Below are 50556 nucleotides of genomic sequence, written 5' to 3' on the forward strand. Positions count from 1 at the left end.
CGGGTTTAACAGGTGGGCTTTGTGCAGAGGCGGGGCGGGCAGAGGATAGCATACCATGATGGCTCCATTGTTCCCAGCACACGTCTGTGCTCTAACACACCGTTATACCACTGTGATACTGGGAACCTCAGACTCACAGAGCACTGCCTCTCTGATCCACTGGCGCTGGACATAAGCCTAGGACTGGCCTGATCCCTGATCCTTCACCTCTGACCTCTTATCCCCGCTGGTCCGTTCTCTATACCTTCTCTCTCATTCTTTCTGTTTTGTCTCATCTCTATCCCTTTTCTTTGTCCTCTCTTCTCTTTCCACATTTCTCTTCTCTCTCATCTCTGTCCTCTTCTCTCCCCCTTCACTCTCCTTTCCCCTGCAACTCTTCATCGTGTCATTGCAGTAAATGAGAATGTGTTCTCTGTCAAGTTACCTCTCTCAAAACAAAGGTTAACGACACAATAATAACAAATCCTTCTCTCCTCTCAGGAATGAAGCGTCCGTTCAGCCCATCCTCTGTATTGGAGATGGAGGAGGACAGGAACGGGTTTAGGAGTGGGGGTGGGGTTGACCCTGGACAGCGAGGGGGCTGTGACCCCCAGGAGGAGGGGGGGTAGTCCTGGGGGAGCAGCCAGGACCAGGTGGGGGGCGCCCTGCCTCCTCCGACCACAGCAGGCCCAAGAGGGAGAGGAAGCAGCGTAGCTACACACTGTGTGACGTGTGTAACATCCAGCTCAACTCCCCAGCCCAGGCCCAGATACACTACAACGGCAAGTCTCACCAGAAGAGACTCAAACAGATAAGCAACGGGAAGATCCAGCATGGCAACACAGGTAGGACAACCCACCCACTTTCTGCCCTATTCTGCAGCTGTACCCTACTCTACCCCCTAGACTGTTAGAAAAAGGGCTCCAAAAGGGTTCCGCAGCTGTCCCCATAGGAGAAGCCTTTTCGGTTCCAGGTAGAACCCTTTTTGGTTCCAGGTAGAACTCTTTTGGTTTCCATGTATAACCCTCTGTGGAAAGGGTTCTACATGGAACCCAAAAGGGGTTCTTGAAAGGGTTATTCTATGGGCATAGCCGAATAACCATTTTTGGTTAAAGATATAACACTTTTTTCTAAGAGTGTACAGTACCATATTCCACTATAAAACTCTAAGGCTGCTCACGTCTGTACCTCCTTACCAGGTGAGGAGAGAAATGATAGTGTGCACACTTTTGACAAAATGTGAATATGAGTTCTACCCCCCAATGACACATAAAGCTACATTATATAACCTAATAAGGTGCATCGGTACTGTGTTCTACCTGTTTCATCATACTTTCAGTACATTTCTAAGAGGATGCTGTGATAATGAGTATGACAAGTGAACATGGAGTGCTGCTACAGATGTAGGATCTTAATTTGATCACCCTGTCGCAGGAGAACTTTCCACATTGAAATTTCAGACATGATTTTCCTTTAAGAAAAATGTATCAACCCCCTACAAAAATGTCCATTAATTATAATCCACATAATAATTCACATTTCTTGTTGCTGCAGGATTATTTTCCTGCTGTAGCAAACTGTCTCAATCTGTATAGATGTGTTGTGCCCTGGCTCTCAGTACAGGAGTACTAGTGTAATGTAGAAGTGTGTATGGAAGTGTGTAAGAGTAGAAGTGTGTATGGTGCTATATAGTCTTCCCTAGCCTGAGGCTGGACACAGAGGGAGGAGAACAAAGCTGAGTTAAGTCATTAATTGACTGACTAATTAATTGCTGGTTATTTTTGATCGTTCTTGTTCCTGCTCGCTCCAGGGTAGCTACTGCAGTGGCTGCAGTGGAGTTGCAGGTTTCCCCCATTGCTTTGAATATATAGTGAAACTGGCTACATGTTATGATGTTAGTCCTTTCTGTCTCCCACTCTCTCTTTGCTTGTAACCCTCCTACGCAGCTCGAAAACACTCTCACAAACCTGGAGAACCTGCTCTCAAACACTCATCACTCACTCTTGAATACTCTCTCTATCTCTATATCTCTCTCTCTCACACACACACGTGCACACACACACACGCGCGCGCGCGCGCACACACATCTCCGCATGAAAACTACTCTGACCCACTTCAGGTGCAGAAATCTCGTACAAACAGCACTTAATTACATAGCAACAGAGAGCACGGCAACGCTTGCCATGGCCACAGATTCTTTGGCCCTGATTGGCTGCTGGCAGGCTGCTGGAAGGCTGCTGGCAGGCTGCTGTAGGCATGGTGGTGCAGTGTGTTTCTACTCCAACCCTGTAGGGGGCAGCAGTGGGGACAGACCTCCCTTGAGACTGCCTGGAAACCATGGAACATCTGACTCAGCACTAGAGGAAGGTACACAAACAGTCAATAGTCACCCGCTTAGGTCGTTCAGATAACTGGCTTTGGCAGTTAGTATACACCTGGGATGGCTGTTCTTAAACACAATGTAGCAGCAGTAATCTGGAAAGCAGAGAGATCACGATACACCCATACAAACATACCACCTCTCTCTCCTCCTCTCTTCTCCTGTCTCCTCTCCTTCTAGTCTCTCTCTCTCTCTTCTCTTTTGTCTCTCTCTTACTCTCACTCTCTCCTTCCCTCTCTCCCTCCCTCCCTCTCTCCCTCCCTCTCACCCTTCCCTCTCACCCTCCGCCCCTCTCTCTCTCTCTCTCTCTCTCTCTCTCTCTTCTCTCCCTCTCTCTCTATGTAGTGACACAAGGAATAGTTGGCTTAATAATTCAGCCATGCTGCCTGCAGGTGTGTTGCTCATGTGGACGCCCTTCTTTGCAGTCCTCCCAACCGTCCTCCTTTCCCTTTCCTGATTGCTTCATTGCTTCAGTGAGCCAGCACGCAGAGCCCAGTCCAATGCCTTGTGGCCAGTCAGTCTTTAAGAAGGATGGGCAGAATGAGGCCTGACGTGGCCACTGACCGTCACTGTCTAAGGCATGGGTCAGCTAGGGCAAGGTCAGACTCAGACCAACACACACACATACACACACCCATGCTTTGTCCCTAGCACCCTGGCACAGCTCCGGCAGCAGAGAGAGATGGGGTGAGAGAGAGAGAAGGGGAGGGAGTGTGTGAGTTTGTGTGGTGTACGGTGCAGATTCCCTCTGACACACAGTCACAATCATGCAGCCTTATCTCTGCTCACCTTCTGCTGACTCCCACAGGCCCACAGCCTCAGTTCACACACACACACACATGTTGTTTGCAAGCTTTGTGGATGTTGAAGGGTGCGTGATGTGTGTTTCGAGTAAATGTGTATTCCTGTGTGTGTGTGTGTGTGTGTGTGTGTGTGTGTGTGTGTGTGTGTGTGTGTGTGTGTGTGTGTGTGTGTGTGTGTGTGTGTGTGTGTGTGTGTGTGTGTGTGTGTGTGTGTGTGTGTGTGTGTCTTCCAACGAATCCTCTCCATGTCGGCTTGTGTTACCCTTCCTCTTTGCTTCACTGAACTGACAGAGGGTTTTCTGCTCTCTCTCTCTCAATTCAATTTCAATTTTTCAATTTAAGGGCTTTATTGGCATGGGAAACGTATGTTAACATTGCCAAAGCAAGTGAAGTAGATAGTAAACAAAAGTGAAATAAACAATAAATATTAACAGTAAACATTACACTCAGAAGTTCCAAAAGAATAAAGACATTTCAAATGTCATATTATGTATATATACAGTGTTGTAACAATGTGCAAATAGTAAAAGTACAAATGGGAAAATAAGTCAACATAAATATGCGTTGTATTTACAATGGAGTTTGTTCTTCACTGGTTGCCCTTTTCTTGTGGCAACAGATCACAGATCTTGCTGCTGTGATGGCACACGGTGGTTTTTCACCCAGTAGATAAGGGAGTTTATAAAAAATGGGTTTGTTTTCGAATTCTTTGTGAATCTCTGTAATCTGAGGGAAATATGTGTCTCTAATATGGTCATACATTTGTCTGGAGGGTAGGAAGTGCAGCTCAGTTTCCACCTCATTTTGTGGGCAGTGTGCACATAGCCTGTCTTCTCTTGAGAGCCAGGTCTGCCTACGGCGGCCTTTCTCAATAGCAAGGCTATGCTCACTGAGTCTGTACATAGTCAAAGCTTTCCTTAAGTTTGGGTCAGTCACAGTGGTCAGGTATTCTGCCACTGTGTACTCTCTGTTTAGGGCCAAATAGCATTCTAGTTTGCTCTGTTTTTTTGTTAGTTCTTTCCAATGTGTCAAGTAATTCACTTTTTGTTTTCTCATGAATTGGTTGGGTCTAATTGTGTTGTTGTTGTTGTCCTGGGGCTCTGTGGGGTCTGTTTGTGTTTGTGAACAGAGCCCCAGGACCAGCTTACTTAGGGGACTCTTCTCCAAGTTTCTTTTTTTTTTTTTTTTTCAGGGGGTAGATCAGCTTAATATTGCAGATAGATTGTAACTTCTATTAATGTAATTGTCTGCATCACTTCCAATCCCCCATGTTTTTTATATATATATACTCCCCTTTATTACTTTTCAACCCCGCCATCCTTTCCCTACTTGGGGTAAATTAGTGAACAACAATGCCCAGGCCTCTACTTCCAGCCTATACTTACTATCTACACCTTATGGACACAGTCAATTTTACAATAATTCTATTTTATTTGTTTTTTTAGTTTTTTGCTCCTGAACTTCTTCTACTCTCAACCTCTCCGATCATTTTCATGATGTCCATCCGGTTTGCTTCTATATGCCATATCTTTCTAACTGTGCTCTTTCCCAAAAGCTCCCAACATACAACCTATATACTTATTATGGACACAGTATGCTTACATTATTAGTTATCTTGTTATTATTTGTTGTTATTTGTTATTAGTCCCATCCTTCAACTCCATTCAATACCTCCCATCTATCTCTTAACACCAGCCATATACTCTTATCCAAGTTAATCTCTCTGTAGGTGATGGCTTTGTTATGGAAGGTTTGGGAATCGCTTCCTTTTAAGTGGTTATAGAATTTAACGGCTAATTTCTGGATTTTGATAATTAGCGGGTATCGGCCTAATTCTGCTCTGCATGCATTATTTTGTGTTTTTTGTTGTACACAGAGGATATTTTAGCAGAATTCTGCAATTTGGTGTTTGTCCCATTTTGTGAATTCTTGGTTGGTGAGCGGACCCCAGACCTCACAACCATAAAGGGCAATAGGTTCTATAACTGATTCAAGTATTTTTGCCAGATCCTAATTGGTATGTCAAATGTTATGTTCCTTTTGATGGCATAGAAGGCCCTTCATGCCTTGTCTCTCAGATAGTTCACAGCTTTGTGGAAGTTACCTGTGGCACTGATGTTTAGGCCGAGGTATGTATAGTTTTTTGTGTGCTCTAGGGCAACGGTGTCTAGATGGAATTTGTATTTGTGGTCCTGGCAACTGTCAGGGCCCAGGTCTGACAGAATCTGTGCTGAAGATATAGGTGCTGCTGTAGGCCCTCCTTGGTTGGTGACAGAAGCACCAGATCATCAGCAAACATAAAGACATTTGACTTCAGATTCTAGTAGGGTGAGGCCGGGTGCTGCAGACTGTTCTCTCTCTCTCTCTCTCTGTCTCTCTCTCTCTCTCTCTCTCTAACTCTCAGCTCTCTTATCGCTCATCCACGTGTATCTCCTCTAAAAGCAGCACAGGGTGATGGGCATTCAGCTGTATATGACGGTAAAACTTTACTTAAAGCATTCAGGTATAATGCATTGGTAGTTGTTATAAGCATGTATAAGCCCCTGTTGTGTTTTATAAATCAACTGAAATATGTTATTTCTTTCTGTGGTATTTTGTTTTACATATTCTAAATGGCTACTGTACTTTTTACATTTTGTGGTCATTTTGTGGTCATTTCGTGATTATTTTCAAACCTCTTCAAACTACTCCTATAACAAAATAAGAACTGAGAAATAGATGATGCTAAAACAAGTATCATTTATTAGAAAATATGATATTGTATTATTTGGAATGCAAATGAACAATGTCCTGTATGGGCACGTTATTCAGTGTTTCCCCTTGTTGGACTGACGGCGGAGGCGGCGGGCTCTCTTCTTAGTTGAACCACGGGTGGTCACCAACACTGGAGCGGTTTGAGCATCTTTACAGCTGTCTGTCTCCCTCTCAGCTCCTCTCTCCTTTTGCTCATCTCCATGGAGCTCTAATGCGACCATTATCTATGGAAAGAAAATAAACTTAGTCTTATTAGGAAAACAAAACCATATTTTAATTCATGTTCCAAGGTCAAATGAATTGATAACAATGTGGTGATTTCTTAAGTCTTTACAGTGACATGTAAGTAATACTGTATGTCAGCTTAGGCAATATATATATAACTACAAAGGGTAAATGTCACTATCTGGACCTATTCTATTGTTGTTCTTAAAGCCTTTCTCAGACCCCCTCATACCCCTAATCTCTCTTTCACATCACATTACCTGCAGTAGTCCTCTCACACTGATGGTGAGCAGCAGGCCCATTCCGTACAACCAGCAGCAGAGAGCCAGAAACATGCAGCATGAAGCCTCTATCCTCCTCTCTTCTGCCCCATTAATCACTTCCACCATCTTCTTCCACACAAGCTCACTTGCTCCCGCTCTATCCCTACTCCTGAGCTCAGCTACTCGGGGGCGACGCGTTCTGCGGCTGGCCGTAGAATCACTTGTTGTCTGGTGCAAAGCACTAACATCTCTGTATTTCTGGTCAATACTGTTTCTGGTCTGGGTGGTGGTGGGCTTGTCCAAGCCACAATGGCCCATAGGGCAGGAGCCTATCTCCTGTTTTTGTAGCATGAGGCAGCTTGATGTACACCCCCTGGATAGGACACAAGTCTGTCGCAGGGCCTTACCCCCAATCCATCTCCATAATGTGTGCCAAGCTGAGAGGCACCAGGTCCCGTTTTTAGAGTCTTTGGTATGATTGGACCGCGGATAAACCACCCGACCTTCCAATCTCAGGGCGGACACGCTAACGACAAGGCCACTGAGTTGGTTAGTGTTGTTTGTAGCTACCCGGGTAGCAGTGGGTTCCAAGCTGACCATAACACAAGCCTCTCCGGTGCACTTGTGCAAACTGTGTCCAGTGGTCTCGTTGGTGTTCTGTGTGGTCCAGGGTCGTTGATGGAAGTTGATGGTGTTGGTCTTCTTCCACACAAGCTCACTTGCTCCGCTCTCTCCCTACTCCTGAGCTCAGCTACTCGGGGGCGACGCGTTCTGCGGCTGGCCGTAGAATCACTGGTTGTCTGGTGCAAAGCACTAACATCTCTGTATTTCCTGGTCAATACTGTTTCTGGTCTGGGTGGTGGTGGGCTTGTCGAAGCCACAATGGCCCATAGGGCAGGAGCCTATCTCCTGTTTTTGTAGCATGAGGCAGCTTGATGTACACCCCCGTGGATAGGACACAAGTCTGTCGCAGGGCCTTACCCCCAATCCATCTCCATAATGTGTGCCAAGCTGAGAGGCACCAGGTCCCGTTTTTAGAGTCTTTGGTATGATTGGACCGCGGATAAACCACCCGACCTTCCAATCTCAGGGCGGACACGCTAACGACAAGGCCACTGAGTTGGTTAGTGTTGTTTGTAGCTACCCGGGTAGCAGTGGGTTCCAAGCTGACCATAACACAAGCCTCTCCGGTGCACTTGTGCAAACTGTGTCCAGTGGTCTCGTTAGTGTTCTGTGTGGTCCAGGGTCGTTGATGGAAGTTGATGGTGTTGGTGTTCAGTTCAATGTGAGGCATGCTGGCCCACTGCCAAATGCCCATGGGGGGCATCAGGTTATCCCGAAAATCCTTGCCGTCCAGATGATGTAATACCAAGATTACAATAACCAACCATTTAATACTGGAAGAGTACAAAGCCATCTCTCAATCAGTAAAATTCAAAAAGCAACTACTCTGTACAGAGACAGGTGAGTTGTGGTGTTAAGAATGTTTGATAGGACTGTTGTGCCATACAGTGGTCTATGATGTCATAGAGGGCATCCAACATGTCACCTAGGTGAAGATAACTAGCATGTCACCCCACCCTCCTTTATGACATCATTGCGATATAGATGCGGTAAAGAGGTTAATCGAACTCAACCAAAACAAAGGAATTGCCATGGCTGTGAGGGAAAGGGCTGTGAGGGAAAGGGCTGTGAGGGAAAGGGCTGTGTGGGAAAGGGCTGTGGGGGAAGATCCTGAGTCTCCTCATTGCCCTCCTCATTGATCCCATGTGGCTTAGTTGGTAGAGTGTGGCGCTTGCAACGCCAGGATTGTGGATTCGATTCCCATGGGGGACCAGAAAGAAAAGTGTATGCGCTTACAAGTCGCTCTGGATAATTTAGCCTATTGTTTATATGTGTATTTCACACTATGTTGAGGTAGAAATTGGAGTATAATGTTTGTATGGATGTCAACCCCAATACATATTCATGTCATCGTTACCAATCAAATGCATTACAGTTAGAAATGACTTTGACTACCATCAACGATTTCTGTATGCTAGGTATGCTAACAAGCTTACACGAACGGGAGTTAGCATTTAGCAGTCACTTCTTCTAAACCTGAAAAGGGACAACTTCTACATGGTATGCAGTGATAACAGACACATTTATCCAAATCGGACTTAAGTAAGCACATTGTGGGCCTGTTACACTTCATAAATCATGACGGATTTGATGAATATCCACTTTGTTGGATCAGATTTGTTGAATGTGGTCAATGCAACGTCTGCATTCCATTGACTCCTTTACTGCATCTATGGTCAAGTTGAAAACCATAGAATTAGGAATTTGAATACTCTAATTTAATATGTAATTTAATAGGATCTCTATGTTGAAAACTCTGGTATTTCTCATCCTAAAGCTTGTTCTCCATATTATTTTTCAATGTTTTAAATGATGTGCCAACATGTTTTGAGCACTTTTATCTTCAAAACTAGATTTTTAGTGGCTCTCTCTTGTCCCTTTGCAGCAGATATATAGTGAGCAATATGTTTGGAACATCAAATTGCAATAAAATCACAGTATCAAATTGCAATACATATAGAATCGCAATACATATCGTATCAGCACCTAAGTATCATGTTAATATTGTATCGTGAGGTCCTTGGCAATTCCCAGCCCTACTGTTCACCACTGCCCCATAAACTACCAGCCACCATTGTCTCTATCCTTCTATTGAGGGAGCCAGACCATAATCCCCCTAATTAGGATCAGCTTGGCCATCGCCCCGCTCTAGGACGGCAGCACCAGCCAGCCAGTGTTACGCCCCTGAAAAAAGGGGGAGAAATAATCACGAGAGTGATGCAGTTATGTTTCCTCAATGAAAACTTTAGTATAATCCTTTTACAAAAATATCACATTTTACAGAACAACAGATCTACAGGAACTAGATAGTTTTGTAGGGTACAAAGCTTATTCAAGTCACAACAGCATAAACTGTAATTCACTAAAACATATACAAATGTTTCAATATAACTGTCAAACACAAAGTAGCTTTAGCTCAGTAACCCATAACTACATTTATCAACCATGTCAACAAAGTATTCTAAACACATTATACAAATAACCCCAAAATATATTATTAACAGCGCACATGTTCATTCACAATTAACATAAAATGGCAGCTACTCTCAGTACGAAGCTATTCTTCGCTGCAACCGAGCAGGTTTCACTCACACACGCACCTATTACTCTCTTCAACTTAACTCCAACTTACTCAAGATGTTACTAAAACATACCTTAAACTCTCTTGACATGTTAGCAACATCAAATTAACTCATTTTATATCAATAACGTACCTGAAAAAGGGGAGAAATAATCACGAGAGTGATGCAGTTATGTTTCCTCACTGAAAACTTTAGTATAATGAGGAAAAAGACTGCGATTTCCCTGGGAAGTTGGGTGGAGACCAGAGCAATCGATCTCAGGCTCATAGATTAAGAGCATTTAGTAGATCACAGATTAACACTTTTACCCTTAAATTAGGCACCACAAAATAAAGTAGTCAATATAACGTTTACACATTCCTCTTACAATTTTTACCCTTTGTACACTTGACGGATTTTAACCTTTTAACACAATTATGAATTTTATCAATCTCTATGAACTAGTACTGAATGCATAATTTTTTATACCTTAGATATTTTAAGATCCTTACATACCATGAACTTACTAATACTTTTTAGTGTATAACAGGCTATGAATATGTCCTTTAACCTGTCACACCAGCGCCTCCCAAAATATTTTGAGAGCCAATTAAAAGAGGCGTAGAGTCTGCCGGGGCGGGACAAGTCCACTAACATGTGGATGAGATGCATGTTGGGATAGCTCTTCCTCCTCTTAATTTAGTGGGAGGGAGGGAGGGAGGGAGGGAGGGAGGGAGGGGGGACAGTGGCTTGGTCTGATTTGACCTGATGTCACTAGAGGGGGTGGATGCTCAGACCACAGTAAAGGCTGTGTCTGTGTCTGAGTTACTATTGTTTATTTTCTGCTTGGCATCTCTTTTCATATCTTCGAGAATTGATAAAGCATGCTATTGTGGTGTGGGTGTCTCTATGTTTGTGTGTGTGTGTGTGTGTGTTTGGGTGTGTCTCTGTATGTTTTTATGTGAGACTGAGAGAGATACTCTGACTCTACCTCTTTCTTGGTTCTGATCTTTCCACGGCCTATGATAAAGCTTGTTGTTGTGATGTGTGTGTCTGCATGTGTGAGTCAGTGTGTGTCTCTTCATGGTCCCTGTCTGTCTCTCTCTCTCTCTCACTCTGTTTTAATAAAGCGTGAGGGATTGGATTAAAGGCTGGGATTTTCTGCATGAATGCATTTGCGCACGCGTTTTATTTTTGTGCCGCTCGCCATTTTCCCATTTTATTTATTCCCTGTGGAGGGAAATGACTTTCCTCACTCACTGTGCCTTTGGACATGTATGTGTCATAGTGTGCGTATGCGTGTGTGCAGGTGCTTTTGTGCTAGTCAGTCCCTGATCGGTCCATCTGATGTGTCTGTCAGCCACATACATTTTTTAAAACATTTTAGTCATTTAGCAGACGCTCTTATCCAGAGCGACTTACAGTTAGTGAGTGCATACATTATTTTATTTTTCATACTGGCCCCCCGTGGGAATTGAACCCACAACCCTGGCGTTGCAAACGCCATGCTCTACCATCTGAGCTACATCCCTGCCGGCCATTCCCTCCCCTACCCTGGACGACGCTGGGCCAATTGTGCGCCGCCCCATGGGTCTCCCGGTCGCGGCTGGCTACGACAGAGCCTGGAATCGAACCAGGATCTCTAGTGGCACAGCTAGCACTGCGATGCAGTGCCTTAGACCACTACGCCACTCGGGAGACAGTACATATCCCTATGCCGTCAATAGAAGACTCCAGTGAAAGAATATCTCTAATATAATCGATAATCTCTAATACAGAAACCTTCCCTGTCTCCTCATAGCATATGCCAACACTTCTATTTCCATAAATGACGTTTGGCTATGTAGCCATGTACTCTGTCTCTGCCCCCTCGCCCTGGGGTTTGGTCCTTCGTGTCCCGCCGGTTTAGACTCTGGGAAAAGGTTGTGTTTCGGATCGGCACGCAGGGCCCAGTGGAGCGGGAAAAGTCTGGAGCAGGGAGACGGTACGGAGAGGAGAAGGAATAGACCACCACACGTCTGTCTGTCTTTACTGTTTACCCATGTCTGCCTGTCTGTATGTCTTGTCTGACTGTTTGCCTGTCTGTCTGTCGGTCTGTCCTGTGGAGACTAGGCCATACTCACTATCTGTTATTATCTAGTATAAATATCCAAAGCATATCCAAAGCTTTTGTTGTCACACAGCGCTCTGTCAAATTAATAGAACGGTGTGCCACTTTCTTAAATGTCACAGAATATCAATCCCTACTTTTCCTCAGTTTCCTTTTTAACACATTTTCTCTCTCTTATCAAACCGACCTCATGCAGTGTTCAACCATAGAATTATATATGTTTGTGTTCAACATCCTGTTCCATTCTCTGTTTGTAATGGATGTCTAGTCATCATAACAGCCTTGTCTGTTTGGTTGCCCCCGCTACTGGAGATGTCCACCACTCCACCCCCTCCACCCCAGGCCCTTGGTGAGAAAGCCCAAAGAAAGGCTGTGTTTCTGGGCAGTACAAGGCCTCACTTCCCTCTCTTCCTGCAGCATATTATCCATCCTCCAGGCCCCATAAAACAATTTATCACGTTTATTTAACCAGATAAGTCAATTGAGAACCAATTCTCATTTACAATAACGACCTGGCCAATAGTCATAACATTGCAACAGTGAACAGGACAACACGCAATACCACAAAAAAGAAAAATACACACTACACAGAGGAAATGTACAAATTCATCAAAAAATACAACAATAAGAAATTCACAGTGGGTTCGAGCAGAAAAGTCCAAGGCAACACAGCAGACTTAATGATCAGCAGGTACATTGATCAGACAGCAGCTCAGTTAATATGTTTTTGAAGGAATTTGGTGGGATAAATGTGTCAAATATGAGGGTGTCATGGCCCCTAAGAAGACCCAGATTACACCAGAGTGGCTTAGTACCTCTGATAGAGGGATAGAGGGATAGTGGAGGAGAGAGGTGCTGGGCGGTGGGAGATAGAGGCTGATAAAGGGGGCACTGAGTAAAGGAAAGACAGAGAGGCAAATGGATGAAGGGGAGGGAGGGAGGGAGGGAGGGGAGGGAGGGGGGGAGAAGGAGGAGGGAGGGAGGAGGAGGGAGGGAGGGAGGGGGGACACAGATAAACACTGTCATTTACCCAGTGAAGGGGGCTGCCCAGTAATGGACACATGATAGATGGCCATTGGAAGTTTGTACTAGCTCAAAGTTCACACACACTTACCATCCGTCACGTCTGATCTGGAAGGAGGAAGGATACCGTCTAAACTCCAGTGGTAAACGCTTTCCTTGACTAGGCCTCACAGACAGACATAGAGAGGGACTGCCATGTATTGCACAAAACAAACCCTGAAATAGATATCTCATCTCATTGGCAATTAGGCAAGATGACAGTGTTTCTCTGTCAGTGGACCCTGTGAATGAACACACACACACAAACACACACACACACAGTTCTGTTTGTGACTCTCTTTAATTGAATCACATGGTCACCTGGTCATCTTTGATTGGCAGACAGATCTGGTTAGCCTGGGTACCATTCTTTTTAGCTAACATTCCACTCCTTGTAGCCTACTCTGTGTCATATGCCAAATATGCTAGTGCTCAACCTCCCACCACTTTGCTTCACTGTTCCTCCACTTAAAAGACAACTTTCTTCTCCTCCAGACTAGCACACGGCGCAGCCTCTTAGAGCGCTAGAGGCAACTCGCCGGTGACTTTCATTGTTATTCATGTGTTAATTTATTCGCTCATGGCAGACGTGAAACAGGGCTGTAATATGCAGATGCCGGTTTGTTTCTCGATGGGAATTTTCCGCTCCACTGCCCCTGTAGCTGCCACTAATAATAAAGTGAGGCAAGATGGAGAGAAAAGGAGGGGGAAGGGAGGGGATGCTTGTCAGGATGCCTCCTGAACCACCACACGTATGCACACACACAGAGAGAGCTCATCTCTCGGATAGACAGTGACCAGGTGCGATCGTCCTGGCAGAGGTGACCTTGACCTTGTCACAAAGACTAGGAGTCTAGCTCTCCTCTCCTCTCCTCTCCTCTCCTCTTCTCTTCTCTTCTCTTCTCTTCTCTTCTCTTCTCTTCTCTTCTCTTCTCTTCTCTTCTCTTCTCTTCTCTTCTCCGCTCATATTAATGAATGGAATTCAATAAATGGAACGGTATGTGTTTGATGTTGTTCCATTAATTACTAGTCATTATGAGCCCGTCCTCCGATTCAAAGTGACACCAGCCACCACTTCCTGCCTCCATCTTCCTCTACCTCCCCAGTGCATTTATATGAGATATAATTTTAATAATAATTTTTTTATTTAGCAGACGTCTTATCCAGAGCGACTTACAGGAGCAATTAGGGTTAAGTGCCTTGCTCAAGGGCACATCGACAGATTTTTTCACCTAGTCGGCCGGGATTAGAACCAGCGACCTTTCGGTTACTGGCACAACGCTCTTACCCACTAAGCTACCTGCCGCCCAGATATAAACCCCCTACTGACTGACACACACACACACAAACACACACACACACACACTGTACTGGCTGTCAGGATAGAGAAACACACCAGTCCCATAGGACTTTTTAGGGAATTTAATATTGTCAAACCTATACAATTGCATCATATACTCCACAGAATAGTCTGATGTGGAAAAGAAAGGGGGCGTTATGGACATTGAAGAGAGATATAATGACAAGGATATAAGTCCTACTGTAACAAGCTGTCCCCTTCCTCTAGTACAGTAACTAAAGCTTAGAGTGGATTCTATTCTGTTCTATTTTAATTTAAACACACACAATCCCAACGCAAATCTTAACACTGTATCTACAACAGCAAACACAAGTTATATACACACACACACACACACACACATTCACATACACACACAAACACTCACACACCAACATTCACATACAGTGGGGAAAAAAAGTATTTAGTCAGCCACCAATTGTGCAAGTTCTCCTACTTAAAAAGATGAGAGAGGCCTGTAGTTTTCATCATAGGTACACGTCAACTATGACAGACAAAATGAGAAAAAAAATCCAGAAAATCACATTGTAGGATTTTTTATGAATTTATTTGCAAATTATGGTGGAAAATAAGTATTTGGTCGATAACAAAAGTTTCTCAATATTTTGTTATATACCCTTTGTTGGCAATGACACAGGTCAAACGTTTTCTGTAAGTCTTCACAAGGTTTTCACACACTGTTGCTGGTATTTTGGCCCATTCCTCCATGCAGATCTCCTCTAGAGCAGTGATGTTTTGGGGCTGTCGCTGGGCAACACGGACCTTCAACTCCCTCCAAAGATTTTCTATGGGGTTGAGATCTGGAGACTGGCTAGGCCACTCCAGGACCTTGAAATGCTTCTTACGAAGCCACGGGCGGTGTGTTTGGGATCATTGTCATGCTGAAAGACCCAGCCATGTTTCATCTTCAATGCCCTTGCTGATGGAAGGAGGTTTTCGCTCAAAATCTCACGATACATGGCCCCATTCATTCTTTCCTTTACACGGATCAGTCGTCCTGGTCCCTTTGCAGAAGAACAGCCCCAAAGCATGATGTTTCCACCCCCATGCTTCATAGTAGGTATGGTGTTCTTTGGATGCAACTCAGCATTCTTTGTCCTCCAAACACGACGAGTTGAGTTTTTACCAAAAAGTTATATTTTGGTTTCATCTGACCATATGACATTCTCCCAATCCTCTTCTGGATCATCCAAATGCACTCTAGCAAACTTCATACGGGCCTAGACATGTACTGGCTTAAGCAGGGGGACACGTCTGGCACTGCAGGATTTAAGTCCCTGGCGGCGTAGTGTGTTACTGATGGTAGACTTTGTTACTTTGGTCCCAGCTCTCTGCAGGTCATTCACTAGGTCCCCCTGTGTGGTTCTGGGATTTTTGCTCACCGTTCTTGTGATCATTTGGACCCCACAGGGTGAGATCTTGCGTGGAGCCCCAGATCGAGGGAGATTATCAGTGGTCTTGAATTACTTTCATTTCCTAATAATTGCTCCCACAGTTGATTTATTCAAACCAAGCTGCTTACCTATTGCAGATTCAGTCTTCCCAGCCTGGTGCAGGTCTACAATTTTGTTTCTGGTGTCCTTTGACAGCTCTTTGGTCTTGGCCATAGTGGAGTTTGGAGTATGACTGTTTGAGGTTGTGGACAGGTGTCTTTTATACTGATAACAAGTTCAAACAGGTGCCATTAATACAGGTAATTAGTGGAGGACAGAGGAGCCTCTTAAAGAAGAAGTTACAGGTCTGTGAGAGCCAGAAATCTTGCTTGTTTGTAGGTGACCAAATACTTATTTTCCACCATAATTTGCAAATAAATTCATTAAAAATCCTACAATGTGCTTTTCTGGATTTCTTTTTCTCAATTTGTCTGTCATAGTTGACGTGTACCTATGATGAAAATTACAGGCCTCTCTCATCTTTTTAAGTGGGAGAACTTGCACAATTGGTGGCTGACTAAATACTTTTTTCCCCCACTGTACCACACGCACCCTATCGTCCTCACACAGTACAGTGCACGTCAAGGCATTGTGTCCTCAACCACAGAAACACATGGATTGCATCCCAAATGACACCGTATTTCCTATTTAGTGCACTACTTTTGACCAGGGCCCATAGGGCTCTGGTCAAAAATAGTGCACTATATATGGAATAGGGTGCCATTTGCGGCTCAGCCATGGTTCACTGGGACCCAAGGCATCCCATGCACCCAGGCCTGAGTCCAAACTCTGAGCGTGTCCAATCAGCCAAGGCTTTACTAGAGGCCAAATCTGAAGCATATAATTGGGTTTTAATCAGCTTTCTCATTCAGGCGAGCGCTAAAGATTAGGGCAGCACGGGCTCCGCTCAAAATAAGCATTCATAAAGGCGTGTGAAAGCCTCTGACCCACCGCAGCGAATCATACAGACCAACAGACACGAGACCGCATGCTCTTCCTCAACCTCTTCCTCTCTTCATCTCTCCATTTTCTCTCAAACTCCATCCTTCATGTTTCTCTCTCTCCTCTTTCCCCACTCCATCTCTCACTTTTCTTTGCTCTCTCTCTTCCTCTCTCTCTTTCTCTCTCTTTCGCTCATGGGGGATCCACACAAGTCAGGCAGGGGGAGGAAAAGGGCCCTTCTTATCAAAAAAGGGCACATGCCACCCCTACACAAAGATACACATACAGTGGGGAGAACAAGTATTTGATACACTGCCGATTTTGCAGGTTTTCCTACTTACAAAGCATGTAGAGGTCTGTAATTTTTATCATAGGTACACTTCAACTGTGAGAGACGGAATCTAAAACAAAAATCCAGAAAATCACATTGTATGATTTTTAAGTAATTATTTATTGCATGACATAAGTATTTGATACATCAGAAAATCTGAACTTAATATTTGGTACAGAAACCTTTGTTTGCAATTACAGAGATCATACGTTTTCTGTAGGTCTTGACCAGGTTTGCACACACTGCAGCAGGGATTTTGGCCCACTCCTCCATACAGACCTACAGTAAGAATTCCGGTTCTCACAGACCTGTTAGTTTTTCTTTAAGAAGCCCTCCTGTTCTCCACTCATTACCTGTATTAACTGCACCTGTTTGAACTCGTTACCTGTATAAAATACACCTGTCCACACACTCAATCATACAGACTCCAACCTCTCCACAATGGCCAAGACCAGAGAGCTGTGTAAGGACATCAGGGATAAAATTGTAGACCTGCACAAGGCTGGGATGGGCTACAGGACAATAGGCAAGCAGCTTGGTGAGAAGGCAACAACTGTTGGCGCAATTATTAGAAAATGGAAGAAGTTCAAGATGACGGTCAATCACCCTTGGTCTGGGGCTCCATGCAAGATCTCACCTCGTGGGGCATCAATGATCATGAGGAAGGTGAGGGATCAGCCCAGAACTACTCGGCATGACCTGGTCAATGACCTGAAGAGAGCTGGGACCACAGTCTCAAAGAAAACCATTAGTAACACACTACGCTGTCATGGATTAAAATCCTGCAGCGCACGCAAGGTCCCCCTGCACAAGCCAGCGCATGTCCAGGCCCGTCTGAAGTTTGCCAATGACCATCTGGATGATCCAGAGGAGGAATGGGAGAAGGTCATGTGGTCTGATGAGACAAAAATAGAGCTTTTTGGTCTAAACTCCACTCGCCGTGTTTGGAGGAAGAAGAAGGATGAGTACAACCCCCAAGAACACCATCCCAACCGTGAAGCATGGCGGTGGAAACATCATTCTTTGGGGATGCTTTTCTGCAAAGGGGACAGGACGACTGCACCGTATTGAGGTGATGATGGATGGGGCCATGTATCACGAGATCTTGGCCAACAACCTCCTTCCCTCAGTAAGAGCATTGAAGATGGGTCGTGGCTGGGTCTTCCAGCATGACACCGACCCGAAACACACAGCCAGGGCAACTAAGGAGTGGCTCCGTAAGAAGCATCTCAAGGTCCTGGAGTGGCCTAGCCAGTCTCCAGACCTGAACCCAATAGAAAATCTTTGGAGGGAGCTGAAAGTCCGTGTTGCCCAGCGACAGCCCCGAAACCTGAAGGATCTGGAGAAGGTCTGTATGGAGGAGGCCAAAATCCCTGCTGCAGTGTGTGCAAACCTGGTCAAGACCTACAGGAAACGTATGATCTCTGTAATTGCAAACAAAGGTTTCTGTACCAAATATTAAGTTCTGCTTTTCTGATGTATCAAATACTTATGTCATGCAATAAAATGCAAATTAATTACTTAAAAATCATACAATGTGATTTTCTGGATTTTTGTTTTAGATTCCGTCTCTCACAGTTGAAGTGTACCTATGATAAAAATTACAGACCTCTACATGCTTTGTAAGTAGGAAAACCTGCAAAATCAGCAGTGTATCAAATACCTGTTCTCCCCACTGTATATACAGCTAGATGAAACAAGCTTATTGGTACAGCACACAAAATGACCTTCCTCCCTCCTCATCGTATTTCGCAGGGAGGCTGGATTTGGCTAATCCAATATGGCCTGTTTAAATGGGTTCCTTATTAAAAAGGATGGTTGTTTTTTTTAGAGCGGAGCGTTTAGATGAGTTTGTCTTTCCTAATCCTTTCTGTTGCTGCCTCTCTCTGGGGTGAGCCACACTCTTTATGTCTTTAATGAAGTGTAGTGAGATGAAAGCCTTTTTAATTGGATTTAGTTAGAACTGGGACAGCTTCCAGAGAGACGGAGAGGGAAAAAATACCTTATCATCATCATAGACAGCGTCATCATCATCACCAACATCATCATAGTTAACGTCACAATCATCATATCATTGTGTGTGTGTGTATGTGTGTTTTTGTGTTTGTGTGTGTATACAGTATGTGTGTGGACGTGTTTGTGTGTGTGTGTATGTGTGTGTTTGTGTGTGTACAGTGTGTGTGGACGTGTTTGTGTGTGTGTACTGAGTGTGTGTGTGTGTGTGTGTGTGTGTGTGTACAGGGTGTGTGTGTACAATGTGTGTGTGTGTGTGTGTGTGTGTGTGTGTGTGTGTGTGGATACGACCAGGCTCTCTCTATCCTTCATCAGGACATTAGTGTCACGTTCGTTGTGTAAAGGATCGGACCAAGGTGAAGCGTGGTATGCGTACATAGTAGTTTATTTTAATAAACACAGACAAAATAACAAAATCCAACAGAACGTGAAGTTCAAGAGGCTAAACATCAAACAAGCCCAACAGAAACAGAAACAAGATCCCACAACTAAGGTAGGCAACATGGCTGCCTAACTATGATCCCCAATCAGAGACAACGACCGACAGCTGCCTCTGATTGGGAACCACACCCAGCCAACATAGAAATATATAAACTAGATTTCACACCCTGACCAACTCAACTAGAGATCTCAATGTCAGGGCGTGACAATTAGTCATGTGTATAATAGGATAGAAGACATGATGATGCTGACAGGTGGAGAGATGCAGCGCTCCCCTTGGTGATCCAGAACCAGCCACACAGCACGCCAAACCAGAGAGTCCATATCTGCACCATAGAAACACTACAGTAATGTCGCTTGCCAGACTCCTGGTGCTCAACCTAGAAACACCAACACCTCATTTGCATTTACATTTTAGTCATTTAGCAGACGCTCTTATTCAGAGTGACTTACAGTTAGTGCATTCATCTTAAGATAGCTAGGTGGGACAACCACATATCACAGGCATAGAAAGTACAATTTTCCTCAATAAAGTAGCTATCAGCAAAGTCAGAGCTAGAAAGTGTGTATAGTGGTCGTAAGTGTTCAGTTCAAGGTCGTGTCGACGTCTAACTTGTATTTGTCATTAATATTATATCTTGTTTCCTTTCTTTCATATATGACAGAGGGGGGCATGAGTCACACACACACACAAACAGACACAGACACACACACACACACACACACACACACACATACACACACACACACAGATCCATAATCACCTTGGCACGGTGGGATATGGGGTTAAACAGCGCTTGTATGTTCCCGATCCATTCGCCCAGCGGGAATCTCACAGGAGCATGGAAAAACCTTCCCAAGCCTCATCCACTTCCCCCTAGATCCTGTTTCCCCTCCTGACTTCCCAAGAGAAAATACCTTTGGAAGCAGCCATGCTCCTGTGACATTCCTCAATCTCCTGACCCTGGGATCAGTTTGGCTCCACTGTGTGTGTGTGAGGTTAGACAGAGACGACCTCAATCAATCACTGCATCATACATTTAACACACGGCAGTCAGACTACAGTCAGTACAGTATAAGAGGGGGGAGAGTTGGGGGAGGAAGATACGTAAGATCCCCTATTCCCTCCCCCATGCTCTCCTTATATAACCACAACCACTGGAAGGTCCACTAGCTGTTAAAATGACAAAGTTATTGTCTTCTTGGTAGTCATGACACACTATAAAAACGCTCCCCCCCTCCCTCCCTTCCTTCTCAATCACTCCCTCTTTCTGCTGATCCAACATGTGCATCCCCATGAAGTTATTCCAGTTATTTCAAAGGAAAATATTATTTCCTATTTCTCTCCCCATCACCAGGGCTGTCAGTGCTAAGCTGTTAAAATGGCTGACAGTGTGCCTGTCTGTCCTCATGCAGTGCAGCAGTGCTGTGATTGGAGGAGCAGAAAATGTAGCAGAAGTGACTGGGTACAGTACGCTGAGGAACTAGCTGGAGGATAGAAGTGAGCTTCTAGTGCTTAATCTCTTCTCTACCCCTCTCAATCCCAGCCAGGCCTGACTGTGGAGGTCTTCCTCAATACACACATACTGTAGGATACACATGCACGTTTGCACATACAGTGAGGGAAAAAAGTATTTGATCCCCTGTCATGAGCCCTCTCACTCCACCGGGTTACCACCTTAATGTGTTTCCACTATCTTCCACTCTGCTCATCTCTCTCTCTCTACTCAGCCTAACGAGCTCCACCTGTCCCTGCTCTGCTCGGCTCTAATTACTCTGCCAGCTGCGCCATGCTACCCACTAACCTCTCCCAGTATTTAAAGTCCCGTCTGTCAGCTCTCCTTTGTCAGATCGTCTGCAAAGCTCACACCCGGAACCTGTGTGCTCGCGCTCTGGCTCACCCCTGTTTTGTGACCCCCGACCTGCCTGATTCTTGGATACTCTTCTGCCCCAGGAAAACCAGACCTGCTTTCTGCCATTTCGACTCCTGACTACTCTTCGACCCCGGTAACTCTGACCTTCTGCCTTGCTACAACGTATTTGGATTTCCCTTGAACTGTACTTCTGCCTGTTTTCATCCGCCCCGTTGTGTCTGTGTTTCCTCCCCCCAGGACTTCTGGACCACCAACCACCGGCGCCATCGGACGATCGCTGCCACTGGGGGAGGCACAGACCCAGCACATCGGACGGGATAACCCCTGGAGCCTTCACTCACTCCCTACATCCCTTTCCCCTAAGTTTAAATAAACTTTCTGGTGTGACGCAATTGTGGTCCTCTTGTCGTCTGTCTGAACCGTGACAGTACGATCTGACCATCATGGACTCAGCGCACACTTCCCCCGACATGGAAACCGAAGAACCTGAGCAACCCACCGCCATGCTACGCCTGGAACACGCTGAGAGAGAGCTAGGCCGCATGAGCGGCGACATCACCTCTCTGCTTCAGGTCGGCTACCAACAGCATCAGCAGTTCCAGCAGCACCAGCAGCAGTCCCAGCAGCAGCAACAACAACTCGCCAGGATCATCCAACTCCTCACCAACCTTACCCCAGCCAGTCTGCCCACCAGCCCTGCCTCCGAGTTACCTGCCCCCGGTCATTTCAGCCGCTGCCCGAACCCAAGATTGGAAACCCCGAGCGGTTCAACGGCGATTCTACCCAGGTCCGGCCATTCCTGACTAGCTGCCGACTTCAGTTCTCCTTGCAGCCAAGGACCTTCGCCACGGAGGGGCTAGGGTCGGGTATGCCATCACTCACCTGACGGGCCGAGCTCGACTCTGGGGAACAGCAGAGTTCGAACGTCAAACCCCCGCATGTGCAACCTTCGACCTGTTTGCTGAGGAGATGCTGAAGGTGTTTGACCTGGATTCACCAACCGCAGAGGCGTCTCGTGAACTGTTCAGTATTCGACAAGGCAGACGTACAGTCGCAGACCATTCCATCGACTTCCGAACCCTGGCAAGACGAAGTTCTTGGAACACACCATCGTTGGTGGACGCGTTTTCCATAGCTTGGCAGACTATATCAAGGACGAGTTGGTCTCCCATGAACTGCCTTCCACTCTTGATGAAGCCATCGCACTGACTGTCCGGATCGACAGAAGGATACAGACCCCGTCGCCGTGAGAGGGGGGCGCCAAGGTCCACCAACTACCGGCATTCGGAGAGATCCGACTGGGCTCCTGTCAGCTACTGCCACTCACCCAAGTCAGCTTGATCAGTCTGAGCCTATGGAGATTGGGCGAGCCTCTCTCACTCCCTGCAGAGCGCCAGCGCCGCTCACCTCAAACCTCTGCCTCTATTGTGGAGGTGATGGACATCGTGGTGGTAACCTGCCCTTTAAAAGCCGAAGCTCACCGGGCATAGGGGGAGTCCGGTTGAGCTCAATGACCACCCAGTCCTCCGACCGCAAACCCTTGCTGCAAGTTCACCTCCCGCCTCTCTGACTCTACTCACACCCTGGCTGCTCTGGTGGATTCTGGCGCCGAAGCCAACATAATGGACATCAAGCTGGCACGCCAACTGGGACTGGAGAACCTCCGTTTGACACCTCCTATTCCTGCCCGGGCACTGGACGGACACTTACTCGGATCGGTCACTCATGTCACGGCCCCGGTCTTGATGGGTCTGTCCGAAACCATCAGGAAACTATCCAGTTTCACCTGCTCCCCTCTCCAGGCCAACCCCTCATCCTGGGTTACCCATGGCTCCGCCCGGTACAACCCTCAGCTCGACTGGGTGACCGGGGTGATCAGGAGTGGGGGAGAGGACTGCCACCGAACCTGCCTGCTTGCTGCCGCACTACTCCCTCGGCCAGTACCTACTAACTCCGCCCTGACCTCTCCCATGTCCCAGAATGCTACCATGGTCTCAGAGAAGTGTTTAACAAAGCAAGAGCCACATCTCTGCCCCCTCACCGACCGTACGACTGTGCCATCGACCTCCTCCCTGGAACAGCCCCTCCAAGGGGCCGTCTTTATTCGTTGTCTGCTCCTGAAAGAAGGTCCATGGAGGACTACATCAATGACTCTCTGTCCACAGGATTGATCCGTTCATCTTCATCTCCGGCTGGTGCTGGCTTCTTCTTTGTGGGGAAGAGGACGGATCTCTTCGCCCTGCATCGACTACAGGGGACTCAACGACATCACAGTGAAAAACCGTTACCCTCTCCCTCTGCTCACCTCTGCTTTTGAGTTGCTCCAGGGAGCCACTGTTTTCACCAAGTTGGATCTCAGAAACGCTTACCACCTAGTGCGGATCCGGGAGGGAGATGAATGGAAGACCGCATTCAATACACCAACAGGCCACTACGAGTATCTGGTTATGCCTTTTGGCCTCACCAATGCTCCTGCTGTGTTCCAGGCTCTAGTGAATGATGTACTGCGGGACATGTTAAACAAGTTTGTCTTCGTTTACCTGAATGACATCTTAATCTACTCCAGAAACCTGTCTGAACACACCCGCCATGTCCAGCAAGTCCTTCATCGTCTTCTGGAGAATTCCCTCTACGCCAAGGCAGAGAAATGTGAGTTTCACGTCAAGACAGTGGCCTTCCTGGGGTAATAGTGGCAGAGGGAAGTATCCAAATGGATCCTGCCAAAGTATCAGCAGTCACGTCATGGCCAGTTCGGAGAACAGAAAGAAGCTGCAACAGTTTCTGGGGTTTGCTAACTTCTATAGAAAGTTTATCCGGAACTACAGTACCGTTGCTGCCCCTCTCACTGCTCTAACCAGCACCAAGCAACCCTTCACCTGGACCCCAGCAGCCGACAAGGCCTTCAGTACCCTCAAGGTAAGGTTCACCCTCCGCTCTCATCCTCCAGATGCCTGACGTGGACCGGCAATTCATTGTGGAGGTGGACGCTCGGATGTGGGAGTTGGTGCTGTGATTTCTCAGTGGGCTGCGGAGGATGGGAAGCTCCATCCCTGTGCCTTTTTCTCACGTCGGTTGTCCCCCTCTGAGTGCAATTACGACATAGGAACCGAGAGCTGCTGGCTGTGAAGCTTGCCTTGGAGGAGTGGCGTCACTGGCTGGAGGGGTCCACCATTCCATTTCTCGTTTGGACCGATCATAAGAACTTGGAGTACATCCGCACGGCCAAACGGTTGAACTCCAGGCAGTCCCGCTGGGCCCTGTTCTTCACCAGGTTTAATTTCACTCTGTCATACCGGCCTGGATCACGCAACACCAAGCCAGACGCCCTCTCCCGTCAATTCCAGAAGGATGACAACCCCTCCAAGGATCCTGTGTCGATTCTGCCAAGTCCCTGCATCGTAGCAGCTCCTGACCTGGGCTGTTGAGGAACAGGTGCTGGAAGCTCTCCGTAACCAGCCCCGGTCCCAGCACTTGCCCAGCTGACCGCCTTTTGTCCCCGAAACCTAAGGTCCCATGGTCGCTCAGTGGGGGACATGACTCCCCGCCTAGCTTGTCACCCTGGCTCCACCCGCACTTACAACCTGCTCGCCCAGAGGTTCTGGTGGCCCGCTCTGAGAAAGGATGTACGGGAATTCGTCCAAGCCTGCCCCATCTGCAACCAACACAAGTCGTCCTGCCAGCCCCCAGCCGGATTGCTGCAGCCCCTGCCTGTGCCCAGACGTCCCTGGTCTCACATCGCCCTTGACTTTGTCACGGGGCTGCCCCCTTCAAGGGGCAAGACCGTCATTCTCACCATAGTTGACCGATTCAGCAAGATGGCACACTTCATTCCCCTCCCCAAGCTCCCCAACCGCCAAGGAGACCGCCCAGGTGGTCCTGGAACACGTCTTCCGGATCCACGGACTGCCAAAGGATGTGAGTTTCTGACCGTGGTCCACAATTCTCCTCCGCTTTTTGGAGGGGAGTTCTGTCACCTGCTGGGAGCCACAGTCAGTCTGACTTCCGATTCCATCCCCAATCCAATGGGCAGTCAGAGCGGGCAAATCAGGAGCTCGAGAAGGCACTGCGATGCATGACTTCACGCAACCCCCACTCCTGGTCGCAGCAATTGACATGGGTGGAGTACGCACACAATTCTCTGACCTGCTCTGCCATCGGTATGTCCCCTTTCCAATGTGTTTATGGATACCAGCCTCCTCTATTTGCCAGTCAGGAAGGGGGAGGTTACTTGCCCATCTGCACTTGCGTTTGCCCGTCGATGTCGCCGCACCTGGTCACAGGCCCGAGCCACACTTCTCAGATCCGTTGCCAGCTACACTACCGGGGCCAACCGTCGGAGAATCCCCCTGCTCCCACCTACCATGTTGGTCAAAGGGTGTGGTTGTCGTCAAGGAACCTGCCACTCAGGGTGGAGTCGAAGTTGGCACCTCGGTTCATTGGCCCATTCCCTATCATAAGAGTGATTAGACCAACTGCTGTCCGGCTCCAACTGCCTAATTCCATGAGGGTGCACCCCACTTTCCATGTGTCTAAGATTAAGCCCATTCAACGAGAGTCCGCTGGTCCCTGCTGCGCCTTGTCCTCCTCCTCCACGGCTCGCCGATGGTGGTCTGGTTTACACGTCCGCCGCCTGCTTGGGTCCAGACGGAGGGGTAGGGGTCTCCAGTACCTCATTGACTGGGAGGGCTATGGACCTGAGGAAAGGACCTGGGTGCCAGCTAGTCGGATTGTGGATAGGACTCTCATCACCGCCTTCCACCAACGGCATCCTGATCAACCTGCAATCCGTAGGGGCCGCCCAGAGGATCCCTAACCGTCCTGCCCGCTCGCTTCCTGTCCTGTGCCTGATCCTGTCTCGGGACCTGTCCCATCTCCCGACCACGGCCCTCCGGCTTCCTCCGAGGATGAGGGCGTTCGCTGGGACCGTTCGGAGGAGTTCTAGCCCTCCTCCGGCTCCTCCTCCGCCCGGCGTGGTGTTGCTCTTGGGACTTCTGGGGCCGCCTTGGGGGGTTCTGTCATGAGCCCTCTCACTCCACCGGGTTACCACCTTAATGTGTTTCCACTATCTTCCACTCTGCTCATCTCTCTCTCTACTCAGCCTAACGAGCTCCACCTGTCCCTGCTCTGCTCGGCTCTAATTACTCTGCCAGCTGCGCTCATGTTACCACTAACTCTCCCAGTATTTAAAGTCCCGTCTGTCAGCTCTCCTTTGTCAGATCGTCTGCAAAGCTCACACCCGGAACCTGTGTGCTCGCGCTTCTGGCTCACCCCTGTTTTGTGACCCCGGACCTGCCCTGATTCTTTGGATACTCTTCTGCCCCAGGAAAACCAGACCTGCTTTCTGCCATTGACTCCTGACTACTCTTCGACCCCGGTAACTCTGACCAGCCTTCTGTCTTGCTACAACGTATTTGGATTTCCTTGAACTGTACTTTGCCTGTTTTTCATCCGCCCGTGTGTCTGTGTTCCTCCCCCAGGACTTCTGGACCACCAACCACCGGCGTCATCGACGACGCTGCCACTGGGGAGGTACAGACCAGCACATCGGACGGGATAACCCTGGAGCCTTCACTCACTCCCTACATCCCCTTTCCCCCTTAAGTTTAAATAAACTTTCTGGTGTGACGCAATTGTGGTCCTCTTGTCGTCTGTCTGAACCGCGTGACATCCCCTGCTGATTTTGTACGTTTGCCCACTGACAAAGACATGATCAGTCTATAATTTTAATGGTAGATTTATTTGAACAGTGAGAGACAGAATAACAACAAGATAATCCAGAAAAACGCATGTAAAAAATGTTATAAATTGATTTGCATTTTAATGAGGGAAATAAGTATTTGACGCCTCTGCAAAACATGACTTAGTACTTGGTGGCAAAACCCTTGTTGGCAATCACAGAGGTCAGACGTTTCTTATAGTTGGCCACCATGTTTGCACACATCTCAGGAGGGATTTTGATTCACTCCTCTTTGCAGATCTTCTCCAAGTCATTAAGGTTTCAAGGCTGACGTTTGGCAACTCGAACCTTCAGCTCCCTCAACAGATTTTCTATGGGATTAAGGTCTGGAAACTGGCTAGACCACTCCAAGACCTTAATGTGCTTCTTATTGAGCCACTCCTTTGTTGCCTTGGCCGTGTGTTTTGGGTCATTGTCATGCTGGAATACCCATCCACAACCCATTTTCAATGCCCTGGCTGAGGAAAGGAGGTTCTCACCCAAGATTTGACGGTACATGGCCCCGTCCATCGTCCCTTTGATGCGGTGAAGTTGTCCTGTCCCCTTAGCAGAAAAACACCCCCAAAGCATAATGTTATTGGTCTCATCTGACCACAACACTTTCACCCAGTTCTCCTCTGAATCATTCAGATGTTCATTGGCAAACTTCAGACGGCCCTGTATATGTGCTTTCTTGTGCAGGGGGACCTTGCGGGCGCTGCAGGATTTCAGTCCTTCACGGCGTAGTGTGTTACCAATTGTTTTCTTGGTGACTATGGTCCCAGCTGCCTTGAGATCATTGACAAGCTCCTCCTGTGTAGTTCTGGGCTGATTCCTCACCGTTCTCATGATCATTGCAACTCCACGAGGTGAGATCTTGCATAGAGCCCCAGGCCGAGGGAGATTGACAGTTATTTTGTGTTTCTTCCATTTGCGAATAATCGCACCAACTGTTGTCACCTTCTCACCAAGCTGCTTGGCGATGGTCTTGTAGCCCATTCCAGCCTTGTGTAGGTCTACAATCTTGTCCCTGACATCCTTGGAGAGCTCTTTGGTCTTGGCCATGGTGGAGAGTTTGGAATCTGATTGATTGATTGCTTCTGTGGACAGGTGTCTTTTATACAGGTAACAAACTGAGATTAGGAGCACTCCCTTTAAGATTGTGCTCCTAATCTCAGCTCGTTACCTGTATAAAAGACACCTGGGAGCCAGAAATCTTTCTGATTGAGAGGGGGTCAAATACTTATTTCCCTCATTAAAATGCAAATATATTTATAACAGTTTTGACATGCGTTTTTCAGGATTTTTGTTGTTGTTATTCTGTCTCTCACTGTTCAAATAAACCTACCATTAAAATTATAGACAGATCATTTCTTTGTCAGTGGACAAACGTACAAAATCAGCAGGGGATCAAATACTTTTTTCCCTCACTGTACACACATGCATGATGCATACAGTATACACATACACATCAACACAAACACACACAAACACACTGTATGAACTTGGAGAAGAGTCCCCTAAGTAAGCTTGTGCTGGGGCTCTGTTCACAAACACAAACAGACCCCACACAGCCCCAGGACGACAACAACAACAACAACACAACTAGACCCAACCAAATCATGAGAAAACAATGTCATAAACGGGCCGGTTGGGGCTATATGCTTTTAATGAAATCCTCCAGGTCTTTTATTTGACCATACAAACTATAAGCTAAAAAAAATACAAAACTCTCAATGGACCACCAAACATCCTTAGGGATGATTATTTTAGGGTTATTTAGTGAATCTGTGACACTAACAGATAAGTCTGTACTAATATTAATTACCTTCCACCTCACTCTAAATGTCACTCCTTCCTCTCCAGGTTGATGGGAAGACCAACCCTAAGATCCAGAGTATCCACCTGGAGAAGTTCCCGGTGCACAAGGCCCAGTTCAGCGTGGACGGGGAGCAGGTGGTGGCCACCAGTTTCAGGAACAAGCTGTTCTACATCTACGACATGATGGAGGGCAAGGTGATCCCTGTCCACACTGTCAGAGGTGAGGAGGAGGAAGCCATGGGGAGTCACTAGAACCCCAAGGCTGTTGGGTAGTAATCTATCCTGTTGGCTGTAAGGTAGTAATCTAACCTGTTGGCTGTAAGGTAGTAATCTAACCTGTTGGCTGTAAGGTAGTAATCTAACCTGTTGGCTGTAAGGTAGTAATCTAACCTGTTGGCTGTAAGGTAGTAATCTAACCTGTTGGCTGTAAGGTAGTAATCTAACCTGTTGGCTGTAAGGTAGTAATCTAACCTGTTGGCTGTAAAGTAGTAATCTAACCTGTTGGGTAGTGAATCCAACCTGTTGGCTGTAAGGTAGTAATCTAACCTGTTGGCTGTAAGGTAGTAATCTAACCTGTTGGCTGTAAGGTAGTAATCTAACCTGTTGGCTGTAAGGTAGTAATCTAACCTGTTGGCTGTAAGGTAGTAATCTAACCTGTTGGCTGTAAGGTAGTAATCTAACCTGTTGGCTGTAAGGTAGTAATCTAACCTGTTGGCTGTAAAGTAGTAATCTAACCTGTTGGGTAGTAATCTAACCTGTTGGCTGTAAGGTAGTAATCTATCCTGTTGGCTGTAAGGTAGTAATCTAACCTGTTGGCTGTAAGGTAGTAATCTATCCTGTTGGCTGTAAGGTAGTAATCTATGCTGTTGGCTGTAAGGTAGTAATCTAACCTGTTGGCTGTAAGGTAGTAATCTAACCTGTTGGCTGTAAGGTAGTAATCTAACCTGTTGACTGTAAGGTAGTAATCTAACCTGTTGGCTGTAAGGTAGTAATCTAACCTGTTGGCTGTAAGGTAGTAATCTAACATGTTGGCTGTAAGGTAGTAATCTAACCTGTTGGCTGTAAGGTAGTAATCTATCCTGTTGGCTGTAAGGTAGTAATCTAACCTGTTGGCTGTAAGGTAGTAATCTAACCTGTTGGCTGTAAGGTAGTAATCTAACCTGTTGGCTGTAAGGTAGTAATCTAACCTGTTGGCTGTAAGGTAGTAATCTAACCTGTTGGCTGTAAGGTAGTAATCTAACCTGTTGGCTGTAAGGTAGTAATCTAACCTGTTGGCTGTAAGGTAGTAATCTAACCTGTTGGCTGTTGGGTAGTAATCTAACCTGTTGGCTGTAAGGTAGTAATCTATCATGTTGGCTGTAAGGTGGTAATCTAACATGTTGTCTGTAAGGTAGTAATCTAACATGTTGTCTGTAAGGTAGTAATCTAACATGTTGGCTGTTGGGTAGTAATATAACCTGTTGGCTGTATGGTAGTAATCTAACCTGTTGGCTGTAAGGTAGTAATCTAACCTGTTGGCTGTAAGGTAGTAATCTAACCTGTTGGCTGTAAGGTAGTAATCTAACATGTTGTCTGTAAGGTAGTAATCTAACATGTTGGCTGTTGGGTAGTAATATAACCTGTTGGCTGTATGGTAGTAATCTAACCTGTTGGCTGTAAGGTAGTAATCTAACCTGTTGGCTGTAAGGTAGTAATCTAACCTGTTGGCTGTAAGGTAGTAATCTAACCTGTTGGCTGTAAGGTAGTAATCTATCCTGTTGGCTGTTGGGTAGTAATCTATCCTATTGGCTGTTGGGTAGTAATCTAACATGTTGGCTGTAAGGTAGTAATCTAACATGTTGGCTGTAAGGTAGTAATCTATCCTGTTGGCTGTTGGGTAGTAATCTAACCTGTTGGCTGCAAGGTAGTAATCTAACCTGTTGGCTGTAAGGTAGTAATCTATCCTCTTGGCTGTAAGGTAGTAATCTAACCTGTTGGCTGTAAGGTAGTAATCTAACCTGTTGGCTGTAAGGTAGTAATCTAACCTGTTGGCTGTAAGGTAGTAATCTAACCTGTTGGCTGTAAGGTTGTAATATAGCCTGTTGGCTGTAAGGTAGTAATCTAACCTGTTGGCTGTTGGATAGTAATCTATCCTGTAGGGTAGTAATCTATCCTGTTGGCTGTAAGGTAGTAATCTAACCTGTTGGCTGTAAGGTAGTAATCTAACCTGTTGTCTGTAAGGTAGTAATCTAACCTGTTGTCTGTAAGGTAGTAATCTAACCTGTTGGCTGTAAAGTAGTAATCTAACCTGTTGGGTAGTAATCAAACATGTTGGCTGTAAAGTAGTAATCTAACATGTTGGCTGTAAGGGTAGTAATCTATCCTGTTGGCTGTTGGGTAGTAATCTATCCTATTGGCTGTTGGGTAGTAATCTAACATGTTGGCTGTAAGGTAGTAATCTAACATGTTGGCTGTAAGGTAGTAATCTATCCTGTTGGCTGTTGGGTAGTAATCTAACCTGTTGGCTGCAAGGTAGTAATCTAACCTGTTGGCTGTAAGGTAGTAATCTATCCTCTTGGCTGTAAGGTAGTAATCTAACCTGTTGGCTGTAAGGTAGTAATCTAACCTGTTGGCTGTAAGGTAGTAATCTAACCTGTTGGCTGTAAGGTAGTAATCTAACCTGTTGGCTGTAAGGTTGTAATATAGCCTGTTGGCTGTAAGGTAGTAATCTAACCTGTTGGCTGTTGGATAGTAATCTATCCTGTAGGGTAGTAATCTATCCTGTTGGCTGTAAGGTAGTAATCTAACCTGTTGGCTGTAAGGTAGTAATCTAACCTGTTGTCTGTAAGGTAGTAATCTAACCTGTTGTCTGTAAGGTAGTAATCTAACCTGTTGGCTGTAAGGTAGTAATCTAACCTGTTGGGTAGTAATCAAACATGTTGGCTGTAAAGTAGTAATCTAACATGTTGGCTGTAAGGTAGTAATCTAACCTGTTGGCTGTAAAGTAGTTATCTAACCTGTTGGGTAGTAATCTATCCTGTTGGCTGTTGGGTAGTAATCTAACCTGTTGGCTGTAAGGTAGTAATCTATCCTGTTGGCTGTAAGGTGGTAATCAAACCTGTTGGCTGTAAGGTAGTAATATAACCTGTTGGCTGTAAGGTAGTAATCTAACATGTTGGCTGTAAGGTAGTAATCTAACCTGTTGGGTAGTAATGTAACCTGTTGGCTGTAAGGTAGTAATCTAACCTGTTGGCTGTAAGGTAGTAATCTAACCTGTTGGCTGTAAGGTAGTAATCTATCCTGTTGGCTGTAAGGTGGTAATCTAACCTGTTGGCTGTAAGGTAGTAATCTAACCTGTTGGCTGTAAGGTAGTAATCTAGCATGTTGGCTGTAAGGTAGTAATCTAACATGTTGGCTGTTGGGTAGTAATATAAACTGTTGGCTGTAAGGTAGTAATCTAACCTGTTGGCTGTAAGGTAGTAATCTATCCTGTTGGCTGTAAGGTGGTAATCTAACCTGTTGGCTGTAAGGTAGTAATCTAACCTGTTGGCTGTAAGGTAGTAATCTAGCATGTTGGCTGTAAGGTAGTAATCTAACATGTTGGCTGTTGGGTAGTAATATAAACTGTTGGCTGTATGGTAGTAATCTAACCTGTTGGCTGTAAGGTAGTAATCTAACCTGTTGGCTGTAAGGTAGTAATCTAACCTGTTGGCTGTAAGGTAGTAATCTAACTTGTTGGCTGTAAGGTAGTAATCTAACCTGTTGGCTGTAAGGTAGTAATCTAACCTGTTGGCTGTAAGGTAGTAATCTATCCTGTTGGCTGTTGGGTAGTAATCTAACCTGTTGGCTGTAGGGTAGTAATCTAACCTGTTGGCTGTAAGGTAGTAATCTAACCTGTTGGCTGTAAGGTAGTAATCTAACCTGTTGGCTGTAAGGTAGTAATCTAACCTGTTGGCTGTAAGGTAGTAATCTAACCTGTTGGCTGTAAGGTTGTAATCTAACCTGTTGGCTGTAAGGTTGTAATCTAACCTGTTGGCTGTAAGGTAGTAATCTAACCTGTTGGCTGTTGGATAGTAATCTATCCTGTTGGCTGTAAGGTAGTAATCTAACCTGTTGGCTGTAAGGTAGTAATCTAACCTGTTGGCTGTAAGGTAGTAATCTAACCTGTTGGCTGTTGGATAGTAATCTATCATGTTGGGTAGTAATCTAACCTGTTGGCTGTAAGGTAGTAATCTAACCTGTTGGCTGTAAGGTAGTAATCTAACCTGTTGGCTGTATGGTAGCAATCTAACCTGTTGGCTGTAAGGTAGTAATCTAACCTGTTGGCTGTAAGGTAGTAATCTAACCTGCTGGCTGTAAGGTAGTAATCTAACCTGTTGGGTAGTAATCTATCCTGTTGGCTGTTGGGTAGTAATCTATCCTGTTGGCTGTTGAGTAGTAATCTATCCTGTTGGCTGTGGGTAGTAATCTAACCTGTTGGCTGTAAGGTAGTAATCTAACCTGTTGGCTGTAAGGTAGTAATCTATCCTGTTGGCTGTAAGGTGGTAATCTAACCTGTTGGCTGTAAGGTAGTAATCTAACCTGTTGGCTGTAAGGTAGTAATCTAACATGTTGGCTGTAAGGTAGTAATCTAACATGTTGGCTGTTGGGTAGTAATATAACCTGTTGGCTGTAAGATAGTAATCTAACCTGTTGGCTGTAAGGTAATAATCTAACCTGTTGGCTGTATGGTAGTAATCTAACCTGTTGGCTGTAAGGTAGTAATCTAACCTGTTGGCTGTAAGGTAGTAATCTAACCTGTTGGCTGTAAGGTAGTAATCTAACCTGTTGGCTGTAAGGTAGTAATCTAACCTGTTGGCTGTAAGGTAGTAATCTAACCTGTTGGCTGTAAGGTAGTAATCTATCCTGTTGGCTGTTGGGTAGTAATCTAACCTGTTGGCTGTAAGGTAGTAATCTAACCTGTTGGCTGTAAGGTAGTAATCTATCCTCTTGGCTGTAAGGTAGTAATCTAACCTGTTGGCTGTAAGGTAGTAATCTAACCTGTTGGCTGTAAGGTAGTAATCTAACCTGTTGGCTGTAAGGTAGTAATCTAACCTGTTGGCTGTAAGGTTGTAATCTAACCTGTTGGCTGTAAGGTAGTAATCTAACCTGTTGGATGTTGGATAGTAATCTATCCCGTTGGGTAGTAATCTATCCTGTTGGCTGTAAGGTAGTAATATATCCTGTTGGCTGTAAGGTAGTAATCTAACCTGTTGGCTGTAAGGTAGTAATCGAACCTGTTGGCTGTAAGGTAGTAATCTAACCTGTTGGCTGTTGGATAGTAATCTATCCTGTTGGGTAGTAATCTATCCTGTTGGCTGTAAGGTAGTAATCTAACCTGTTGGCTGTAAGGTAGTAATCTAACCTGTTGGCTGTAAGGTAGTAATCTATCCTGTTGGCTGTAAGGTAGTAATCTAACCTGTTGGCTGTAAGGTAGTAATCTAACCTGTTGGCTGTAAGGTAGTAATCTAACCTGTTGGCTGTTAGGTAGTAATCTAACATGTTGGCTGTTAGGTAGTAATCTATCCTGTTGGCTGTAAGGTAGTAATCTAACCTGTTGGCTGTAAAGTAGTAATCTAACATGTTGGCTGTAAGGTAGTAATCTATCCTGTTGGCTGTAAGGTAGTAATCTATCATGTTGGCTGTAAGGTAGTAATCTAACATGTTGGCTGTAAGGTAGTAATCTAACATGTTGGCTGTAAGGTAGTAATCTAACCTGTTGGCTGTAAGGTAGTAATCTAACCTGTTGGCTGTTAGGTAGTAATCTAACATGTTGGCTGTTAGGTAGTAATCTATCCTGTTGGCTGTAAAGTAGTAATCTAACCTGTTGGCTGTAAAGTAGTAATCTAACATGTTGGCTGTAAGGTAGTAATCTAACATGTTGACTGTAAGGTAGTAATCTAACATGTTGACTGTAAGGTAGTAATCTAACCTGTTGGCTGTAAGGTAGTAATATAACCTGTTGGCTGTAAGGTAGTAATCTAACCTGTTGGCTGTAAGGTAGTAATCTAACCTGTTGGCTGTAAGGTAGTAATCTAACCTGTTGGCTGTAAGGTAGTAATCAAACATGTTGGCTGTAAGGTAGTAATCTAACCTGTTGGCTGTAAGGTAGTAATCTAACCTGTTGGCTGTAAGGTAGTAATCTAACCTGTTGGCTGTAAGGTAGTAATCTAACCTGTTGGCTGTAAGGTAGTAATCTAACCTGTTGGCTGTTAGGTAGTAATCTAACCTGTTGGCTGTAAGGTAGTAATCTAACCTGTTGGCTGTAAGGTAGTAATATAACCTGTTGGCTGTAAAGTAGTAATCTAACCTGTTGGCTGTAAGGTAGTAATCTAACCTGTTTGCTGTAAAGTAGTAATCTAACCTGTTGGCTGTAAGGTAGTAATCTAACATGTTGACTGTAAGGTAGTAATCTAACCTGTTGGCTGTTGGGTAGTAATCTAACCTGTTGGCTGTAAGGTAGTAATCTAACCTGTTGGCTGTAAGGTAGTAATCTAACCTGTTGGCTGTAAGGTAGTAATCTATCCTGTTGGCTGTAAAGTAGTAATCTAACCTGTTGGCTGTAAGGTAGTAATCTATCCTGTTGGCTGTAAGGTAGTAATCTAACCTGTTGGCTGTTAGGTAGTAATCTAACCTGTTGGCTGTAAGGTAGTAATCTAACCTGTTGGCTGTAAGGTAGTAATCTAACCTGTTGGCTGTAAAGTAGTAATCTAACCTGTTGGCTGTAAGGTAGTAATCTAACCTGTTGGCTGTAAGGTAGTAATCTAACCTGTTGGCTGTAAAGTAGTAATCTAACCTGTTGGCTGTAAGGTAGTAATCTAACATGTTGACTGTAAGGTAGTAATCTAACCTGTTGGCTGTTGGGTAGTAATCTAACCTGTTGGCTGTAAGGTAGTAATCTAACCTGTTGGCTGTAAGGTAGTAATCTAACCTGTTGGCTGTAAGGTAGTAATCTATCCTGTTGGCTGTAAAGTAGTAATCTAACCTGTTGGCTGTAAGGTAGTAATCTATCCTGTTGGCTGTAAGGTAGTAATCTAACCTGTTGGCTGTTAGGTAGTAATCTAACCTGTTGGCTGTAAGGTAGTAATCTAACCTGTTGGCTGTAAGGTAGTAATCTAACCTGTTGGCTGTAAAGTAGTAATCTAACCTGTTGGCTGTAAGGTAGTAATCTAACCTGTTGGCTGTAAGGTAGTAATCTAACCTGTTGGCTGTTGGATAGTAATCTATCATGTTGGGTAGTAATCTAACCTGTTGGCTGTAAGGTAGTAATCTAACCTGTTGGCTGTAAAGGTAGTAATCTAACATGTTGGCTGTATGGTGGTAATCCTAACCTGTTGGCTGTAAGGTAGTAATCTAACCTGTTGGCTGTAAGGTAGTAATCTAACCTGTTGGCTGTAAGGTAGTAATCTAACCTGTTGGGTAGTAATCTATCCTGTTGGCTGTTGGGTAGTAATCTATCCTGTTGGCTGTTGAGTAGTAATCTATCCTGTTGGCTGTAAGGTAGTAATCTATCCTCTTGGCTGTAAGGTAGTAATCTAACCTGTTGGCTGTAAGGTAGTAATCTAACCTGTTGGCTGTAAGGTAGTAATCTAACCTGTTGGCTGTAAGGTAGTAATCTAACCTGTTGGCTGTAAGGTTGTAATCTAACCTGTTGGCTGTAAGGTAGTAATCTAACCTGTTGGATGTTGGATAGTAATCTATCCCGTTGGGTAGTAATCTATCCTGTTGGCTGTAAGGTAGTAATATATCCTGTTGGCTGTAAGGTAGTAATCTAACCTGTTGGCTGTAAGGTAGTAATCGAACCTGTTGGCTGTAAGGTAGTAATCTAACCTGTTGGCTGTTGGATAGTAATCTATCCTGTTGGGTAGTAATCTATCCTGTTGGCTGTCAAGGTAGTAATCTAACCTGTTGGCTGTAAGGTAGTAATCTAACCTGTTGGCTGTAAGGTAGTAATCTAACCTGTTGGCTGTAAGGTAGTAATCTAACCTGTTGGCTGTAAGGTAGTAATCTAACCTGTTGGCTGTAAGGTAGTAATCTAACCTGTTGGCTGTTAGGTAGTAATCTAACATGTTGGCTGTTAGGTAGTAATCTATCCTGTTGGCTGTAAGGTAGTAATCTAACCTGTTGGCTGTAAAGTAGTAATCTAACATGTTGGCTGTAAGGTAGTAATCTATCCTGTTGGCTGTAAGGTAGTAATCTAACATGTTGACTGTAAGGTAGTAATCTAACCTGTTGGCTGTAAGGTAGTAATCTAACCTGTTGGCTGTAAGGTAGTAATCTAACCTGTTGGCTGTTAGGTAGTAATCTAACATGTTGGCTGTTAGGTAGTAATCTATCCTGTTGGCTGTAAAGTAGTAATCTAACCTGTTGGCTGTAAAGTAGTAATCTAACATGTTGGCTGTTAGGTAGTAATCTAACATGTTGGCTGTAAGGTAGTAATCTAACCTGTTGACTGTAAGGTAGTAATCTAACTTGTTGGCTGTAAGGTAGTAATCTAACCTGTTGGCTGTAAGGTAGTAATCTAACCTGTTGGCTGTAAGGTAGTAATCTATCCTGTTGGCTGTTGGGTAGTAATCTAACCTGTTGGCTGTAGGGTAGTAATCTAACCTGTTGGCTGTAAGGTAGTAATCTAACCTGTTGGCTGTAAGGTAGTAATCTAACCTGTTGGCTGTAAGGTAGTAATCTAACCTGTTGGCTGTAAGGTAGTAATCTAACCTGTTGGCTGTAAGGTTGTAATCTAACCTGTTGGCTGTAAGGTTGTAATCTAACCTGTTGGCTGTAAGGTAGTAATCTAACCTGTTGGCTGTTGGATAGTAATCTATCCTGTTGGCTGTAAGGTAGTAATCTAACCTGTTGGCTGTAAGGTAGTAATCTAACCTGTTGGCTGTAAGGTAGTAATCTAACCTGTTGGCTGTTGGATAGTAATCTATCATGTTGGGTAGTAATCTAACCTGTTGGCTGTAAGGTAGTAATCTAACCTGTTGGCTGTAAGGTAGTAATCTAACCTGTTGGCTGTATGGTAGTAATCTAACCTGTTGGCTGTAAGGTAGTAATCTAACCTGTTGGCTGTAAGGTAGTAATCTAACCTGTTGGCTGTAAGGTAGTAATCTAACCTGTTGGGTAGTAATCTATCCTGTTGGCTGTTGGGTAGTAATCTATCCTGTTGGCTGTTGAGTAGTAATCTATCCTGTTGGCTGTAAGGTAGTAATCTAACCTGTTGGCTGTAAGGTAGTAATCTAACCTGTTGGCTGTAAGGTAGTAATCTATCCTGTTGGCTGTAAGGTGGTAATCTAACCTGTTGGCTGTAAGGTAGTAATCTAACCTGTTGGCTGTAAGGTAGTAATCTAACATGTTGGCTGTAAGGTAGTAATCTAACATGTTGGTTGTTGGGTAGTAATATAACCTGTTGGCTGTAAGATAGTAATCTAACCTGTTGGCTGTAAGGTAATAATCTAACCTGTTGGCTGTATGGTAGTAATCTAACCTGTTGGCTGTAAGGTAGTAATCTAACCTGTTGGCTGTAAGGTAGTAATCTAACCTGTTGGCTGTAAGGTAGTAATCTAACCTGTTGGCTGTAAGGTAGTAATCTAACCTGTTGGCTGTAAGGTAGTAATCTAACCTGTTGGCTGTAAGGTAGTAATCTATCCTGTTGGCTGTTGGGTAGTAATCTAACCTGTTGGCTGTAAGGTAGTAATCTAACCTGTTGGCTGTAAGGTAGTAATCTATCCTCTTGGCTGTAAGGTAGTAATCTAACCTGTTGGCTGTAAGGTAGTAATCTAACCTGTTGGCTGTAAGGTAGTAATCTAACCTGTTGGCTGTAAGGTAGTAATCTAACCTGTTGGCTGTAAGGTTGTAATCTAACCTGTTGGCTGGGTAGTAATCTAACCTGTTGGATGTTGGATAGTAATCTATCCCGTTGGGTAGTAATCTATCCTGTTGGCTGTAAGGTAGTAATATATCCTGTTGGCTGTAAGGTAGTAATCTAACCTGTTGGCTGTAAGGTAGTAATCGAACCTGTTGGCTGTAAGGTAGTAATCTAACCTGTTGGCTGTTGGATAGTAATCTATCCTGTTGGGTAGTAATCTATCCTGTTGGCTGTAAGGTAGTAATCTAACCTGTTGGCTGTAAGGTAGTAATCTAACCTGTTGGCTGTAAGGTAGTAATCTATCCTGTTGGCTGTAAGGTAGTAATCTAACCTGTTGGCTGTAAGGTAGTAATCTAACCTGTTGGCTGTAAGGTAGTAATCTAACCTGTTGGCTGTTAGGTAGTAATCTAACATGTTGGCTGTTAGGTAGTAATCTATCCTGTTGGCTGTAAGGTAGTAATCTAACCTGTTGGCTGTAAAGTAGTAATCTAACATGTTGGCTGTAAGGTAGTAATCTATCCTGTTGGCTGTAAGGTAGTAATCTATCCTGTTGGCTGTAAGGTAGTAATCTAACATGTTGGCTGTAAGGTAGTAATCTAACATGTTGGCTGTAAGGTAGTAATCTAACCTGTTGGCTGTAAGGTAGTAATCTAACCTGTTGGCTGTTAGGTAGTAATCTAACATGTTGGCTGTTAGGTAGTAATCTATCCTGTTGGCTGTAAAGTAGTAATCTAACCTGTTGGCTGTAAAGTAGTAATCTAACATGTTGGCTGTAAGGTAGTAATCTAACATGTTGACTGTAAGGTAGTAATCTAACATGTTGACTGTAAGGTAGTAATCTAACCTGTTGGCTGTAAGGTAGTAATATAACCTGTTGGCTGTAAGGTAGTAATCTAACCTGTTGGCTGTAAGGTAGTAATCTAACCTGTTGGCTGTAAGGTAGTAATCTAACCTGTTGGCTGTAAAGGTAGTAATCAAACCTGTTGGCTGTAAGGTAGTAATCTAACCTGTTGGCTGTAAGGTAGTAATCTAACCTGTTGGCTGTAAGGTAGTAATCTAACCTGTTGGCTGTAAGGTAGTAATCTAACCTGTTGGCTGTAAGGTAGTAATCTAACCTGTTGGCTGTTAGGTAGTAATCTAACCTGTTGGCTGTAAGGTAGTAATCCTAACCTGTTGGCTGTAAGGTAGTAATGCTAACCTGTTGGCTGTAAAGTAGTAATCTAACCTGTTGGCTGTAAGGTAGTAATCTAACCTGTTGGCTGTAAGGTAGTAATCTAACCTGTTGGCTGTAAGGTAGTAATCTAACCTGTTGGCTGTAAGGTAGTAATCTAACCTGTTGGCTGTAAGGTAGTAATCTAACCTGTTGGCTGTAAGGTAGTAATCTAACCTGTTGGCTGTAAGGTAGTAATCCAACCTGTTGGCTGTAAGGTAGTAATCTAACCTGTTGGCTGTAAGGCAGTAATCTAACCTGTTGGCTGTAAGGTAGTAATCTAACCTGTTGGCTGTAAGGTAGTAATCTAACCTGTTGGCTGTAAGGTAGTAATCTAACCTGTTGGCTGTAAGGTAGTAATCTAACCTGTTGGCTGTAAGGTAGTAATCTAACCTGTTGGCTGTAAGGTAGTAATCTAACCTGTTGGCTGTAAGGGTAGTAATCTAACCTGTTGGCTGTAAGGCAGTAATCTAACCTGTTGGCTGTAAGGTAGTAATCTAACCTGTTGGCTGTAAGGTAGTAATCTAACCTGTTGGCTGTAAGGTAGTAATCTAACCTGTTGGAGGTAGTAATCTAACCTGTTGGCTGTAAGGTAGTAATCTAACCTGTTGGCTGTAAAGTAGTAATCCTAACCTGTTGGCTGTAAGGTAGTAATCTATCCTGTTGGCTGTAAAGTAGTAATCTAACCTGTTGGCTGTAAGGTAGTAATCTAACCTGTTGGCTGTAAGGTAGTAATCTAACCTGTTGGCTGTAAGGTAGTAATCTAACCTGTTGGCTGTAAGGTAGTAATCTAACCTGTTGGCTGTAAGGTAGTAATCTAACCTGTTGGCTGTAAGGTAGTAATCTAACCTGTTGGCTGTAAGGTAGTAATCTAACCTGTTGGCTGTTGGGTAGTAATCTAACCTGTTGGCTGTAAGGTAGTAATCTAACCTGTTGGCTGTAAGGTAGTAATCTAACCTGTTGGCTGTAAGGTAGTAATCTAACCTGTTGGCTGTAAGGTAGTAATCTAACCTGTTGGCTGTAAGGTAGTAATCTAACCTGTTGGCTGTGGGTAGTAATCTAACCTGTTGGCTGTAAGGTAGTAATCTAACCTGTTGGCTGTAAGGTAGTAATCTAACCTGTTGGCTGTAAGGTAGTAATCTATCCTGTTGGCTGTAGGTAGTAATCAACCTGTTGGCTGTAAGGTAGTAATCTATCCTGTTGGCTGTAAGGTAGTAATCTAACCTGTTGGCTGTAAGGTAGTAATCTAACCTGTTGGCTGTAAGGTAGTAATCTAACCTGTTGGCTGTAAGGTAGTAATCTAACCTGTTGGCTGTAAGGTAGTAATCTAACCTGTTGGCTGTAAGGTAGTAATCTAACCTGTTGGCTGTAAGGTAGTAATCTAACCTGTTGGCTGTAAGGTAGTAATCTAACCTGTTGGCTGTAAGGTAGTAATCTAACCTGTTGGCTGTAAGGTAGTAATCTAACCTGTTGGCTGTAAGGTAGTAATCTAACCTGTTGGCTGTAAGGTAGTAATCTAACCTGTTGGCTGTAAGGTAGTAATCTAACCTGTTGGCTGTAAGGTAGTAATCTAACCTGTTGGAGGTAGTAATCTAACCTGTTGGCTGTTAGGTAGTAATCTAACCTGTTGGCTGTTGGGTAGTAATCTATCCTGTTGGCTGTAAGGTAGTAATCCATCCTGTTGGCTGTAAGGTAGTAATCTAACCTGTTGGCTGTAAGGTAGTAATCTAACCTGTTGGCTGTAAGGTAGTAATCTAACCTGTTGGCTGTGAGGTAGTAATCTAACCTGTTGGCTGTAGGTAGTAATCTAACCTGTTGGCTGTAAGGTAGTAATCTAACCTGTTGGCTGTTGGGTAGTAATCTAACATGTTGGCTGTTGGGTAGTAATCTATCCTGTTGGCTGTAAGGTAGTAATCTAACCTGTTGGCTGTAAGGTAGTAATCTAACATGTTGGCTGTAAGGTAGTAATCTAACCTGTTGGCGTAAGGTAGTAATCTAACATGTTGGCTGTAAGGTAGTAATCTAACCTGTTGGCTGTAAGGTAGTAATCTAACCTGTTGGCTGTAAGGTAGTAATCTAACCTGTTGGCTGTAAGGTAGTAATCTAACCTGTTGGCTGTAAGGTAGTAATCTAACCTGTTGGCTGTAAAGTAGTAATCTAACCTGTTGGCTGTAAGGTAGTAATCTAACATGTTGGCTGTAAGGTAGTAATCCTAACCTGTTGGCTGTAAGGTAGTAATCTAACCTGTTGGCTGTAAGGTAGTAATCTAACCTGTTGGCTGTAAGGTAGTAATCTAACCTGTTGGCTGTAAGGTAGTAATCTAACCTGTTGGCTGTAAGGTAGTAATCTAACCTGTTGGCTGTAAGGTAGTAATCTAACCTGTTGGCTGTAAGGTAGTAATCTAACCTGTTGGCTGTAAGGTAGTAATCTAACCTGTTGGCTGTAGGGTAGTAATCCAACCTGTTGGCTGTAAGGTAGTAATCTAACCTGTTGGCTGTAAGGTAGTAATCTAACCTGTTGGCTGTTGATGGTAGTAATCTATCCTGTTGGCTGTAAGGTAGTAATCTAACCTGTTGGCTGTAAGGTAGTAATCTAACCTGTTGGCTGTTAGGTAGTAATCTAACCTGTTGGCTGTAAGGTAGTAATCTAACATGTTGGCTGTTAGGTAGTAATCTAACCTGTTGGCTGTAAGGTAGTAATCTAACCTGTTGGCTGTAAAGTAGTAATCTAACCTGTTGGCTGTAAGGTAGTAATCTAACCTGTTGGCTGTAAGGTAGTAATCTAACCTGTTGGCTGTAAGGTAGTAATCTAACCTGTTGGCTGTAGGGTAGTAATCTAACCTGTTGGCTGTAAGGTAGTAATCTAACCTGTTGGCTGTAAGGTAGTAATCTAACCTGTTGGCTGTAAGGTAGTAATCTATCCTGTTGGCTGTTGGGTAGTAATCTAACCTGTTGGCTGTTGGGTAGTAATCTATCCTGTTGGCTGTTGGGTAGTAATCTATCCTGTTGGCTGTAAAGTAGTAATCTAACCTGTTGGCTGTAAGGTAGTAATCTAACCTGTTGGCTGTAAGGTAGTAATCTAACCTGTTGGGTAGTAATCTATCCTGTTGGCTGTAAAGTAGTAATCCTAACCTGTTGGCTGTAAGGTAGGTTAATCTAACCTGTTGGCTGTAAGGTAGTAATCTATCCTGTTGGCTGTAAGGTAGTAATCTATCCTGTTGGCTGTTGGGTAGTAATCTAACCTGTTGGCTGTAAGGTAGTAATCTAACCTGTTGGCTGTAAGGTAGTAATCTAACCTGTTGGCTGTAAAGGGTAGTAATCTAACCTGTTGGGTAGTAATCTAACCTGTTGGCTGTAAGGTAGTAATCTAACCTGTTGGCTGTAAGGTAGTAATCTATCCTGTTGGCTGTAAGGTAGTAATCTAACCTGTTGGCTGTAAGGTAGTAATCTAACCTGTTGGCTGTAGGGTAGTAATCTAACCTGTTGGCTGTAAAGGTAGTAATCTAACCTGTTGGCTGTTAAGTAGTAATCTAACCTGTTGGCTGTAAGGTAGTAATCTAACCTGTTGGCTGTAAAGTAGTAATCTAACCTGTTGGCTGTTGGGTAGTAATCTATCCTGTTGGCTGTTGGGTAGTAATCTAACCTGTTGGCTGTAAGGTAGTAATCTAACCTGTTGGCTGTAAGGTAGTAATCTAACCTGTTGGCTGTAAGGTAGTAATCTAACCTGTTGGCTGTAGGGTAGTAATCTAACCTGTTGGCTGTAGGGTAGTAATCTATCCTGTTGGCTGTTAGGTAGTAATCTAACCTGTTGGCTGTAAGGTAGTAATCTAACCTGTTGGCTGTAAGGTAGTAATCTAACCTGTTGGCTGTTGGGTAGTAATCTATCCTGTTGGCTGTAAGGTAGTAATCTATCCTGTTGGCTGTTAGGTAGTAATCTAACCTGTTGGCTGTTAGGTAGTAATCTACCCTGTTGGCTGTTAGGTAGTAATCGAACCTGTTGGCTGTAAGGTAGTAATCTATCCTGTTGGCTGTAAGGTAGTAATCTATCCTGTTGGCTGTAAGGTGGTAATCTAACCTGTTGGCTGTAAGGTAGTAATCTAACCTGTTGGCTGTAAGGTAGTAATCTAACCTGTTGGCTGTAAGGTAGTAATCTATCCTGTTGGCTGTAAAGTAGTAATCTAACCTGTTGGCTGTAAGGTAGTAATCTATCCTGTTGGCTGTAAGGTAGTAATCTAACCTGTTGGCTGTAAGGTAGTAATCTAACCTGTTGGCTGTAAGGTAGTAATCTAACCTGTTGGTTGTAAGGTAGTAATCTATCCTGTTGGCTGTAAAGTGGTAATCTAACCTGTTGGCTGTAAGGTAGTAATCTATCATGTTGGCTGTAAGGTAGTAATCTAACCTGTTGGCTGTAAGGTAGTAATCTAACCTGTTGGCTGTGGTAGTAATCTAACCTGTTATTAATGCTAACAAGTACACGTAAAATCTCATTGTGACATTTTATACAGTCTCTGACCTAAATTATTTGCAGGACAGACATCCCATCTCAAAGTTATACAAGTAACAAAAAAAATGATACACAGTTTGCTGCACAATATTAGATGACAACGCTCTTGATCCAGGAGGGATTCTCTGCTGTTACCAAGAGAAGCTTGTTTTTAGCACATTTAGACAGTTAACTTAATAGTTAGAAGATATCTAGCAAACATTTAGTGGTGTAACTAGGGCAAAGGGGGAATTACCTAGTCGTTTTACAACTGAATGTATTCAACTGAAATGTGTCTTCTGCATTTAACCCAACCCCTCTGAATCAGAGAGGTGCGGGGGGCTGCCTTAATCAACATCCATGTCAACGGCGGCCGGGGAACAGTGGGTTTAACTGCCTTGCTAAGGGACAGAGCGACAGATTTTTGCCTTGTCAGCTCGGGGATTCGATCCAGCATAACCCGGTTACTGGCCCAATGCTCCTACCCGCCAGGCTACCTGCCACCCCTAGATCACCTGGCACGTGGTGCAAACATTGAAGTGACTCACAAGGCTCCGGTCTCTCCGTCGTTGTGTGCTTGTAAACCAAACACCTATGACTTGGAACTAACGGTAAGCTTCATAATGAAAATGATGTGACCGGTGAAATGAAGAACGCCATCTCTTTATCTCCTTAATGTATTGCACAAGTTGACTGCAGGTATTTACTTAAAAGTAGCTGGCAAATATTCAAATGTATAGGAAAATAAAGTTTCAACTGTATTGAGCTTATTGAAATCCATCCTGTGGCATTATTTCCAAATACCCTGTTATACGGCATATATGGTATACCGCCCAAGCCTCAGTTATTACTGAGCAAATTATTGTGTTCTGTGATTGGTTTAGAGATAAAATCACTGTATATTCTCAGCCAGACTGTGTTATTTTTGGAAATGGGTGTGATTGAGTGCAGTAACAATTATGGTTGTCCCCCAGGTCTGAGGGAACAGAGGGTGAAAGAGTTTGAGTCTCCCCTGATGGAGAATCCCTCCTTCTCACTGGCAACCTCCGGATACCTCCACGTGTTAACAATGAAGGTAGGTGATTGTAGATGGCAATACCTGACATACACACATCCAAAATGGATCAAAACATAAGAATCCATTTTGGATCAGGCGTTGTGTGCTTGTAAACCCAAACACCATGTGACTTGGAACTAACGGTAAGACTTATAATGAAAAATGATGTGACAACCACATGCATTGCATAAATGTCAGTATTTTCTCATTGTTGTTTTTTCAGACAAAGGAGGTAGTGAAAAGCATGAAGATCAACGGAAACATTACGGGAGTGTCTTTCTCCCACCGACTGGCAGCAAAGTCTTCTACCAATTCTGGTGGTTTTTACCCTGGTCTAAAAAGACACACAGCCACATCCCAATCACATCCTAAAGCCTTTTTTTAGATGATTTTAGTTAAAGCTGCAATATGTAACTTTTTGGGCGACCTGACCAAATTCACATAGAAATGTGAGTTATATATCTGTCACTCTCTTTGAAAGCAAGTCTAAGAAGCGGTAGATTTGTTTTTGTGTCTTTTACTTTCGGTTTTGTACACCAACTTCAAACAGCTGAAAATACAATATTTTTGTTTATGGAAAATATATTTATGGAGCGGTTCCAGATGATCTACAATGGTTCTCTACACCAGTGGTCAACAACCAGTCAATCTTCAAGGTATTCCTAGTCGGTCACCAAACATTTCTGTATAGAAACAACGATAAAGCCTTGTGTTCCTATTTTATGTGTTTGTTTTGTGCAGTTGGCGGTAGGGCACGTGATTGAGCAGCCCTAGCACTGGGAAGGCAAAGTGTTCCCGTTTTGAAAAATGTCATGTGTCTGAAGGTAGAACTCCACTTACCGGCAGGCCCAGAGAGCAAATACAGGCCTACCGCTGGCCAATCAGATAGCTCAGATCACTGTGTCTGCACAGTTTCCTCGAGCCATAGACTGTAAAAAGAAGCCCTCGGGCGCACAGCAAAGTTGATACTGTAAATGTCTTAATTTTTAAAACCATGACTTGAGAGACTCAACGATCACAGCAAAGCGCTGCTGTTTTTGAAGAGTAAGTTTAGTTGTTATTCAGCACTGTCGTGCGCATTCTCCCTACTTCCACTCACCACAACCTTGGTATAGCAAAGTGTTATTAGTGGCGTGACTCTTTTTTATATCGAGGAATATTTCACTTTAACTGGCCATCGTATTAACAACATGAATTGGTGCATGAGGCAGAAATAATGCAGTGCGACTTGAGTTTCTCCATCAGCTGGAAGACTGTGTCCCTTTTTCTGGTGAGAGGCAGCCTCACCGCTGCTCTCTCCTTCCCTCAGAGTGATCATCAGATGGGCCATCAGTCCAGAGTAAAATAAATAAAAGCAAATGATTATGCTCACTCAGCTGTGCCTTGTAATACAGCAAATGATCTATTACCAGTGTGATCATATACCTACAATTTTGAAATATAATTTCAAACAGATCTGAGAAGAACAACATTGGCAGGGCAGTTCAAGCATAGCCAATATTCAGTGATAATGTATTGGGCCTATAGCCTACTACAAACCTCATTGCTACAGAACAATTTTTAATTGGTTAATGTTTCATATATAGGCTTGTGTTTTTTGTCATGTTAAAAAAAAAAATGTGGCTTGCATTTCGACTCAAAGTGACCACTGCATTGGCGACCACTGCTTGTTTTGTCACTAGCATTTTAGCAAAAAGGAAATGGCGGAGCGATTTCTGCATATTGCACTTTTAAAGCTGTACATGGGTACCTGTATGTGACTAAACCTTTTTGATGTTGCAGGAGAGGGTGAGGTGTACATATGGGACATGAGGAGCAGTAAATGCCTGAACAGGTTCACAGATGATGCTGTGTGAGTGGGACCTCCATAGCTGCATCCAGGAACGGACAGTATCTGGCCTGCGGGTGAGTCAGCCATTTTGTTTTCATAAGGTTGTTGTGTGTAGCTCATTTATTCATTCATCCATTTCCTTGCTGATATGATTTAGCACGATTGACTCTGTCGTTTTGTGATCAAACCATTGCAATGTTTGTATTGTCCTGTTTGTCTTACTTCAGATGTCTTTTTTAGATTTTATGCATGATTCTGTCACAAAACCTTCAGGATAATTGGGTTGTTCCACCAATTAGGTGCCTTTTTAAGAAGTGTAACAAATTTTTAAATTGTCATAAAGAGCACATTCAACTTAATAAAAAACATGTTTTCCCACTTTTAAGAGGTTAAATAAAACAATTATAGTAAGTGCCTGTTAATTGCCAAATAAAGTAACAGGGGTTGAGCATAACAGGGTTGATGATTTCATCTTTAATCAGCCATACATTTCATGGTGACAGGGAATGGAATCTTGTTTTGTGCAACAGGAAGCTTAATAATGTAAAAAAAAAATTAAGTTAGAAAATGACTTAGCCTGTCTATCTATGGATTACAGGGTTGACGTGTTATGCTCTAAGCCCACTAGTTTTCCACCACAAAACACCAGAAAATGGCCAAAAAGAGTAGAACCAGTTCACCTGCTTTTACTCTACGATTTGACTGTTAGATGTTCTTGTTTTTGGGGGGAAATAAAAGGAATAGTTTCATTTTATTAAAACGGAATTCAGTTCAAGTAACATGGTTGATCTTAAAATGAGGGACAGACGTAAATTAGTAACATTAAATAAATCATCTTCAGAAATGGGACTTTGTCAAAGCAACAAAATAACAAGGGCTGTACAATGATGAAGAAACTTGGAGAAATGTTGGGGTTAAGTGGGTTAAAATCTTCCTAGAGGTGACACATGGTTGTGAAGGGACATGTCATAATGCAGAAATGTTGGCACTTTAGAAGTCTTTATTCATATAATGTGGTCTATGTTAAAGGACATGTCATTTAATATAACAGGCTTTTAAAAATTTGTACACATTTCTACTTTAAAATATCAAAAGGCACCCATTTCAGGATGAGCGACCCAATTACATTTTTTTATATAGAAATACCTAGGATAATCCTGTAGCACACTCAAGTTTTTCACATACATTTTCTACCATTTCTATTATCTCAGGTCACGGCAGGTGTGGTGAACGTGTACTCCCAGGAGGTGTGTATGCGGCAGAGACGAACCCAAGCCTCTGAGAGTGCCATCATGAACCTGGTGACCTCTGGCCACCTCTCTTCCGCTTCAACCCCACCTCCGAGATCCTCCATCGCTCCAGGGCTGACAGAAGAGGCTGCCCGATTGGTCAGTCTCTCTCACACCACACAAACCAACGTAATGTTGTCTTTGTCATCATTATAGCTATAATGTATATAAGAGGTTTTCTTAAAGCATGACTTGGATATGAATAAAGTTTGAATTGATTTTAAATGAAGTAAAACCATGTCTCTCTTTACTGTCATCAATGTGTCTACCCTTTCATTTCCAGGTTCATATCCCCAGCTTCACAGTGTTCTCGAACTTCCCCATGTTCCAGAGGAAAACCATTTACAGGGCCCACTGCCTGGACTTCTCTCCCCAAACAGCGGCTTCTTCTCCTGGCCAACAACAAGGGCCATGCCCCACTCTCTTCAGGCGAGTCTTGTTTTCCTGAATATTTTATTTTCGGAAAGCAGAAAAATAAAATCAACACTGGGTGATTTTTTTTGATACAAATAAATACATCTAAGAAAGATATTTTGAATAATATTAATTTGGTAGATTTTTCTCTACTACATTTCGGTTGTTGCATTACAAAGACTTTTGAAGAAGAGCATCACAAACCGGGATCAAGACACCAAGCTCCCCTCAATACAACTAGCATTGTCTTCAAAGAAGACATTTTACCATGAAAAGGACTTGACTTGAGGAATTATTTATTCACAGCAAGAGACCATGTCTTCGTTGTCCTGTTTTTTCCGCTTAATTTGAGCAATTATAATTTGTTGTCAGAATGCATCCTGTATATTTCTTTCTGTCTACTTTTAGGGTTTTTACAAATGTTTGTGTAATGGATAAAATACAACTTAATTTCCTTGATTCTTGGCTATTATATTTGTTCTGTTCATAGAGAACAATAACATTATAGATTGACTATAATCTTAAACTAGTATAGAAAAGGCGCTGTCAAACTTGTAGTCTACTCTGTTGACCTGATAATCTGTTTGTTACCAGCCACAACAATGGATTAGAACTATTCACTGTGAATTCCATCTTGACTAAAGCTGCCATTTTATGAGGAAGGCGCTCCTCTATATCTGATAGTGTGTAAAATTGACGTAGCTTCACACAACTTTGGATTAAATACTTAACGTACAGTGCATAGGAGAAAGTATTCATACCCCTTGACTTATTCCCCATTTTATTGTTACAGCCTAAATTCAAAATTGGTTAAATATGTATTTTTTTCTCACCAATCTACAACAATACCCCATAATGACAAAGTGAAAACATGTTTTTGAAATACTTATGCAAAATGTATTAAAACTAAATGCAGCCAATATCTAATTTACAAGAGTTCACACCCCTTTGCTATGACCCTCCCAATTGCACTCAGTTGCATCAATTTCCTTTGATCATCCTTGAGCTGTTGCTACAACTTGCATTGGAGTCCACCTGTGGCCAATTCCATTGTTTGGACATGATTTAGAAATAAACACACCTGTCTATTCGAGGTCCCACAGTTGATAGTGCATGTCAGAGCAGACCCCTTGCTCCCCTTCGGTCTCAACGTGGACTTTGATTTGAAGCCATTCTTGTGATTTTGCTATTCATTGTAAATGTTGTGGGCCTATGTAGCTAGGTATCTATGATCATATGCTATCCGCATGTTTTTTGTATGTTGTTTTTATCTGTGAATTGGCCAATGCTATTAGCCAGCCACACCCGGCCATGATTACAGACACCTGCGTGTGTCCTTTCACAACTATAAACCAGTGACCCTGCAGTGTTTGTCATTATACCCTGATGAAGACAGCTTGTCTGTCCCAAACGTTGGTTATTAAGATATTACATTATTGCATCTGAGCTCCTAGGAGTGTGCGGCTTTCCTTTCTTTTGAAGAGCAGAAACTATACCATGAAGTCCATGGAACTGTCCATAGATCTCCGAGGTAGAATTGTGACAAGGCATATCTGGGGAATGGTATAAAACAATTTCTAGAGTGTTGAAAGTTTCCACACATATGGTCTCTATAAATATGGAACTACCCAGACTGCCTAGAAGCTGGACCTCTGACCAAACTGAGGGGGGAAATCAAGTCAAGGGGTATGAATATTT

At 44.0% G+C, this 50556-nt stretch overlaps 1 pseudogene; it reads left to right on the plus strand.

The window, feature by feature from the left end:
- The first annotated feature begins 661 nt into the window (after window positions 1-661).
- On the plus strand, window positions 662-48873 carry LOC121562065 (annotated as a pseudogene).
- The last annotated feature ends 1683 nt before the right edge of the window (window positions 48874-50556 follow it).

This window comes from Coregonus clupeaformis, unplaced genomic scaffold (genome assembly GCF_020615455.1).
Source record: "Coregonus clupeaformis isolate EN_2021a unplaced genomic scaffold, ASM2061545v1 scaf3288, whole genome shotgun sequence".
Classification (NCBI taxonomy): domain Eukaryota; kingdom Metazoa; phylum Chordata; class Actinopteri; order Salmoniformes; family Salmonidae; genus Coregonus; species Coregonus clupeaformis.